Source organism: Aquarana catesbeiana, linkage group LG04 (assembly GCF_042186555.1).
Source record: "Aquarana catesbeiana isolate 2022-GZ linkage group LG04, ASM4218655v1, whole genome shotgun sequence".
NCBI classification, from domain to species: Eukaryota; Metazoa; Chordata; class Amphibia; order Anura; family Ranidae; genus Aquarana; species Aquarana catesbeiana.
The window spans coordinates 527084559-527156647 of record NC_133327.1 but is presented as its reverse complement, the minus strand read 5'-3'; positions in this window follow the sequence as shown (position 1 = coordinate 527156647).

Below are 72089 nucleotides of genomic sequence, written 5' to 3'. Positions count from 1 at the left end.
ACTCTATACCGTATTGTCCGTGTGTTCTGCACATGTGCAGATATATCCGGAGGGGTTACCTGTGTTGGGTCTGTCAGCTCCGACATCACTAAACAGATGAAGAGCCGACCAGTCCCCAATAGTGGTGAGTGTGGGGTCTCACAAGCGGGCGCGACCTGGAATCTGCGTGGAGCCTGGAGATTTTAGGTGCATTCAAAGCATAGCAGGAAAGGATCCAAGTTCTTATCCATCTGTGGGAGAAACCAGACATAGCAGCGAGTGTGGAACTTAAAAATTAGAAGGGGGAAAAAGGATAAAAAGTAAAACCAAAAAGTTAGTGCCGCTGCATCCGTCAGTCCCGACGTTGATCCCGGCGGTCTCTTCTGGGTGGCGGGGTAGCCCAAATTGCTGAGTGTCTCGGTGTGGATGGTAGCCTGGGCAGGGAAGCAGCATCAAGGAGGCCCAATTTCACAAGCATCTCTTTGCCTTCAGCCAGCGTGGTAACAGTGTATGTCGTGCCATTATGAGGTACCTGTAGCTTGAAAGGGAAGCCCCATCGGTAACGAATGCTTGCCGACTGCAGCACTGATGTAACCTCCTTCATCTTCCTGCGTTTGTCCAGGGTGGTTGGGGAGATATCTGGGTAAAAATTTGGACCGGGGTCCCATCCAACCGAATGTTAGGAGTGTTTCTTGCGACCCTGAGGATGTCCTCTTTAATCAGGAAGTCCTTGAGGCATAGCACAATGTCCCTAGGAGGCTTCTCTGGGGGTGGAGGAGGGCGTAAGGCCCTGTGGATCCTGTCACAGGAAAAGGCCGTCAATGGGGAATCAGGCAGGAGAGTTTGAAATAGCCTTTGAATGGCTGGCAGCAATTCAGTCACTGATTCGGGGACCCCTCGCACCCTAAGATTGTTACGCCTATTTCTGTTGTCGAGGTCCTCAATGTGTGCTTGCAATTGCAGGACTGTTTCTGATAAAGATTCATGCTCCTTCCTGAGATCAGAGTACCCCAGGGACAGCTCATCGTGTTTAGTTTCTAGCAAGTCCGTTCTGTTGCCCAGCGCTGCAATCTCTAGAGACAGGGTATTAGTGGACTTATGCAGCTCAGATTGGAACTTTTGGGCTATTTTATCATACATCAGGGTTAGACTGGCATCTAAGTCCGCCTTGGTTAACTGTAGTGTGTACTCACATTCTCCCTGGGAGTGTGCCGGTGAAGTAGCTGCAGCAGGAGGGCTTGCCTGTGGCTGTGTCCTCCGGGCGCCATCTTGGGCCTGCATGCTCCGCTCTCTCACTCGCAGTAGATATGTAGTTAGGGATCTTTGAGCCGGTTTGGAGCGGCGATTTTTGGGTCCCGGCATGCGCTGGAAGTTCCGCCGGGGGTGTTGGGAAGAATTGGGTCAGAAACCTGCGTGTAAGGCCCCGGGGAAGTGCCGATCTCCTTCGTGGCTCACGGAGCTCTCAGCTCTTGCTTCCTGCTCGGTTCGCGCCGCGCATGCGCCCCCCCACCTTGTTATTTTTGGGGGGGGGGGCAATTTACTAAAAAGTGAAGTTTAGGCCAACAAAGTGAAAATAGATAAGTGTAATGAAAAAGTTTTCTTTTTGTTTTGTTTGTTTTTTTGTATTATTATTTTTTATTGTGGCAACCCGTCCATTCATCATTTATTCTAAGAAGATCCAAATAAATAAAGTTGCAGGAATGCTTTTAGAAAACGGCAGGCCATAACTAAAGTGAGTTTATATACACTCTTTTTGCTCATATAGAGGAGTGGCAGAGCACTGGAGCTGGGAAACACTGAGGTTGATTTACTAAAAGCGGAGAGTGCAAAATCTGGTGCAGCTCTGCATAGAAACCAATCAGCGTCCTCCTTTTTTTTTTTTTTTTTTTTTCACTGCATAAAGTGTAATTAAAGGCTTTTTTTTTTTTTTTTTTTTTTTTTTACTAAAGACCTGTCATACTTACCTGTTCTGTGCAGTGGATTTGCACAGAGCAGCTCCAATCCTCCACTTCTCAGGTTGCTCACTGGCGCCCCTGGCTCCTCTCTTCTGCCCAGTGCCCCCATACCAAGCAGATTGCTATGGGGGCACCTTCACTCCCAAGCCGCTGCTCTGTTTGTCCATTCACACATGAAACACGGCTCGGCCCCACCCGCCCTCTCCTCATTGGCTCACTGGCTGTGTTTGACAGTAGTGGGAGGCAATGGCGCCCAGTGCTGTCACAGCCAGGGCTTTTTTTTCAGCGGGAACGCAGTTCCAGGAACTCCAGCACTGAATGTATGTAATAGCATGGAGTGTGGGGTATGCTGGAGGTATTGATGTTGGCTGCTGGTGATCTATTGTCACTGGTGGGGATCTGATTTTGTGTGAGGGTCTATTGTTGCTGATGGGGAATCTATTGTTGCTGGGGGGTCTTATGTTGCTGGAATCGATCTACTGTTGAGGGAGAGGTCTATTTTTACTGGCTGCTGGAGGATCTATTGATGCTGGCTGCTGGGAGATCTGTTGTTGCCGCTGGGGGGGGGTTATTGTTGCTTGGGTGGATATTTTGCTACTGGGTATGATATTTTGTTGTGGGTGGTTCACTGTTGCTGCAGGAAATCTATTGTTGTTGGGGTGGAGTGCATTGTTGCTGGGGGAGTCTATTGTTGTGTGGGGATCTATTGCTGGGATTCTATTCCTGGCTGCAGGGGATCTATTTTACTGCTTTTCTTTTTATCATTAACGTGTTACATACAAATGATTTAGCACCACAAAATGATACTTGGTTCTGTATTCTCTAAAAGGGGCAGTACTGGTAGGTGGGTAGGGGGTGGAATCAAGGGACGGTGGTCACAGGTGGGTAGGGGCAGAGACAAGGGGTGACTCAGAGGGGGGGGGGTAGGGGGGAGTTCCTGCACCTATTCTCCGAGAAAAAAAGCCCTGAAGCCAGTGAGGAGGAAGAGACCCAGGAGAGCTGCTGCTCTTGCGCACATCGCTGGATCGATGGATGGATCGAGATGCTCAGGTAAATATAAGAGGGGGCTGGTGGTGGAAGGGGGGCTCCTGCACACAAGAAGGTTTTTTACTTTCATGCATAGAATGCATGACGACAAAAAATCTTGAGCCTTTAGGCTCGATTCACACCTATGCATGTTGCTTTTGAGCGTTTTTGGAGGTTTTTTTTTCATGCTTGGCACGTTTTTGAGCCGCGTTTTTGCCGCGTTTTTGCCGCGATTTGCGTTTTGCGTTTTTTTTTTTTTTTTTTTTTTTTTTCATTTTTTTTTACAGTCTTACAAAAAAATTACAAAAATAAAAAAAACAAAAAAAAAAACTGGCAAAAACGCACCAAAAACGCATCAAAAACGCTGCAAAAACGCTGCACTTGCGTTTTTGATGCTTGTCCATTGAAAACCATTACATGCAAAACGCTGCTTTTTGCATGAAAAAAAGTCCCCGACCCTTTCCAAAAACGCAGAGATACAAAAAAGCATTGATGTGAACATGTTCCATAGGAACCCATGTTAAAAAATTCCCGTGCATTTCTGCAAAATGCAAAATGCATCAAAAAACGCGCTAGTGTGAATGGGGCCTTAGAACTACTTCAGTTGAACAAGCTGAAGTTAGAAGCTGATTGGCTACCATGCACAGCTGCACCAGATTTTGCACTCTCCAGTTTAAGTAAACCATCCCCACTGTGCTATCCCACACAATGGTACAGGATCTGAGTATACAAACCTCACTGTATGAATGTGAAAAACAATCACACAGCCCCACCCACAATCGCCATATTTTGTGTAATATCAATACTATTTCCTATGATCAAAAGCACCATCTTGTAGATATAATGCAGTATTTTAAAAATACCTTAATCAGGAACAATACCATTTTATGGTCAGTGTTGGCAGAAAAACACAGTAAAGAACAATTTCATTAAAAATAGATTACAGGGCCATTAAGTAATGGATGTGTATTGTTTTTTTTTTGTTTTGTTTTGTTTTTTTGAGAACAAGTATATAGAAAATATAGCAAACTACGGTGGAGATTTGTTTTACTTGTGCGAATGATTGACACATTTGTACACCACATTTTTTTTTTTACATACACTCCTTTGTGTTCATTAAAATATTACTAAATACCACCCCACAGAAATGAAACCCTTACAGAAATTTTATTTTGTTCTCGCTATAATCAAAACAAGAAAAAAATGTCTGGTGATGACTTTAAGCCAGAGGTAGGTACATTTAATGGCACTCACACTGAATCAAAGGTATTTCTGAACTATGTAAGAAAGGTTGCAAAAGGTTGCACTGAGCTATCATTATGACATTTCCAGCAATTGACTTTGTGAAACACAACAAGCAGCTCAATTCCTTTCATCTGATATATACCATGCTCTTGTAATCAAAGTAAAACATGTAAAACATATGTGATAAATCAGTGGTCTCCAAACTGTGGGGGACATTTGACACCAACAATGGGGCACAATTAAACCCGCTGACACCAACAAAGGGGGCACAATTCCTCCCAATGACACAAATGATGGGGCCCACTGACATCAATAATGGGGCACAATTCCTCTCAATGACACAAATGATGGGGCACAATTCCTTGCAATTATTCCCACTAAAACAAACAATGGGGCATTATTTTTTCCCACTGACTTCGGCACCTTTTCTACTCTCACTGGCCTCAGTCGGGCACTCCTGAAGTTTGAAGGACAATAAACTGGCCCTTTGTTTAGAACGTTTGGAGACCCCAGTGATAAATATTAAATTAATTTATGTGATAAGTATCTAATAAAAAAATTTAAAAAATCATAAAGTGAAATCAAAGTCCATCCAAGGTGTCCTTTAAGCTGCTTTCAGACTGCAGTAGACATGCATATGAGTTTTTGCCACGTTTTTGTTGCGTTTCCGGTACATTTTGCACATGTGAAAAAGGTACAAAAAATGCACCAAAAACACAACCAATGCCTTTTTGCCATATTGTTGGTTAATTTCCTATTCATTTTAATGGGGAGGTGCGTTTTTTAACTGCACCAAAATTTCAGCATGCAGGCCTTTTGACCTGCAACTGACTGGTGTGAAGAGTTACGTAGGATTTAATGGTCATGCCTTTTTCTTCTGCTTTTGGTAAGGGAAAAACGGAAGAAAAATTGATCAGTGTGAAAGGGTCCTTATACTTAAAGAGGTTGTAAACCTCCAAACCCCCCCCCCAAAAAAAAAAAAACCTGCAAGACAAAGGCATGGCATACTAGCTCATTATGAAATACTTACCTTAGAACGAAGCCCCCACAGCGATGCCGGTACACCGCTGACACAGCCAACATCTTTCCTGGAGTTACACCTGGGTTCGCCAGCTCCAGCGCTGTGATTGGCTGGAGCCGCGATGACATCATGCGCGCGGGTGCTGCCGTTCACGGCACGGGCCCTGAGGAAAGGGAACGAGCGGGCTGTTCCTTCAGTGTGCATGCGCCGATGACGTCGGCAGCTGCATATATAGTAAATACCTCCTAAACGGTGCAAGTTTAGGAGATATTTACAGTACCTATAGGTAAGCCTTATTATAGGCTTACCTGTAGGTACAATCAAAGAGGAAGACTTTACTTCTTCTTTAAATAAATGGTGTTTTACATCTACATAGTATCAGGACAGGATAACAGCTGTCTATGTGCTCGGAAGACGCTGCTGATCTTCCTGCTACTAGTTCCTGAAAAGCCCTTGTGACATTTCTAGTCTGCATGCTGACACAGGAAACAGATCTATGAAGTAAGAATTTTATCTTATCTCTCCTTTAACATATTGTCTTTATGTTCACTTTATACCTGTACAAAAAGAATGCATAGGATAATACATGTGCAGCAACAAAAAAATATGATAATAAACATGGCCCAGGTAAATAAAACATAGAAACCAAGATAAAGTGGTATATAACCCCTATCAATAAACTTTGCTTATTTAGACCCTTTAGGTCTTTTGGCTAAATATAACATTGAAGTGGTTTTGTTATATCTGTTCCAAAATCTCAAAAAATACCTGCTAACCCTTCCACAAATATTGAGACCCCCCTAGGTATATCTTAGGAGGCAGCGGCGGCTTGTGGTTTTTCATTTGGGGGAGGCGGCAAACAACCACCAATCCCCCCCCCCCCCGCGCGGCCCCTCTAAGCCCCCCATCCCCCATCCCCCACCCCCCCTACAAGTTTGCTGTCTGCTGGTTGGACCACTTACCCCATCTAGGTGGTGGGGATGGGGCAGCAGGGCAGCGGGTAGCGGCTCCTGTGTCTTCTCCTCCTCCCTTACGCCGTACGTCTCCTCCCCTCCTCCTAGGCATCCAATAGTATTGCCTGTCCTTTCAGCCAATCGGGTGACAGGTATCAGACTCGCTTCCTGATTGGCCAGGAGGAGGATCAGTGTTGCAACAGCAAATATTCACTCACTGTTGTAACACCTTGGTGGGCTCCTGGTGCAATGCTCTGCGCCACGAGCCCACCCTTTTTTTGAAGCCTACTAGAGCCTATGGCTTAAAAAAAAACACCCCCACCACTGTAATTCAGGCACCTGGCATCCCGAAAAGGGCCAGACGCATGAGTAGGGGGTGGCGGCGGTGATGGATAGAACATCGCATTGCCGCATCGTTAGAAGATGGAGGGGGTGGCGGCTCGGATACCCTAATGGACAGGCCACCACTGGGAGCGCAAAAAACACATTTCCCTACGTTATGGGGAAGAGGAGTGGGGGAGGTTATTGTAGTCCTTTCCTAGGGTGTCAACCATGGTGTGAGTGTTGTCACGCTAGGATAAGAAGTGTGTTATTGATAGGGAGGGCTGTGCAGCTCCAATCCCCCCATGCGGCAAAGATAGCTGCCATGGGCAGTAGCGTAGCCATATGTGTGTGCACATCGAGTGCCCATTCACAGCAGAATGTGGGCAAACCACGCTCCATGCACGTTTCCCACACCGCATTCAAAACGCACTGCAGGTGTCAATGTTAAGTTAATGACACCCCAAATGCAGGTCGCAAATGTATTGCATTTGCTTGCACTGGATCGCATGCTACAGAAGTACTGTGTGATCTGGTTATCTGGTTGCAGTGCGTTTTTCAAAGTAGTTCATGTACTACTTTTGGTGCTCTCCATTGCGATTTCAGCCTGTTCAAAATGAATGGGCTGAAATCGCACTGCACTGTACCACATGTGAATCTTACAGGTCCTGTGCGATTTCTGGTGTGAACCAGCCAGGAAAGTGCAGGCTCACCATCACTGAACAGAGATTACTGTCTGGCTGAAGCGCCTGTTACACAGGCAGGAGAAGAGGCTGGAAGTGCTGTGTTCATTAACCCTGAGGTTCTGCCCTGTTTACAGGCTCAGTGTCACTGAAGAGGCTTGTCCCCTGCACCTACCTGTGTAACAGGTGTAGTAGCTGCACAGGAAGCTCTGTACCACTGAGCCAATGTTTTTTCTGGGCTCAGATTGTTTATAAAAATTTTATTGTTATGGATACATAAAGTCGCATAACAAGTCACAGCCCATTGTTTTTAATGGCACCGCTCGGATCTATGCGACTTAAATTAACAGCGTCTTTAAAAAGGTTCCTGCACTACTCTGATGTGACTTTGATGCAGGGAACAAGTACATAGGGTACACACTGCTCCAAGGCTAACCTGCATAAGATCCAAAGTCACTAAATGTACCTGGGTGCCAGCTTGGTCTGCAGCCAAGATCAGTGAAGATAGAAGACAAGAATAGCGGCACTCCAACGTACAAAAAACAAGCTTCTTTATTTATTTAATCCATACAGGTAAAAAGAGAAAAACACAGCTCCAGGGCATCGCGACTTTTATGGGACTTGAGACCGCTATTGTAAGCGGCGCTTTACCGTCGGTATGCGCTGTCGGTATGCGGCCGAGAAAGGGCTAAAAACCACTGCAAAGCGCCTCTGCAGAGGCTCTTTGCCGGCGGTATAGCCGCGCTGTCCCATTGATTTCAATGGGCAGGAGCAGTGAAGGAGCGGTATACACTCCGCTCCGTCACTGCTCCAAAGATGCTGCTAGCAGGACTTTTTTTTCCCGTCCTGCCAGCGCACCGCTCCAGTGTGAAAACCCTCGGGGCTTTCACACTGGAGACAAAGCAGCGGCACTTTCGGGTCGGTTTGCAGGCGCTATTATTAGTGCAATAGGGCCTGCAAACCGCCCCAGTGTGAAAGGGCCCTTAAAGTGATACTAAAGGATCGTTTTTTATTTTCTTAAAATAACAAACATGTCATACCCACTGTGCAGCTTTTTTTCCACAGAGTGGCCCCAAACATCCATTTCTGGGGTCCCTCTTGCGGTTCCTCCCTGCATTAGATAACCCCCTTGGAGAAGCACTCTCCGAGGGGGTTACCTTGCGGGCATGCTCCCGAGTCCAGTATTTGGCGTCCATAGAGGCCGAATGCAGGACTCGGCCCTGCCCCCCCCAGTGCCCATGTCATTGGATTTGATTGACAGCAACAGGAGCCAATGGCTGCGCTGCTATCAATCTATCCAATCAAGAGTCGAGAACCCGTGGAGAGAGGGAAATTCGAGGCTCAGGTAAGTAAAACGGGGGGGGGGGGGCTAGGGGGCCAGTCACTGCCAGGTGTTTTTTCACCTTAATGCATTTGATGCATTAAGGTGAAAAACATGAGGGTTTACAACCCCTTTAAGAACACCGCTGTCCTCAGGGTGACAGGCTACGTGTGGAAGTCTCCCCCCTTGTTAGTCCCCAACAGTGTTGATCTACTCACTCTGTTGTCTCCTGCTCCCATGCTTCCTCACGTGTGTTATGGTAGAATCTTTCCAGCACCTGACCCAAGGCAGGACACCCCCTCCCCCAGACCTGAGGGTACCCCTGAGGGCCACGACAGTCTCCTGAACACTGTGTCTCCATCCTCCACCCGATTGCCCTGCTGGCATGGCCCATGTCTATTTATGGTCTTAGCTACCTGCCAGCCTACCCCTGAGGATTGGCAGAGGCTCCATAAATATTCAAGGCAGCTCCTCCTAAACTTCACCCACTAATCCTGAAAGATGCTCCAACCTCCTAGACCAGGAGGAGGCACCAAAGAGTTGCCAGTCACCCAGCCCTGAGCCTAAGAAAACCTTGACCCAGGATTCCATAGCTTAGGCTTAGCCCTGAGCTACACTATGTTTTACCTACTTAACCTCTAATGCCCTGTACACACGATCGGACATTCCGACAACAAAATCCATGGATTTTTTCTGACTGATGTTGGCTCAAACTTGTCTTGCATACACACGGTCACGCGAATCTTGTCGGAAATTCCTAACGTCAAGAACGTGGTGATGTACAACACATACGATATGACTAGCCGAGGAAAATGAAGTTCAATAGCCAGTGCGGCTCTTCTGCTCTTCTTCGGAATTGTCTACACACGATCGGAATTTACAACAATAGATTTTGTTGTTGGAAAATTTGAGATCCAGGTCTCAAATTTTGTGTGACGGAAATTCCGATGGAAAATGTCCGATGGAGCCTACACACGGTCGGAATTTCCGACAACAAGCTCCTATCGAACATTTTCCGTCTGAAAATCCGACCGTGTGTACGGGGCATAATATAAATATATATATATCTATATATATATATATATAGATATATATATCTATATATATATATATCTATCTATCTAGCTGTTTAATTGGTGGTTATTTTATTTTGCTTTTTTTCAAAGGGGGGGGTATAAAGATATATCTCTTAGTGGTGTGCTTTCCAAGCCCGAGAATTCAGTTCTAAGCTAGTGCCATCAACGTTATAAAGCCAAATGATTGTGTCACATTATGAGAGTATATATTTATATATTATGATCTATAGAAGATATAAGAAATAGCAAGTGTCCCTTTTAGGGTCCCACTTTTAGGTGGCATTGGGCTTTATAGTTTCATTAGTAAAAACAAAAAAAAAACACATAATGCAACCCTGGCTAACAGAACAGACACACTACATTGATTTTGTTTGACTGGTGCAGTTTGGTGCCATTTATATAATAATAATAATAAATCATCCTTTACAATAAAGATCCTTAATAAGATATTTCTAGAATCCATGGTACATTAAGAATAGGAGAGTAGCCAAGTAAGTGTTGGCATATTGGAAATCACTCAACATTTGCTGTTCTTTCTATTTAGCTCCAGTTTTCTTTTTACAGTGACTGGCATATGTGTATGAGGACTTTTTACATCCTGTAAATACATTGCCCTAGTTTTGTGTTTGCTAATTCAAGGTAGATGATGGCCATGGAAACCTAATTCCTAGGCAATGCATGTAAAATGGATGTAGGCTGAATGTTTTTATAGCCTGTACTCTTAAGCCCCATACACACGATCAGACTTTCCGACGGGAAATGTTCAATGTCAGGCTGTTGGCGGAAAATCCGACCATATGTATGCTCCATCGGACAATTGTTGTCGGACTTTCTGCCAACAAATGTTGGCTAGCATGTTTTCAAATTTTCCGCCAACAAATGTGTGTTGTCGGATTTTCCGATCGTGTGTACACAAGTCTGTCGGACAAAAGTCCAAATTACAAACACGCAAGCTCGGAAGCAGAAGCGGTCAGTCTTGTAAACTAGCGTTTGTAATGGAGAATTAACATTCTTGACGTGACAAATTATGAAATCTCTAAATGCAGCGCACATTCTCTTCTTCTTTAATGGGATAATAATGAATCTGATTTGCTGGTGATACTGATGGAGTTATTGCAAACAAATTTTCAAAGGCTTTTTTTTCTAATAATATCAATAATAATATTATTTATGTTTTTTTTTTTTTATTTATTTGTTAAAGTTACCACAACACCAAGTATTATTCTACATAATGTTTTTATTGTGCATAAAAAAAAAAAAAAATTAGACATGCTATCTGCCAATAGAACTTAACCAAAAAGTGCGTTCTATGCATCCAAAAATAAAGAAAATATACCAAATCAAATCATTATTCAGCCAAAAAAATAATGTCAAAGCAATAACTCCAAGGCCAATAATAAATAACACGTTATCTCCTCCGATTCCACAACATGTCTGGTTAACATGAAAAGCACAAAATGAAAAGCGCAAACTGAAAAGGGCTAAATGAAAAATGTGAAAAGAAAAGAGCAAATCAACGCTCTCCAAACCTCTACCAAACTTCTACTAACACAAAATTAGCAGAAGGGGCCCAAAGGGTGGCGCTAAAGAGCTGAAAAACCACGTAGTACGTTTAGTACGTCACTACGTTTGTAATTGTTGGCCAACATTTGTGTGACCATGTGTATGCAAGACAAGTTTGAGCCAACACCCTTCAGACAAAATTCCACGGTTTTGTTGACGGAAAGTCCGATCATGTGTACGAGGCATAAGGCTGCAATCAAGTGTTGATAAACAAGCCGTATATTGAAGAGTAAGGTGAAAAGTATAAAGATGGGTTCACACTATTTGCAGTGTGGCTTGCAGCAGGGGGTCCAGTGCATCCCCGTTCACCGTTTTACAGTGGCGGCTGGATTTTTTTTTTTGGGGGGGGGTGGGGTGGAAAACAACCACCTCCCCAGTTGGGTCACCCGCAGCCCAGCAATGGAGATTCCCCCTGCTATGCTGTATAATGTGATTGGGGGAATCAGGGTCTGAACAACAAAAAATCTAGCCATGTATGGCTAACTTTATGGCTAACTATCTTTCATAAACTAAAGCCAGGCATACATGAATCAAAATTCGGGCAATTCAGCAGTTCAGGCCATCAGCTTGGTCATTGATCCGATCGACTTCAGTACAACCACTTCAGTACAACCAGCCTGTTGGGTTTTTCCTGATTGATCAGTGCTGCTGGCTATAGCTTGCAGCACTGATCTTTGTTTTCTGATGGCAGGGAAGGCTCCACGTCAGAACACAATAGCACAGCGGGAGGATTGAATGTGTAATTTGGGTAATCAGATCATCTTCTTGCGTTCAACCTTGTGGTTGAACGCAAAAAAATGATGAATGTATAGGCTGCCTAAATCTAAAAATTAAACATTTGAGGGACAGTTCATCCAAAAAAGGGAATTTCGGAAGCTATGTCTATAGATGGCAAGGAATTAAATTACTAACGTGCAAATCATAAGCAGACGAATGTTAAAAAATGGAGTTGCTTCTTCACATAAATGGACATTTTATTAATTACAGGTTGACTTCAACTTTAACTTTACAGTGACTTTAGCCCCAGTTGTCTGCAAACTGGAGTCTGCTGCTATTGTGATCCTTTATACCAGGCATCACTAATTGGCAGACCGCGGTCTGGATGCGGACCGCGTCGATGTTCCTTCTGGATCCGCAGTCACGCCATTTAGGAACTGCCAGTCTCTGTCACTGCCCATTCACATCTTTCCCCACACACACAGCCAGAGTAGTGTCCTCTGCCCCCCTTCATTCTCCTACCAGAGTGGAGAGCGGGAGGCAGAGCATTTATGGACAGAGTGTTGGATGCACAGCATTGAACAGAGTGCAAAAGTGGGAGCTGCTGGGGTTAACTTTTTATATCAATTAGCAGGTGATTGGCTGCTAGGACTGCCCTGCAGCCAATCACCTGCTGGTTAACTCAAAAAGTTAACCCCGGCAGCTCCCGCACTCTGTTCAATGCTGTACGTCCAACACTCTGTCCATAAATGTTCTGTCTCCCGCTCTCCATTCTGTCTAAGGTAGTAGAGTGAAGTACTGTGTGGGAGGGATGTGAAGGGGCAGAGGACAGTACTGTGTGGGAGGGATGTGAATGGGCAGAGGACAGTACTGTGTGGGAGGGATGTGAAGGGGCAGAGGACAGTACTGTGTGGGAGGGATGTGAATGGGCAGAGGACAGTACTGTGTGGGAGGGATGTGAAGGGGCAGAGGACAGTACTGTGTGGGAGGGATGTGAAGGGGCAGAGGACAGTACTGTGTGGGAGGGATGTGAAGGGGCAGAGGACAGTACTGTGTGGGAGGGATGTGAATGGGCAGAGGACAGTACTGTGTGGGAGGGATGTGAAGGGGCAGAGGACAGTACTGTGTGGAAGGGATGTGAATGGGCAGAGGACAGTACTGTGTGGGAGGGATGTGAAGGGGCAGAGGGCAGTACTGTGTGGGAGGGATGTGAAGGGGCAGAGGGCAGTACTGTGTGGGAGGGATGTGAAGGGGCAGAGGACAGTACTGTGTGGGAGGAATGTGAAGGGGCAGAGGGCAGTACTGTGCAGTGGTAATGATTAGAAGGGGGTTGTGGACTGCTGTGAATAACAGTGGTATGTGATGTGAAGGGGGTTCAGTACACTATTGTAAAGGGTGGGGGGGGGGTGAGGTGCAGGGGGCTTAAGAACACTATTGTGAAGGGGAAACTGATGTGAAGTGGGGGATTGTGATGTGTGTGGGGGGAACTGAGGACATTGAATTAAAGGATTGTTATATAGAAAGACAGGGCTGAAAAGACTTTGGTTTGGACCCCTGGTGGAAGAAAATTTTCCTGTTCGGACCTCTATGAATTTTAATTTAATACCCCTGCTTTATACAAATGATATGCATGTTAGACAATACAGTGTCAACACATCTTAAGAAACAATAACCTCACTGGACAGTACAAAGGTTTCCGATCTTACCACAGCAAGTTCAGTAACAATGCTCTGATCCATCACTCCTGGTGACAGTTGTTAGTGTAAAGTGGCCAAGCTAACACAATTACACCCGTTATTTGCAGTTTATCATTGTGTCAAAGTCACCCGTGTGAAAGAGCCCTTGGCAAAACGTAACAAACTCACACAGATACAATTAGAAGGCAACTGCTGTGTATTGAGAAGAAAACTGTAATCAGTAAGGACAGCCCCTGCCTTCAAGAACTGCCATTTGTTTACTCTGTAGCGATAGTAGGCTTATAGTATAATGGAGGTGCTGGTATACATTTGTAGCAATATTTATGAATCACAAACTAATTCTTAACCAAGGCATGTCATTAACGTGTTTTATAACCCATCACTGGAAATAATGTTCACATCCAAGGCGGATGGTCTAAGCTTGTAGACTTTTGGATGTGATTCTGAAGACGATTTCCTCCCAGTCTGTGGTAAGCACAGGCTGCAGTGTCCACACAAGGCCCGATAAACCATACATGGCACAGTGCCCTTCACATGGGTGCAAAGGCCCTTACAACATGAAGAACCATTCGTTTACGTGTCTGGACAGCATGGAACTGCATGCACACAGCCTGTGTTAGGCTATGTTTACATCTATACATTTTTTAATACATTTGCAGATCCATAGAAACGCACTACAATCCATTTAGCCTTATTTTCCAGGGGTCCCATTCACATCTCTGTGGTTTTCTGCAATGCATTTTTTGGAAAGGTTGAGGGACTTTTTACAAGCAGCATAGTGCGTTTTTGGCTCCACAGACTTCAACCAAATTGCAATAAAAAATGCATGAAAAACGCATGTCCATGCGTTCTTGGTATGTTTTCCTGCATGACAATAGCCTCCTCCTCCTGGCAACATCAACTTACCAAAAATGGCCAAAAGGCATTAAAAATGCATAAAAAACACACATGAAAGATGCAAAATGACCACCACTGCTGTCATTGATTTCTATGGGTGGCTGTATGCAGCAGCTGTGGCACCTGTTTTTTACATTGTACGGAACCAGGCGCCTGTGTGCACGAGGCCTTAGAAGGAAATTATATTACTTTTTGAGAGATTTCCTCCTACTTTCTATTGTATCTCCAGGACATGAAGTGAAGGAAAATCTCCACAACGGGCTACAGACAGCAAAAAAAATAAACTGACATGGATTTGAACCCTTCCCTACTGCGTCCTATGTTCAATAAATTAACTTGGGTAAGGTACACTTTAAATAGAAGAATCTGCCTCCAAAAACAGAAGCATAAACTAAATGCAGAAAAAAGAAAAATGCTCGTCCAGTCAGGTTCCATTGATATTAGCGATAGTGCTTTAGAGAAGCTTCAAAATTGTGTTCCTAAGCAATTTATTAATGTCTGTGAACTACAAGCCCCATATTATGTTATAGTGGCAGCAAAGTGAGTTGCTGAAATCGTTCTATTTTTCAGGTATAATTGAAAACTTATTTGAATTCCCTTTCCAGAAAATTGAGTCCATTATAAGGAATGAAGCTCAGCAGACACTTTGTTCTGGAAGCATTTGTAATATGACAATGTATCAGATCTCTCAGGACATTATTGTTGTGTCCTGCTCCCATCATGTACAGATCAGTAGAGAAGGTAGTTGCAAATGTCTTTGTTGAGTCTATATCACTTTTCTTTTTCTCACCTATTTTCTGTAAGGTCCTATTCACATATCGCATAGATTACGATTTACAAAAGTGCGATTCACACACGTTTCTACATGACACACATATAGCAGCCTATTCATGTTTGTCGCACCAAACAAGCTCAGGGACCCAATTTTGGCCCGCGCCAATATTGCCCATGATTACTAATCGCCCAAGTGTGAACAGGGCCTGAAGGTCAATACAGAAACGTATAGCCATTGCTGACCTTGGATTGGTTCTAAAGTCTTAACATTTTTGTACTATCATGCACTCTATGCATTAAGGTAAAAAATGCCCCATTACCTGTCCCATTCCCCCCTTCCCTAAACACTTATCTGACTCCTCTACCTATCCAGCGCTGTCCCTGTTGCAACACCACTTTACCCTTTTCCTTGTCTTACAGGAGACACTGAGGGCAGTGGGGGGCCATATGCTCAGAATGTGGGTGGGGCCAACTCACCCTGCGAATGGGGACCTCTCTGTAAACATGTTCATTAGTGTCCGGGACTAGGCGTGGTCGTGGTCATGTGACGATCAGCATTAAAGCGGCACCCCATAACTAAAAGTGCAACAGGAACACAATAAACTTGAGGATCAAGATACTCTTCGTAGTGAAACTGTACCCCTTGTCTTCCTAATGCAGTATTTTGAGGGGGACACCACAGAGCCAAAGTCACACTCCACCAGCTCAGCTCTCCTGCTACCTCACTCCTAGTGGCAGATTAGAGATCCCGGAGTGCACTGAGCACAGATCTCCATGCGTGCACAAATTAATTCCTTCACTCTTCTGTACCCTCAGCTAGATCCATGGCCTCTCCATGCTACAGATTTGGTCCCAAATGCAATAGGGGCACCAACTGCTAGGGAGGGAGCCAGAGCACTGACCTTCTCGCTAACTACAGGACCTGTCACCAATGCCAAGTACTACTCTCCCCTTGGCTGCCTGCTAAAGAATTCCCTCCAGTCCTAGTTACCCTGCCAACTTCTCTGTATGGTTAACCCTTCCTAGGTGGCTCTCTAGCTTCTCCTCTTCATCCCCATAGGTGTTACAGGCCCTGTTCTTGAGTAACACCATGTGCATTCATGCCACTTAACAAAATTGGGTTTTTCCACCCCAAGGTCAGTATGTGCATTCATGCACCTTTTTAGATAAACTTCAGACCAGGAATGGCAGTTACTGAAAATTTAGTAGAACAGTCCAACAGTACAGCTTATGTGAGCACAGTCCAACACTGACTACCTAAAGCAGGCTGCCCAGGTTCATACCTTCTTCAAGGTAACAAGTCCAATGCTGGTGGTTTCCTGGCTCCAGGTGAGGTCCCATGTGGTGACCTAGTAGGGGAGCTACAAACTCCAGTAGGACTTCATAGTGCAGCAAACCCTCCCTTGTAATCCCATGTGCAGGACTCTGCCCTGAGCCCTTCTCCAGTATTTAGAGATCCACACCAGGGTACTGTACTGAAGAAAAATCCAGGAAAGGAGAGAAGCGCATTAACCCTTTCCTAAGTCAGGTAGCCAAACTATCTGCATAGTGCAATTTATTACAGTGGCAGCAATACATTCAAGAATGCCCTGTAAGCACCTGCTTACAAGCTGTGGCTGGCCTGTTGTTAAGAGGTGATCAGGAGGTGATATCCTGCCTCCTGTATGCCTGTTTTAAGAGGCATTCACCTGTCAAATGTGACATGATATACATTTTTGCTGTGCCTCAAAGCAAATGGCTGCTACAATATGGATAGGGCTGTGTGGTGGCTATTGCCAGGTTTTGACAGGTGGCTGAGGAGCTTTAACTCCAGGGAAGAATGCCCAAAATGAGAAGACTGAGTTCTGGGCATTCGTCCCTGGGCGTATACTGTCCTAAATGTTAGTACTAATTTGTGCACCATTCAGCCCCAATCAGTTGCCACAGCTTTCAGGCTCTTATAGAGTTCTACAGGCTGCCAGCAGCGGGGCTGGATGGTGCATCTGTGCCTTCAGCCCACACAAAAGCACCAGAATCTCATGCACCAGGGCTAAATGCCCAGTGTGCACGAGGCCCAATAATGTTGCAAATTTGTTTCATAAATGTCCCCCAATTGAAACTGTTGAGAGGTCAACAGTGGTATGTATTTCTATGTCATTCATTGAATGGGCTGCAAATCGCACTGGACCACACACAAAAATCCAGCGCTAATAGGAATTCTAAACCTGTTTGTGTATATGGTGAATAAGCCATATTCTGCACTAGCCAGTAAGGCTGCACAATGGATCAGTGGTAAATGGCTTTCTCTTGGCAGATAATTCCATTCTAGTCGCCGTTGACCTTTAAACTGTCTAGTAATCTGGCACGTCAGGCATAAAAAAATTAGAGCTAAATTTTTGGTTGTAAAGAAGCAACTCAATCCAACTAAGTTGTCACGTTGAAAAATAGCAAGAAATAATGTAAAAGAAAGCAGAACTTTGTCTTTCTCCTACAATATATCGGTCAGGGTTTGCTCATAGGTCAACCGCAACATTTTTAATGTTCATTCTATTATAAGCAGGGCATGCTTCTTTTGTGCAGTGTTGCCAGAGATCAGGTACAGAAATATACCGTAATTTCAGTTTATTCATCTTGAAGGAATTGACACACCGCTCTTGTCATATATATTTTATTAAATAAGCCTTTCTAAACATTGACTTTAAAAGGCTCCCTTATTGTTTAGAAATTCACTGAAAATAAGCCTTGAGTGTTTTTCATCAGTACTGGGAGGAAGTGCAATAAGAAGCAAGTTCCCTGCTTGATGTTGGCATTCCATCAATTTATTATGTTATTGCATCCGTAGTCTCTGCTAGTTCACGTTTTAATTTCACTTCTGCCCAGAAGAGAAATATTCACCCCTAACAGAATTGAGCATAGGAACAATTTAAAAGGAAATTATTTAATTTTAAGCAACCAAGGGAAAGTGAAAATGTTCTCTTCCAGCACAAAAGATAATGTTAAAAACAACCCATCAGGATAGACATAGGCAGGGCTTTTTTTCAGCGGGAACGCGGGGGAACGCAGTTCCGGCACCTCCAGCGCTATATGTACTGTGTGTATTCAGGGCTGTGTTTTGGCCTAGGCCGACAAGGCCTAGGCCTAGGGCGGCACTTTGCAGGGGGCGGCAAAAAAAGCCACCCCCTGCATGACAGAAAGTCCTCCCACCCGATTCCCGGTTCCCGCGGCCGCCCCCCGCACACATGCAGCCCACGACGGCTGCCTTGGCTGTAGCGGCGCTGCTGTGTATGGGCGTGCTTGGCAGAGGGTGGAGGGGCTTGTGTATGGGCATGCTTAGCAGAGCTCACGCCCCTCCACCCTCTGCCAAGTACGCCCATACACAGCAGCGCCTCCCGCTACAGCAAGGCGGCCGCCGTGGGCTGCATGTGTGCGGGGGGGCGGCCACGGGAGCCGGGAATCGGGAAGACAGGTGGGGGGACTTTCTGTCATGCGGGGGGCAGCGTGTGACTCACACCCCCATAAGCGGCCGGTGATTGGCGGAGGTGGAGCCTTATGCTCCGCCTACCCTCCTCCGCACTGCTTGACTCTTCTCCTCAGCACTGGGGCGGGGTCTGGCAGTGACGTCAGGAGGAGAGACAGAGGCACAAGGGAACCCCCCAGGACAGCAGGTAAAGTTATTTAATAAATGATATCAGTGTTATGGGAACAGTGTTGGCATTTGATGGCACAGTGGCTACAATTGATGGGCACGGTGACAGCGTTTGAGGGCACAGTGGCTGCAATTGATGGGCACAGTGGCTGCGTATGGTGGGCACAGTGGCTGCGTTTGATGGGGCACAATGGCTGCGTTTAATGGCACAGTAGCAGCGTTTAATGGCAAGGTGGCTGCAATTGATGGGCACAGCGGCTGCGTTTGGTGGGCACAGTGGCTGCGTTTGGTGGGCACAGTGGCTGCGTTTGATGGGGCACAGTGGCTGCGTTTGATGGGGCACAGTGGCTGCGTTTGGTGGGCACAGTGGCTGCGTTTGATGGGGCACAGTGGCTGCGTTTGATGGGGCACAGTGGCTGTGTTTGATGGGGCACAGTGGCTGCGTTTGATGGGCACAGTGGCTGCATTTGGTGGGCACAGTGGCTGCGTTTGGTGGGCACAGTGGCTGCGTTTGATGGCCCAGTGGCTACAATTGATGGGCACAGTGGCTGTATTTGATAGAACAGTGGCTGCGTTTGATGGGGCACAGTGAGGCTGCAATTGATGTCTTTTTTTCTGAATTTTTTAGTTTGTTTGCACCCCCAAAAAAATTTTGAGCACCAGCTGCCACTGGCATGTGCAAAGTGCTCCATGCATGCTAAAATCAATGCAAACCCTTTAAACAGTCCACATTTAGTGAAAGTGCATTAATATGGAGATCATGATATTGCAATAAAGTGCTGTAGCTGCTGACTTTTAATATTAGGACACTTACCTGTCCAGGGATCCCGCGATGTCAACACCTCAGCCGATTTTCGGATTGGCTCTCGGGTTTTGCCACCATCATTCATGGTAAGGGAAACCGGACGGTTCACTACTGCATGTGTGCAAAGCGCATTGCACTTTCTGAATGCCCCAGTGGAGGAAGGAGCAGGGGGGCCGAACTTCAGAGGGGGCAGCACAGTCTCCAGGGAGTGGGGAAAGGTACCTGTCAAAAACAGGTACCCGTTCCCTGTTCCCCCCTGAAAGGTGCCAAATGAGCCTAAAGAGGAAGGGGTGTGGTTTACAGATGATAGGGTGGGTCTTAAACAGGAAGGGGTGTGGCCTCAGCAGCAAGGGGTGGGTCGTATTTAAATTAGGGGGGTGCATGAGTTTAGTCAGGCCTAGGGCAGCACAAAACCTGTGTATTGCTGGGGTGGGCTGGAGGGTCTATTAATGCTGGCTGCTGGGCGATCTATTGTTTCTGGAGCGGATCTATTTTTGAGTGGTGGTCTATTGTTGCTGGGAGGTCTATTGTTGCTGGTGGGGGATCTATTGTTGCTGGGGGTCAATTATTGCTGGAAGAGATCTATTATTGACAAAGGGGGGTCTATTGTTGCTGGCTGCTGGAGAGTCTATTGATGCTGGCGACATCTGTTGTTGCTGCTGGGGTGGTATTTTGTTGTGGGGGTCCATTGTTGCTGGGTGGGTCTATTGTTTTTGATCAAATCTATTGCTGCTGGCTGTGGGGGATCTATATTACTACTTTTCTTGCTATCACTAACAAATTCCATACAAATTACTTAGCACCATAAAATGATGCTTGGCTCTGTATTCTCTAAAAGGGGCAGTACTGGGAGGTGGGTGGGGGATGAAACCAATGAATGTTGCTCAGGGGTGGGTAGGGGGTGGAGACGAGAAGTGATTTAGAGGGGGGGGGGAGTTTCTGCACCTATTCTCTGAGGAAAAAAAAGCCCTGGACATAGGTATGTTACCTTTGCTGATTTCTCATGGCAAATGCAAACTCCTTGGTTGTCATTCTTACCCTTTATTCACTACATAGTGAAGAACTGACCTGGAACAGCAACAAACCTTTGTATGGGGACAGAGTGTTGGATTGATACAGACCACTGGAGGTATCATCGCTAAAAATAAAGATAAAGATGAAAGTACACTGGGTGTGGGAATTTAAACATACCTCCGATGGCACAAAAGTGATAAGACTATAGGGTAAAGAATTTTTTACTTTATTTCAACATATGAAAAACACATTGAAAGAAGAGAAATTGTCTTGGGCCACGCATAAAATACATTAACAATAAGGATAGCAGATGAGCAGAAAAAGTTGGGCAGATCACAAGTTAACGATCACTGATATACCTATCTGAGTAATTAAACTTAATTTATTTTTATAATATTTTTTATTATAAAAGTAAAAGGTAACATAAAACTAGTGTGATATTTGACACAGTTTTTGGTAAACTAACGCATCAATATCTGGTTCAATGGATGTAGTACATTTTTTTAATGAATTTCCAAGGTCTTCATCAGATATTTTGTTTCTAATTTTGCCCTATCTGGTGCTTCGTCCGTAAAAAAAAGTTGCTCACAATTATCGCTGCTACTGAAAACTGCTGACATGAATAGAGCGTGATTGTAAAGAGTAGGATATTTTTCTTTGGGAAGATAAAACTTATAAAAGTCCAGTAAAGAGACGCTGTCACATTTTTCCTTAGCCACATGTGTTTGCTAAGTGTAAACCCATTTAAAAAAAAAAAACAGGAAAAATCAACATTTTAATCAAGTTTTTGATTTTTGTGTTTAGCCACATTTATAGCCATGTGGGGCCACAGGTTGGACACCCCTGATCTAGAGGAAATTGTACAGTTATATTGTGAAGTTTTTTTTGGAGACCTTTTCTTTCACTTTATACTCAATTATGCCACTGCCTAGCATCCCTCGTTTACTCCAGTCTGGACACATCCTGAAATCATGGTCACATCACAACAGTGTCCTGTTAGTTTTTCCTTTCACACATTTTAGGCCATATTTAGGTGGTTCCAGAACAAACTTTTTTTTTGGCAATTTTATCATTAATTCACAAATGTACAATAAGATCCAAACCTTGGCAGTCAGGATTTCTTACCTTGTCCTCAGAAGGGAAGCTTGCTTTATTTGCACAGCTTATTAATATAAAAGTGAGATGTTGTCCAAAAATGTACCCACTTTTTTGGGTTTTTTGGTGGAGGGCAGTTTTATCTGTACTCAGATTTCAAACAACCTCCAATTGACTTTATAGGTACTGACTTTATTATTAACAGCTGGCACCAGTTTTGCACTACCCTTAGCAGTCGGTGGCCCCAAGCTAACCTAAATGATCCTGCACTCTGTCCTTTATATGGTCCCAGAGAAAATACACATATTTCTCAGCCTCTCTATCTAGTTTACAGGTTGTTCAGTTAGTTGCTTCTTTAATCCATACACTGGCATTACAGTTGCCTATTCTTTTCTAATCAAACAATGAGTTATCCAAAATCTTTAATATAACTCTCCATAAAATCCCATTTGTTTTTCTTTTATGGTAGGATATACAGTATCTCACAAAAGTGAGTACACCCCTCACATTTTTGTAAATAGTTTATTATATCTTTTCATGTGACAACACTGAAGAAATGACACTTTGCTACAATGTAAAGTAGTGAGTGTACAGCTTGTATAACAGTGTAAATTTGCTGTCCCCTCAAAATAACTCAACACACGGCCATTAATGTCTAAACCGCTGGCAACAAAAGTGAGTACACCCCTAAGTGAAAATGTCCAAATTAGGCCCAATTAGCCATTTTCCCTCCCCATTGTCATGTGACTTGTCAGTGTTACAAGGTCTCAGGTGTGAAAGGGGAGCAGGTGTGTTAAATTTGGTGTCATCGCTCTCACTCTCTTATACTGGTCGCTGGAAGTTCAACATGGCACCTCATGGCAAAGAACTCTCTGAGGATCTGAATAAAAGAATTGTTGCTCTACATAAAGATGGCCTAGGCTATAAGAAGATTGCCAAGGCCCTGAAACTGAGCTGCAGCACGGTGGCCAAGACCATACAGTGGTTTAACAGGATGGGTTCCACTCAGAACAGGCCTCGCCATGGTCAACCAAAGAGGTTGAGCGTGTGTGCTCAGCATCATATCCAGAGGCTGTCTTTGGGAAATAGACATATGAGTGCTGCCAGCATTGGTGCCAAGGTTGAAGGGGTGGGGGGGTCAGCCTGTCAGTGCTCAGACCATACGCCGCACACTGCATTAAATTGGTCTTCATGGCTGTTGTCCCAGAAGGAAGCCTCTTCTAAAGATGATGCACAAGAAAGCCTGCAAGCAGTTTTCTGAAGATAAGCAGACTAAGGACATGGATTATAAAAAAGAAGAAAAAACTGCGCTAGAACAAATTAAATTAAGCAGCAGCTTAATGTGGGATAACACAAAACAAATAGGAAACACAGAAGCTGCGTTAATACATTATAGACCTAAAAGAGTGATTATTCAATAGGAATAAAATAGTGTAAAAAAAATGTGAGAGTTAGAGGGTGAGTAGACCACCCAAAAAACACAAAAATTATTTGATATGCTATTTAAAGTCTGAAGCAAAAAAATAATATAATTATTCAAATAGTTAAAATATTGGCACTCAGTGACGTGACATACGAAGTGTATCCCCAACTGATGAATGGCATGCTTACCAGAATGTAAGCCAAATATACAGGTGGCTTTAACCCTGCCAAGGTCTTGATACGAACCAGTCACAGCAGGATAGATCGATATGCGACTTGATCGCGGGTAGGCGTTGATATCATCACAGAAAAAAATTAAATAAAATTAAATAATTAATAATAGCTGCCTTCAAAACGGGACTGTTTTCATCTATACCATGGGAGATATGGAACCTCCGGTTCAATGCTGCGGGTTTTATCCATCCATCCATTAGCCCCAACATATCCAGCTGGCGTTCGATCTGTTCGTTAGGATATCTGCTTTATGATCTTGCTATTTGGTAAGGAGGCCCTCTGTGTGGTGTTGGTGCACTTTATCCGTATCTTCACTGGTTGATGTTCTTTATATCCGTTGGGATTTTTTGCACTTATAATCTGCCATCTGGTAAGGAGGCTCTCTGTGTGGTGTTGGTGACTGGAGTTTTCATTACTGGTCTTTATGCACTTTTCTCTGCTTCACAATGTGAGTGTCACTCCATTCTATATGCAATAATCTCTTGTGTGTCAGTACTACGCTATGTTATTTAATTTTTTTCTGGGATGATATCAACGCCTACCCACGATTAAGTCGCATATCGATCTGTGCTGCTGTGACTGGTTCGTATCAAGACCTTGGCAGGGTTAAAGCCACCTGTATATTTGGCTTACGTTCTGGTAAGCATGTCATTCATCAGTTGGGGATACACTTAGTATGTCAAGTCACTGAGTGCCAATATTTGAACTATTTGAAAAATTATATTATTTTTTTTCTTCGGGCTTTAATTAGCATATCACATAATTTTTGTGTTTTTTGGATGGTCTACTCACCCTCTATCTCTCACATATTTTCCCACTATTTTATCCCTATTGAATAATCACTCTTTTAGGTCTATAATGTATTAGCGCAGCTTCTCTGTTTCTTAAGGACATGGATTACTGGAACCATGCCCTGTGGTCTGATGAGACCAAGATAAACTTATTTGGTTCGGATGGTGTCAAGCATGTGTGGCATCAACCAGGTGAGGAGTACAAAGACAAATGTGTCTTGCCTACAGTCAAGCATGGTGGAGGGAGTGTCATGGTCTGGGGCTGCATGAGTGCTGCCAGCACTGGGGAGCTACAGTTCATTGAGGGAACCATGAATGCCAACATGTACGGTGACATACTGAAGCAGAGCATGATCCCCCCCTTCGGAGACTGGGCCGCAGGGCAGTATTCCGGCATGATAACTACCCCAACCACACCTCCTAGATGACCACTGCCTTGCTAAAGAAGCTGAGGGTAAAGGTCATGGACTGGCTAAGCATGTCTCCAGGCCTAAAACCTATTGAGCATCTGTGGGGCATCCTCAAACAGAAGGTGGAGGAGCACAAGGTCTAACATCCACCAGCTCCGTGATGTCGTCATGGAGGAGTGGAAGAGGACTCCAGTGGGAACCTGTGAAGCTATGGTGAACTCCATGCCCAAGAGGGTTAAGGCAGTGCTGGAAAATAATGGTGGCCACACAAAATATTGACACTTTGGGCCCAATTTGGACATTTTCACTTTTGTTGTCAGCGGTTTAGACATTAATGGCAGTGTGTTGAGTTATTTTGAGGGGACAACAAATTTAAATTGTTATACAAGCTGTACACTCACTACTTTACATTGTAGCAAAGTGTAATTTCTTCAGTGTTGTCACATGAAAAGATATAATAGAATATTTACAAAAATGTGAAGGTGTACTCACTTTTGTGAGACACTGTAAATACATGGGTATAAAAGAAATCCTTGCCATATACTGTATGCATCCAGTATTTAAACAGGGATGCCATAATACTCATTGGTACAAAAAGCCAGAACTGATTATGATTGAACTGATAAACATATTATGATGTTTAAAAGATCATTACGTTGCATATATTGAAGAACATTTGGAAGCAATGGATTAACTACTGTTGTTCTCCTAGTTTGTATCATTCTATGTTTAATTTTCGTATTATGATACAATCTTTGTCAAAATATATATTTTGGTCCATGTAATGCCTTTGGCCTTGTGATGCGCAGGACTCATTTTTGTCCTTGTGGTGATTTAATTTGTCATATTCATATAAAAAAAATCGTGATTTCTTTTTTATTATTATTATTTCATGCTCTCTTTTGTCCCTTAGTAAAGGACATTTTACCACACTCATGTTTGTACATTTATTTGTTCTCCTTTAATGAAAATTATTGAGACAACAAAAAAATAAAAAATGAACTTCATTGGTTGTTAGAATCTTGAGTAATATTCTTATGAATAAAATGTTACAATGTGTGAATTTCCAGTTCCCTGTAACGTTTGTTACTTTGAAGGTCAGTTTCACCCAGTGGAGATATTTCCGCTGTGCTTGGTTGCTGGCAGGTTGACTTATATGCTGGTTTCTAAAGTCTCCTGAGATCTCCAGACATCTTCTCTAAAATAAATAAATGTGTCTAGGTTTGCGGACAGGTTACAAGTTAAATCATAGGTTTAATGTTAAAGTATAAATGCACTTTTAATAATAATAATAATACACCTAGAACCCCTTCCCCCTAAGTCTTATAATTAACTGTCCTTGTTTCTTTAAGATAATTGCTGGAGAAGCCAGCCACTGTTAGTATGCATGATCCCTGGGAATTACAGACCAGTTAGCCTAACATCAATAATATGCAAGCTCTTGGAGGGGATGATAAGGGACTAGATACAAGATTTTAGTAATGAAAACAGTATCATTAGCAGTAATCAGCATGGATTCATGAAGAATCGTTCTTGCCAAACCAATCTATTAACCTTCTATGAGGAGGTGAGTTGCCATCTAGATAAAGGAAGGCCTGTAGATGTGGTGTATCTGGATTTTGCAAAAGTATTTGACACAGTTCCCCATAAACGTTTACTGTACAAAATAAAGTCCGTTGGCATGGACCATAGGGTGAGTACATGGATTGAAAACTGGCTACAAGGGCGAGTTCAGAGGGTGGTGATAAATGGAGAGAACTCGGAATGGTCAGGGGTGGGTAGTGGGGTCCCCCAGGGTTCTGTGCTGGGACCAATCCTATTTATTTTGTTCATAAACGACCTGGGGGATAGGGTAAACAGTTCAATCTCTGTATTTGCGGATGATTCTAAGCTAAGCAGAGCAACAACTTCTCTGCAGAATGTGGAAACCTTGCAAAAAGATCTGAACAAATTAATGGGGTGGGCAACTACATGGCAAATGAGGTTTAATGTAGAAAAATGTAAAATAATGCATTTGGGTGGCAAAAATATGAATGCAATCTATACACTGGGAGGGAGAACCTCTGGGGGAATCTAGGATGGAAAAGGATCTGGGGGTCCTAGTAGATGATAGGCTCAGCAATGGCATGCAATGCCAAGCTGCTCTTAAAAAAGCAAACAGAATATTGGCATGCATTAAAAAAGGGATTAACGCCACGGATAAAGCGATAATTCTCCCGCTCTACAAGACTCTGGTCTGGCCGCACCTAGAGTATGCTGTCCAGTTCTGGGCACCAATCCTCAGAAAGGATGTACTGGACATGGAGCGAGTACAAAGAAGGGCAACAAAGCTAATAAAGGGTCTGGAGGATATTAGTTATGAAGAAAGGTTGCGAGCACTGAACTTATTCTCTCTGGAGAGGGGATATGATATCAATTTATAAATACAGTACTGGTGACCCCACAATAGGGATAAAACTTTTTTGCGGAAGGGAGTTTAACAAGACTCGTGGCCATTCATTAAAATTTTGAAGAAAAGAGGTTTAACCTTAAACTACATAAAGGATTCTTTACTGTTAGAGCGGCAAGGATGTGGAATTCCCTTCCACAGGCGGTGGTCTCAGCAGGGAGCATCGATAGTTAAAAAAAACCTTTTAGATAAGCACCTGAATGACCTCAACATACAGGGATATACAATGTAATACTGACATATAATCATACACATAGGTTGGACTTGATGGACTTGTGTCTTTTTTCAACCTCACCTACTATGTAACTATGATAGGCAGCCTATTAATAGCAATAAATGGATATTCTTTACATGTGTGCAGGTGTGGAAGAAAAAGAGCTAAGCTTGGAGACTTCAGCAGATGCGGCTCCCAGAGAGTCACATTGCAATCATCTCAGAGGAGCAAGCACAGTTGGGTCGGGGGGGGGGGGGGGGGGGGGTTGATGGTGGGAGAGAATGGTTGCCATTTAGATTTTGGAGGGTGGGGCGGTGTATGTGTGAATGCATTAATTTAGGGTTTAGGGATTCAAGCAGGGGAATATCGAATGTACTTAGAACTTTAACAATATTTGGACAGTTGGTCAGGATTTACAATTGTCCTTGATGGTAAGAGCTCCACACTGAGGGATTGAAGGTTTATAAAATTAATGCATGGTTTGAGGTTGTTAGTGGTGTTCCCCAAGGTTCAATTTGGGGACCATTACTCTTGAACATGTTTATAAACAATACAGCATTTGGGATTAAAGCCCGACTTAAGTCAAAATGTTTTATTTCACTTTGGATAGAGCAGGAAAGGGTTGGAGACTCCGTTAGGTTCCTTGCCATCTGGGTACATATTGGGAAGATTTCCTATCTCTTCCCATCAGGATAGGAAAAACCCATTTGTGCCTCCGGCCACCCTGCTATGACATTTACATTTTACAGAAATGTCATCAGTGTGAGAGGTAAAGGGACACCACCAGAACTGGTATCATATGTACCCAGGGGGCCGAACGGAAAAAAAAACTGAGAGACTGCACCCCCGCCAGAATACACTGATCAGCGCTCACAGCCATTGGCTGCCAGCGCTGATCTGCTACTAATCGGATGCTGGTTTTTCATCGTGTCTCTTCGACAAAGGCTGGTCGTTGGACTGGCTTCTGTTGGACAGGCAGCTGTACACACTGTCTGAATGTCGGCCAGTCCCTGCTGAATAGGCCAATATTCAGATCTTGTGTACCCAGCATTAGAGGGCTGTCAGTGTTAGTGTAACCTAACTAATAAAGTTTAAAAAAGAGCTGTAACTGGAGCTGTTGGGCTTTAACAACCATTTCTGTTGTGTGCATTCAGAAAGCCATGGTCCTGTGTTGGCAGGAAAGAAAGTAGCTTGATTCCCTCATCAACACAGTCAGTGTTAATGGAGGAATCCCTCCTGCAGAGCCATTGTGTTCTCCCGGCAGGGGGGAAAAACTGTCCCCATCGGGAGAACACAGTGATTATTGCTAGCGACTATAACAGCTGCTAACAATAATCACATGTAAAATCTGGCAGCCTTGTTGTCGTACATAGTTCATATCTCAGCCGGTTTCTGCTGAATCGACTGTTATTCAAGCTGTCTATGGCCACATTAAGACTACATTCATTGGGGTGTGCAGGGTCCTACAGTGTGTATGTACAGTGTGTATGTTTCCTGCACCCGGGAGTCGCAGGTGTTGCATACTGTACTCTGGTAAACACAGATCTGAGCATGTACATGTGCACAGATACAGATAAGCACCCCTGATTTTGCACTCAAATGCATGCTGTATGGCCATCTCTTTTATATATATCATAAGAAATACTGTACCTGGACCATGCTTTTTTTAGGGTTTTTGTCTTAGTCTGGATCAACTGCTGCTTAGTTTTGAATGGATCAGCAAGGTGCTATGGAGACCTTTGTCTTTTTTTTTCTCTATGTTGCTATGGAGTTTAAAAAGGCTGAGGTTACTGAAATAATATTTGAATATATTAGAATATGTCATGTAGTCTTTGAAATTTTAAGCAAGCCAATTTCAGTTATTTCAGATGAATCAGTAATTTGTAATTATATGCTTTTTCACTCTGATACCAGGAGCGAGCCTCTGTGGCTGCAGTGTCCTGAAATGTGGCCAGGAGATGTCAGCACTAACTGGTGTCTTTTTGCCAGGTTTCTGGGGCGGCAGGAATGGCCTACAGTTATGCACTTGTACATTAAAATGGTATTCAACCCAAAAACAAAAAATGTATTATATTGCAGCTTCCCGATCCTCAGATGCGATGGCTGCATTAATTTTCTTTTATTAGACCTTTTTTCCCCTTTATTTTCACCTGGTGATCTAAGTGGCCTGGTGATTAGTCCTGGTGACTAATAAGTCTGTTATTTTTTAATTTCCTTTAACAGACCTAGCTGTCCAGCAAAGATGACAATTACAGGGCTGAGACAAACCATTTACAACTGCCAGTGTTACTTACAATGGTCATCTTTTATTCATGTATAGCAAAGAGCTGTTGCCGGCAAGGCTGAGTCGCTCTGTGTGTGCTTATGAATGTACACAGCCTGGCTCAGGACCGAGCACTCACATCTGCCTCCATTGCAAGCGGCTTGCTATGGGGGCACACACAGAAGAGGAGTAGCTGAGAGATCCAGCGGGGGAATCCAGAAAAGGAGGTTTGGGGCCACTCTGTACAATTCCTTTGCACAGAGCAAGTATGACATACTTATTATTTTAGAAAAATAACGTTTTATCCCTTACAACCTCTGAGGTGAGGATAGAAGCTGATTGGCTGCCATGCACAGCTGCTCCAGTTTTGTTAAAGCGATTGTAAAGAAAAAAAGAAAAAATAACAAAGATATCTATACAGACCTGCTCTGTGCAATGGAATTGCACAGAGCGATGGCGAACCTCCTCTTCTTGGGTCCGCTGCCAGTGGTACTGGCTCCTCCTCTCTGTCCAATGCCCCCCACGGGAAGCTGCTTCCCATGGGGGCACACATGCGTGCCCGCTCCTGAGCCCCGCTGCTGCGTTCACTGACACAGACAGCGGGACTTGGCCCCTCCCCCTGCTCCTTCGTCACTGGCTTTGATTGACAGCATTCAGAGCCAATGGCCCCAGCAAACCCAGCGAGACCCGGAAGTGAGGGAGGAGAAGAGCTGCAGACGTGCACAAAGCTGGATCGAATGAGAGCTCAGGTAAGTAAAAGGGGGAAGGGGGGAGGGGAGGGGGCATGCTGATGCGTAAACATTTTTTACCTTAAGGCAAGGAATGCATTAAGGTAAAAAATGTTTAGGCTTCAGAATCAAGCTTCTGGTCCAAGGTTATTTTCTTAAAAAGGTGACGTTAGCCTTCAACATAACACATTTTTTCATCTATAAAAAAAAAAAAAAAAATGGCCCTTCATACTTTTCAAAAGTTTATAATGAGTGTAACTGATAATTGCATTTTTTTTTTTTTATGCAAACATAGCCACATGTGGTTTTAGGCAGGATAAAGAATGCATCTTTGTTTATCCTACAGAGGATTAGGATCTTTGATATGAAATATATTGATTGATAGAAGGCATGGTTCTCTTCATTTATTTACAGATATTTCACTCAACAGACCGCAGCTACGGCAAATGCACTTTCAATCGGCAAATGCACTTTCAACAATAATTGTTTCCTTGGCACGATTTGCACCATGTATCCTGCCCTGCCAATCTTTTGTCAGAATTGCTAATAAGATTACAGGTTTTACTGTTGCAGGAAACCATGCAAGTCCCTTCTAAATCCTGCCTCTCTGTCTTTTCAGGCAGCTTAAGCCGTTGGTAAGAAGGACAGGACCCATAAGAACAAATTAAAGTCGGCATCGGAGTCGTGACAGGTCTGCTTTTGTTTGGGTGCCAGACATCAATGACGCAGGCGTCAGCTGCTGTGCTGGGATAGAAGGTAGATGATGCTCCGGAGGAACAGCTCGAGAGATTTTCTAACATCCTAACAGCAAAACTTGGTTTGAACATACCTTTTAGTGAAGGATCCCAGCAGAGACATCATGGCTACCTCCCGGCTGGTGAACAGGAACACAAGGGACATTGCAAATGTGATGCAAAGGTTACAAGGTAAGTGTCACCTAGCTGGCACAGTCTATGTTCAGGCACAGTTAAGCATTGTATAATGTGATTATAAACCCTGCTGGAAGTATTATGGGCTTTTGTGTGTTGGCTTACTGTTACTGCCTATTCTTCTGCTGTATCATTTCTCCATAATACATTATTCTATGTTCCAAAATTAAGCCTTGCTAAAAATACCACGAACGCAGCAACTCTGTAAATCAAAAGCTGTAAGTGAGAGAAATGAATAACTTTCAAGATGAAAGCCCTGGCTGTTGATTATATACAAGTATCTGGTGCTACATAGAGAATGCATAATTTAAAAATACATGAAGTGATCAAAATCATAAGCAGTATTCAACATACTTTCAGTCATATAAACCTGCATTCATAAACCAAGTATATAATAGAATGTAATCCATAATGCAAGTGTATTAAAGCATTAAATAGACTTAACTAAGCAGTGATCATGTTGGGTCATGAAACAATGTCATCAGTGGTGGCTACATTTTTTTTTGGGGGGGGGGGGGGGCAACAAACCCTCCCCTCCCATCCCAGGTCCGCACTTACCCCATCCAGGCCGCAGCTTCCCCGGCTTCTCCTCCTGTCTAATCCAGTCTTAATATCAGCCTGATTGGCCCGGGGGGATAAGCTGGAAGACAATAGCGAATGTTGACTTGTCTATATTCCTATTTCACGCTTTCTGGAAAACAAGGCTCATCAATAGTGGGTGCTGTAACGATTATCAGCTGGATCCTGGAAACATCACGTGTACATATTCGCCAGCACACCAAGGATCCACAGACACCGTCCAAAGGTTTTTATTGCAGAGAGATCACATCACATTTGCACTTGTCTCTGTGATGTGATCTCTCTGCAATAAAAACCTTTGGACAGTGATTATAGATCCTTGGAGTGCTGCCGAATATGTACAATAGCGAATATTGATTTGTTAATGTCACAAGTGGGAGGGTTCTGTGCCCCGAGTCCAACCTTTTTGAAGCCAATTAGAGCCTCAGGCTCTAATCATGTGCTTCAGAAAAAAAAAATCATAGAAACCTATGAGTCCGGCGCCCCGCATTGAGATTAGGGAATGTTGGAAAATGTTTCTTGATCAGCAGCTGCAGAAGATCAACTGCAGCCACTGCTCAGGATATTCTGACAGCGGAGAGTCCATGGTGTCAGAATACAATATCTCAGAAGGGAGGATTCCTTTATCCACCTTGCTTGTGTGGATGGAGGAATCTGGGTTTTTTTTCGCTCAGCCCGCTGGCTGAGCAAAAAAAATAAAAGATCCATCTTTGGCCAGCTTAAAGTGGATGTAAACCCTCCACATATACCCAGTGAAGTGAACAGCCTCAGAGGATACACAGAGATGAAAGATATCCTGCTACATAGTATTTACTTGTTTATCTGCAGTCCTCTCTTCCCTATACCCCTTCAAAAGGGAACAAAAGTGTTAAAATCTTTCTTCATCTGTTAGCAACACAGAGGAGGGGGCAGAGAGGCTGCAGTTACACTGTGTGAGAGCTGATTGGAGGAAAGGCACACACCCCCCTCCACACAGCAGAAGAACTGTGTTCTGATTAGACAAGCTCTGTGCTGAGCTCCCACCCCCGACACAAATTTATCCCATGTATCAGGAAAACTTCCCAGAAGTGACTCATGCTGATAACAGAAGGAAACAACGCTAATGCCTCATACACACAGGCTGAATGTTGGGAGACATCGGCCGGTTCAATAAAAACCATCCAAGAGTTTGCCGTGTGTATGTCAGCTGGACCAACAGAAGCTGTTTGCCCGACTTCTGTCGGACGAGCATGCTGAAAAATCAGCAGCCGACCAGCTCTCGATCAGCACTCTCAGCCAATAGCTAAGAGCGCTGATTGGACTGTTCTGGCGGGGGGAGCAGTCCCCCTGTCAGAACACAATAGCTCAGCATGGGAGATACCTGTACTAACGTTGGACTGTTAGTACAGCGGCTCTGCCCGGAGCTGTCAGGTTTTTTTTTGTTCAACCCGGAGGTGTTGGTGTGTATCAGGCTTTAGATCTTTGGAGAGAGATAAGTAAACATTGTTTTGATAGTGGACATGTCAGAGGAGGGGTTCGCTGAGAAGATAAGAACATCATCAGCAAAGAGGGAGGTGCGTAGTACATAGTCGCCTATGTTGATCCCTTGTAGTGGGGCCTTTTGGGTTAAGTATCTAGAAAGGGGTTTCTTACCCCTTTTAACCGCTACTCAAGGGGTTTAGTTGCACACATTTGCAAATACATGCGTAAGCTGCAGGCCCTGCCAAGGCAACTAAACCCCTGTTCTTAACGCATATTGTTAGGTTAATTCGGTTTGTTGCTGGCTTGTTGGTTAGTTTGAGCTTGGAGATCCCTTTATATTTGTTTGACATACGTTGCCATTCCAGTGCTCCTTGCTACAAAAAAGTCATTGGTGGGGGCAGTGGCCACTTTTTTGTTTGGATATTTATGTATAGTTACATTGGTCCAGCTTGGACCAAAGTAGGTATGTCCCATGCCAGGCCAATCCCAGTGGAAGCTGGAAATGACTGTAGTAGGCACCAATACTATAGGAGCTCTTCACTTTGTCCAATCAGAGAAGAATGCTTTGCATTCATTGAGTAAATGCAACATGCTCTCTGAATGCCACCCATGCAGAGTGTGCAACCCCACTTTGCATTCGTTAAGAAAATGCAAAATGTTCTCTGAATGGTGTCCATGAAGCCAGAGGTAATCACTGTAGTAGAGGTGTCCACTACAGTGATTTCCAGGTTCCACAGTATTTGCAAAGCTGTTTATCAAATGCAAATTTTTTGTGAAAAAATAATTACAAGTGCACCTGTTACCGTTTTCTCTTAGTCCTTCTGTAAAGCCCAACAAATACCTGTTGATGCTGCTATTGAAGTCCACCTAATGCAGCTTCCAATGATGGATCACAGTGATGTTGCACTGTTTCTGAATTCAAAGCAAAGTTGCCACTCTTGTGTAGGCTTGTGCCTGCTTGCACTACAAGGGGATGAAAAAATATTGTGAGAGGGTTGGCTGTTAGTATTGTCACTATTGATTCACAAGCCTATAGCTGGTCGATCAGCACCTGGCCACATCTAGTCCTGTCCACTGCTTCCTGAATTGACACCTCTTGCTGAAACCCACCAACCGTGAGCTGCAGTGTCTGGGAGGAGAGCACATGAGACACAAATGAATGGATATTTGGCTCAGTCAGGTAAGGTAAGGGAAGTTTTTTGTTGACTTTTTAAGGCTTGTCCATCACATAGTAACTGTATTTGATACTTTTTTAGATTCTCATATTTTAGTTGTACTTTAAATTTATAAAAAGAGTAGCAACAAATGTAAGACTGTGTTTTATTGTTTCTATTCTCTGACTTTGGCAGTGTTATCTGATGCTGGAAGCAATCAGTAGACTCAGTCTGCCTGTAATGCTGTAGTCATTTAAATAAAAATCTCATACCTTTGCCAAGATTTATAGTGGGAGGTGTGTGGTGCTGCATTATGAATGAGCTGATAAACCGCAATGGAGAAGCCGTTCTGTTTCAGGAGAAATAGAGTACATTAGAATGTCCTTTTCATCAAATAAAACAACCTGTTGCTAAAAAGACATTATACATGTTTTGCATTGAACAAATTTGGCTGTCGCATTATCATATTCAAATATAAACTATACACAGAAACAAGAATTTTGTACATTTAAAAATATATTCATAAGAGTTTTCAAATCATGCTGATCTGTTTTACCTGTTTAATCTTAAAACATATAAAACTATATAAATATAAACCCCCTGAGAAATGCAGAAAATGCATTAAAGTGGTTGTAAACCCCAGACATGAAATATGAATAAAGTATATCCCTCTACCGTGTGTATTTGTCTCAATTAAGAGTACTAAATGTCATTTTTTTCTGCTGCTGCATTCCTCTACTATCAGCATGACACCAAGAGAAATATAGTGATAGGGGCAGGACCTTCAGCTGATTGACAGCCTCAGCTCTGTTCCTGTGTGCTGTGTGGGGGGGGTGTGTCCCTTCCCTCCAATCAGCTCTCAGAGCTCCCCTCAATGAGCTTGGCAGAGTGCAACTTCAGCTCTGCACACCCTTTTTTCTGAACTCTCAGACAATCTAGAATTCAGCTCTTTGCACAGATGTAGAGAAGAGAAATCTACAGATAAACAGGTACAACTTATGTAGGAGGATTTGTTTCCTCTCTGTGTATCACCTGAGGCTAGTTACTTTACTGGCTATATGTAAGGGTTTACAATCACTTTAAGGTTAAAAACGTATTTTCCTTTATAACCATTTTCATTATCCTAAGTCTACGTAAAAGGGGCTGCTCTTTTCCATAACTAACTGAAAAATAATCCTGTTATAAACACAAAGGAGTATTAGCTTATATGTTCCTTAAAGTGGTTGTAAAGTCACTGTGTATCATTTCTAGAATCCCCTCTGTTATATCCAGCTATATGGCATATTGTATGTGTTTTTTTTGAATTATGCAGCTGAAAACCTTCTTTCACAGTGCCGCTGTGTGGTCATGTGATTTCCTGCCACTCTTCTTCCCCGATCTGAGGACTACAGTGGGAGGGGCTGAGATTCCCCTCTCACGTTAGCAGGGAGGAGGGGAGGAGAGTGGCGGGGGGTCACATGACCACACAGCGCCACTGTGAAATAAGGTATTGAGCTGCATAATGTAAAAAAAAAAACAAATACACTGTGCAATATAGCTGGATATAACGAGGGATTCTAGTAATTATGCACAGTAACTTTACACAGAATAGCACTCAATAGCTAACAGGCAGCCAGAGAGGGGAAGAGGGAGAGACTGCGGGGCACATAGATGGAGGCACATAAACTGACCATGGTATCATGGATCAGCAGCCATGATTACCGTGGTCAGCACACTTAGAGGAACACAGGAACAGGCAGGGACAACCAGGTATTTTACAGCATAGAATGGAACAAATGACACTGCACAAGTACTATGCTGTATATTTTTATTTATTTTTTTTTTTTAGGGTTACAAGTGCTTTAAAGGCTGTGCATGTAAAAAGTGAATTTATAGTTATTTAATTTGTCTTTTTTAAAGCTGATCTCCAGGTTTCCTGTCACTTTAAATAGTTTGGTCCAAGTGCTGCAGGGTTCTGGCTGTTAGACAGAGACTTCCCCTCTCACATCCGGAGCATTACAGAATTGGTTTGAGTGGCGCTCAGCCATTCATAGGTAGCTTTATATTATGTGAATAAATACAAAGCTTCCTCTGATTGGCAGAGCCAGAGGGGTGGGCTGAGGACATCACACTCTCTGACTCAGCCAATTAGAGGAAGCTTTGTATTCATTCACAGAATTCAAAGCTGCCTATGAATGGCTGTGCACCGGTCAGACCGACTTTGCATTGTTCCATGTGTGAGATGAGAAGTCTCTGTCTTACAGCTGAAACCCAGCATTGTGTACTATACAGGCATACTCCACTTTTAAGTACGCAATGGGGTTTATTTACTAAAGCTGGAAAGTGCAAAATCAGGCTCCCTTCTGCATAGAAAACAATGAGCTTCTAACCCCAGCTTGTTCAATTAAGCTTTGGTAATAAAACCTGGAAGCTCATTGGTTTCTATGCAGAAGTGAGTCTGATTTTGCACTTTCCAGCTTTAGTAAATAAACCCCATTGTCTACTTAAAAGTGGGGTATACCTGTATAGAGCTGAAGATACATACAGTACATACTGTACTTAGAGACAGTGCAGCACCTAATGAAGGAAATAGTTTGTTTGGACCAGCTTGGTCCAAACAAACTTTTAAAATGACAGAAAACATGGAGATCAGCATTAAGATAACACTTGAGTCTGGTTTTATTTTTATTTATTATTACTGGTACTTGTATAGTGCCGTCAATTTACGCAGTGCTTTACACATATACTGTATATTATACATTCACATCAGCCCCTGCCCACAAGGAGCTCACAATCTAAGGTCTTTAACTCACATTCATACATACACATTCTAGGGCCCATTTAGACAGGAGCCAATTAACCTACCAGCATGTCTTCAGAGTGTGGAAGGAAACCGGAGCACTCGGAGGAAACCCACACAGGCACAGGGAGAACATGCAGACTCCAGGTAGGTAGTGCCATGGTTGGGATTCGAACTGACGATCCTATGTTGCTAGGCGGAAGTGCTTTAGTAATAGGTCAGACACTGTAGGAAGCTCCTGTAGGGATGGAGATCATGCTGGACTGACTCAGTCGGTTGTAAGTCGATGACTAGTTGATTGTAGTGGTAGGATGCTTTCTGCCCCACTACACCTGGAAGGAGATGGTGAGCGCTTTTTGTGGGCCTGGACTGCTGCCTTTGGGTATGGCCTTGAGATCGTTTCTGCATCTACTATAGGGGATAGGGAAGGAGGAAGCACCCAATATCCAAAGAAATGCAAAAAAGAGGGTATATTTTGTGGATATTTATTGGAAAAAGCAAAAGATGGTAAAGCCAATGCGTTTCGGGGGGGAAACGACTCCCCCTTCCTCAGGGCTGCTACCGATTGTAGGCTGGTAAACGGGGAAAATCCCACATGAGTGTGTCTGTAATACCAGAATCAGAATTGATCTAGAATCGCTGTGTTGGCAGTGGCACCATCTGGGAAGTCCAAATCATTTGGTGGAGGGGGGATTATGGTGGGCAATTTCATGCTCCCAACTTTGTGAGAACAGTTTGGGGATGGGCCCTTCCTGTTCCAACATGACTACGCACCAGAAGAGTTGAAGCTGTTATAGCTGCAAAGGGTGGGCCAATTCAATATTGAACCCTATGGACTAAGACTGGGATGCCATTAAAGTTCATGTGCGTGTAAAGGAAGGTGTCCCAATACTTTTGGCAATATAGTGTACTTTGGCCCAAAAGAACTATGTCACTCACTAACATGTGAGGCCACTGGATGTGCAGTATGACCTGAGGTTCTATACAGCATTTAGCACTGTGTTCCGGGTTTGAGCCGAGACTTTCTGTCTCATACCTGGAACACAGTACAGTCTATCACCCGGGGCGTACCAAGCGACTGGCGAGACCGGCGCCTGCCAGGGGCACAGGCCGAGGGGGGGGTGCAAATTGGCAGGCTGTGGCACCGGGCACAACATTGGGGGGGGCAAAATCCTGCACCAGTTTGTGTCACTGTGTGTCCCCTGCGATCCGGCCGCCATGTTGCGGCAGCTGGCGCCCTGTGATTGGGCGAATGTGGTCATGTGCTGCGGCCAGGCTGGCCAGTCCTTGGAAGCGGGTGGCACATGCGCGAAGGCTGCTCCTGGTTTCCCGCCCGTGCTTCTGTAAGCCGCCGCCATCTTCTCCTCCACCCTTCCTCTTGACCGCGCCGGATCTGGAAGTGCAGTAGGACTTCATCTGGAATCATTCCCTGTTGGCAGTGTGGCAGCATACAGTGAGTGATCGATGGAGAACAAAAAAAGAGGTGAGTGTGTGTGAGCCTGTGAGGGAGCAATCTCAGATGGGAGCAGCCGCAGGTCAGCAGCAGTTAGGGAGAGCATGTAAGGGGTTAAATGATGAATCCTGCTAGGTATTTGGCATGTCGAATGCCCTGAGGGATGGAGTGGGTCTGTGGGTGCTGCATTCATGGCAATATGGTGGGTGCTGCATTCATGGCAATACGGTGGGTGCTGCATTAATGGAAATATGATGGGCGCTGCATTCATGGCAGTGGAGTGGGTGCTGCATTCATGGCAATACGGTGGATGCTGCATTCATGGCATTATGCTGGGTGCTGCATTCATGGCAATACGGTGGGTGCTGCATTCATGGCAATATGGTGGGTGCTGCATTCATGGCAATGGAGTGGGTGCTGCATTCATGGCAATGGAGTGGGTGCTGCATTCATGGCAATACGGTGGGTGCTGCATTCATGGCAATACGGTGGGTGTTGCATTCATGGCAATACGGTGGGTGCTGCATTCATGGCAATGGAGTGGGTGCTGCATTCATGGCAATACAGTGGGTGCTGCATTTATGGCAATGGAGTAGGTGCTGCATTCATGGCAATACAGTGGGTGCTGCATTCATGGCAATACGGTGGGTGCTGCATTCAAAATTAAATTAAAATGAAAGGAAATTGATGTAAAAAAACAAACAACTGAAATTCTAACTCTTTAATGAGGGGGGGTGTGGTGGGGGGGAGGGGGGGCGCCGATACAGATTCTCGCCAAGGGCGCTGGAGACCCTAGGTTCGCCTCTGTATATCACAGTGGCTCTCAGTCAATTAGAGAAAGCGGTGTATTCTAGCAATGAATGCAAAGCTACCTCTGACTGGCTGAATCAGAGAGGCGGGCTGGTGATGTCACTACCTTTGACTCAGCCAGTCAAAGGAAGCTTTGTATTCATTGATAGATCGCTTTCTCTGAATGGCTGAGAGCCGCTGTGATAGACTGCACTGTGTTCCAGATATGAGACTGGACGTCTCTGCTCGAACCTGGAACACAGTGCGGTTCGCTCTATGTAGCCTCAGCTACATACAGTTTAGACAGCACATCCAGTGGCCTCACATGTTAGTGAGGGACATAGTTCGTTTGGGCCAAACAAGTATTTAAAGTATATCAAAAGATCGAGTTTAGCTTTGAGCAAGCAAAAAGCACTTAAAAAGGTGACCATCCATTTTTAAATATTTTAGTTATGCTATGTAAATAGGATCATGTAACAGATACTGTATAAAGTAGATATTATCCCAATTTATCTACAAAAGGGGAAAAACACTTTAAAGTGTATGTAGACCCCAACAATGAACAAGCATTTGCTCCCATTCAGTCTGTTATGTAAATCACTTTATTATACCCGTTTAGTTAAAAAAAAACACCCGTCAGAACCCTTTCACACTGGGGCTGCGTTAACTCTAAAGAGGCACTTTAGCACTGTTTAAGCAGTGCTTTTTCAGCCCCTTTTTGAAGGGGTTAAAAGTGCGCGTGTTGCAGCGCTTTTGAAGCGCTTTTCAGGCGCTTTGGAAGCACTAGCCATTCATTTCAATGGGCGGGGCATTTTTGGAGTGCTAAATACAGCGCTCCCAACCCGCCCCAAAGATGCTGCTTGCAGAACTTTTCCTAACGTCCCGCAAGTGCACCGCTCCAGTGTGAAAAGTCACATTGAAATGAATGGGAGGCAGTTTTCAGGTGCTTTACAGGCGCTATTTCTATCACTAAAACTCCTGAAAACTGCCTCAGCGTGAAAGGTGTCTCAATCCTGCCCGACATCCAATGCCATCTTGTGTCCTTTGCACTATGCAGTCCAATCACAAAAAAAAAAATGATTCTGTCTGATATCAGGCTATGCAGAAGAGGAGAGTGGGAAGTGTTCTGTAGTCCTAACATGCTTCCTGTCCTAGAGTGACAACACTGATCCCCCATAGATACATCAAAATGCACATTGTCCCATTGTCACCCTAGCACATAAAACATGTTACTGGCAGGATCACCAAGTAAAAATTATAGAAAGAATAAAACTAATATAGCCACCACATCTGAGGACTGGCAATATTCAATATATTATAATTTTGCTTTTGGATTTAGATAGACGTTACGTTGCATTTTTATGATCCAATGGAGTGGGAAAATGACGATGATACGGTCACTTAAAAGTGCTGCAAGCAGGAAGCATTCTAATTCACAGCTTGCAAACATTCCATTGTAAACTGAAAGTAGAGTCAGGGCATTCCTGGACCTGACACCAACGCCGTTTTTTTTATTTGTGTAGCTAAGCAAGCCATAGCAAGGCTTGGCTGTGAAAGGAGAATTGTTCATATTATTGTGTACTAGCAGTTCCCTAGGAGCTAAGGGCTTTACATACCTCCAGCAATTCATTAAAGATAGCATATAAAGTGTAATCAAAATCAGTTGCAAGTGATCAGTTATCAAGTGATAATTGATTCCCATTGGTCCTGCCTGAGTGCCTAAAAGACAGGTCATTTTTACATGTCTGAAAATTTCTTAAAGCAGTGTTAAACCAAAGAGAAAACATTATATTGCAGCTTACCGATTCTTAGATGTGACAACTGCATTTGTTTTCTTTGTTTGGCTTACTTTCTTTTATTTTCATCTGAAGATATGGCCAGTAAGTGTTGTTTTTCCTGCAGAACAAGCTGTACTTCAGATGTAGCAGTTGGAGGGTAAGGACAAACCATTTACCACTGGCAGGGGTGCTTACAACAATCAACTTTTATGTATTCATGTAAATCCTTTATCCCAAATGGAACAACGCTGCTGTAACTGCTTAAAAAGTGTGAGCTGGAGTTTGGCTTCCGTTTGTTACTGTATTTAAATGTGCTAGTGCATCTAAAACCCCACCACCACCACCACCAGGCTGACAATGCTGCTGTTCGGGTGTCTCTGTTGCTCCTTCATCCAGAGTGGGGGCACTCTAATACAGGAGGTGTGTTACTGGCTAGATAACCAGGTTAAAACAGAGGGAAAAGCCTACAAAAAAAGAAAACTAATGTAGCCTCCATATCTAATGATTGGTAAGCTGCAATATATTTTTTGTTTTGGGTTTAATACAGATTTAAACATTGGAGTCCAGGATATGGGTCCCTTAGATATATATAAAAAAAAAAAGAATCACCCCCTTTAAAATAATCACATTTTGTTGCTTTGTAGCCTGAAATGAAGACAGACACAGTTTTTGTTTTATCCAGCTGTATTTACTCATTGCAACTTATAAAATCCAAGTGAAAGATATAACACCAACATGTCAGAAAAAAAAAAAATCAAAAACGAAATCACTGAGTTGGAAAAGGGATCGTATGTCACTCGGATATGACATTGGCTAATGTTTTTTATCTACACATGTTATTGTTACACACGGTCTGATTGATGTGCTTTATTATAGAAAGTGAGACCTGTTCCTTCCAACAACCTCTGAATGTGTCCTGACGAAGCAAAACAGCAAAACGCGTTGACACATAGGGGCTCACTGTTGTCTGTATGGTGTTAACATTTTTGTTACGCCATACATTCATGTTAATTGTGTGTTAATTGTTTGTGTTTTTTAATTCTTTCGATACTTGCTCTATGTATGATTGTTATCAATAAAATATATATTTTTCTAATATACTCTCGTCCATTTTGCCTCTAAAGTCTGATCTAGGGCCATCTTTGGTCCTCTTTTTCTCTAAAATTTAGGAGTGGTTTTCTGATGCTTACAAGAAAAGGATTGTCCTTTCCAAGACTTAAATCCCATTGAAAATTTGTGAACTTGAAGACTGCAGTCCAGAAACGGTCAACCAGCAAATTTAACTAAACTTGAATAGTTCTGCAAAGAAGAGTGGGCAAATATTGCAAAGTCTAGATGTGCAAAGTTAGTAGCGACATCCCAACAGACTAAAGGCTGGAATTAAAGCAAAAAGTGGTTCAACAAAATACTGACACAGGGGAGTGATCCTTTTTCCAACTCAGTGATTCTGATTTTAATTTTTTTTTACATCTTGGTGTTATATCTTTCACTTGGATGTTATAAGTTGCACTGAGTAAATACAGCTGGATAAAACAAAAATTGTGCCTGTCTTCATTTCAGGCTACAAAGGGCTGAAAGGGTCCTGTGCATCTTTGGCTTCGAATCTGGTGTGAATTCAGGCAGGAATTTTGTCCTGATTTGCACCTGAATTGGTGAACAGGGGCGCACCCGCAGCATATGTGAACCCAGACTTAAAGTGAATATTCACACTATTTGGAGAAGATTCCATGAAATTAAAAAAATGCAGTCAGTCGATATAGATTTGCTTGTTTCTGCACTGGTTTGCCATGTAATACTTGTAGGCTGCTTAAAGTGGTTGTAAACCCTTTCATATACTTAGCGAAGTGACTAGCCTTATGTGATACACAGAGATGAAACATATCTTCTTACATAAGTTGTACCTGTATATCTGCAGCCCTCTCTTCTCTACAGCCTCTTAAAGCACTTTGTTTACACAGCATTTCTGAGCTTCAGAAGGCAGAGGGGTGTGACGTCACACACTGCGCAGCACAGAGAGGAGAGCTGAGTGGAGGGAATGCACAACGCTTCCTTTACACGGTCACACAGGAAACCATGAACAGCTGCGGCTGTCAATCACCTGCTGTGTGTTGTTGTGGGGGGGAGGTGAAGCAATCTCCCAGAATTCTGTGGTCCCAGCATAGACTGTCATCGACTCATGCAGATAGCAAAGGGAGTGCAGAGCATCCAGAAATCACACAAAGTGCTTTGGACTGCGACAAGTACACACTATAGAAAGATAAGCTTTGTTCATTTTTTATTTCAGAGGTTTACACACACAAATCCCGGTTCTCCTTGTGCCCCAAGCGATCATGAGAGCCCGGGGCTGATCGCGACCGCCAGGCACTCGCATCGGCTGCGTGGGCGAGCAGGGGGCGCACGTGCGCGCCTCCAGCGGCACGCACGCACCCCCTAGTGGCCGAATATGTTACCAACATAACATGATGGCGATTCACGCAGCCAAGCCATGTTGCCGCAGTACAACTGCAGCGGCTGGTTGGCAAGCAGTTAAGGAGACAAGATTTAGCTAGTGATTTTATGCGGCCCGAAGAAGAGGTCAGAGTCTAGGATTACACCTAGAACCCTGGCATGTGTGGAGGGACCAATAATTATGCGGTTGACCTCAATGGTAAAGTCATGGGGGGAGGGGGGGTTGGGGAGATGGAAATATTACAAGCTCGGTTTTAGAAAACATGAGCTTGAGCAAGTGGTGTGACATTCATATGGTCTGATCCAAATTTGATCCAATATAAATCCATCCAAATGAGTTGTATTCAATAAAAGGAGTGTCCCTTGAAAAGATTGACACTTGGGAAGTCTGCTTTTCAATTTACCCCACTTTCCCTTTCCTATCACTCTACTTCTCTTTACTTTTTTTATGCTGCTTAAAATAGTTTTCCCGTCACATACAGTAATACCTTGGATAATTCATTCCAGAAGCAAGCTTGTAAATCAAAGCACTTAATGGATAAATAATGGAAACTCAGATAATCCGTTCCACAGGCACTGCTGGTCTATGCAGTACCGCATGTGGCCAGAGGTGCGGGGCACCAGAAACACTAAGAGACCACTCAGAGCCGCTCGGGGACACTCGGGAACTGAGTTTTTCCGCGTGTTTCCGAGCATCTCTGAGTGTTTCCGAGTGTCTCCAAGCGTCTCCGAGTGTCACCAGCGCCCCCGCACCTCTGGCCAAATGCGGTACTGCACACCCCAACGGCTTGAATCCTGCTCATCTTGCGAGATAACGCTCGCAAAGCGAGTCGGGATTTAAATGAAAAAATAGCTTGTATTGCGAAACGCTCGTAAACCACGTTACTCATAATCTGAAGTTCCACTCTACTTAATATTTATAAAAGTATTTTTTTCCTTTGGACTATAAAATTATTTATTATGGTGTTTATAACAGATCATTGCATTTTAACCTTATTACATGTTTGTTAGAGTTATAGATTTTTTTTTTTATATATTTTTTCTACATTTGTATCTCCTTTCTCATATATAATTAAAACATCTTTTTCAATATAAAATGTGCTATATAAAAAAATATTTTCTTCTGAAGGAAATGTAAAGTTGGGTTTTTCTAGTCCTTTGTTCATATTCTATTGGCCATGGGTTGTTTGTTGATTGTGAAAATTACTATTTGCCTTTGATTAATTACTTGACAGATATGCCAAATAAGTAAATATAAACTTGTTAACAACTCACTTGTTCACACCTATTGCAAATATATCTAGAGAAATGCTGCTAAGCTGTGTAAACGCCTGTAAAAATACTTCAAGGCTTCTCTAGTGAGAGGCTGATGAATGATATTCTCACGTAGGCACACTTTTCAACAATATTTGGCCCAGAGCAAGGTCTGCCTACAGCAGACAGCAGAACATTTACATTTTTGGAGATGGCATAATGGAGTGTGGCATAATATAACAGCAAATCAATGCTGTGCTAATTTAATTTTAGCAAGAATTTAGCTGAATTCCTGATACCCAAGATGCTTAGTAAGAAAACCATTTTAGTATCTAATTTTAGCTTTTTAACATCATACCTTTCTGGTGGGCGACATGTTGAAAATTCTCTCTGTTGCACAGCTGTAGGCACCATTGCTTTCTCTTCTGGATGCATCGGATAACGTGTCAGATGTAGTACCTCCTGATCCATACCATACTTAAGAACACAGTAGTGATGCAGGGTCGGAGGGAGGAATTGTAGCAACTAAGGGAGCCCTATTCGACACATACAAAAGTGTCAGACAGTAGTAGCACTTTTACAAGAGAGCAAAGTGCCCACCAGAAAGGATCATACTTTTTTTGCAGGGGCTTTCAATTTTATTTTGTTGAGGAAGCAACATGCTCATTTTAAAGAAAGTTGAAGTAGAAGCAGTGGTGGCTGGTGAAGTTTTAGGATGGGGGGGCGCCAGACCCCGCCCTTCCTTTTTGACCCCTCCCACTTGGTGAAAATGGGAGTGGTTTCAGCAAAATAGTGGGCGTGGCTCTAAGGTGGTGTGGTTAGCATCTGAGATGAATGAGGGATGGAGGGAGAGAGGGATGGAGGGACAGCAGGCCCAGATCCTACACAACAATAGAAATATGTGTATTCTAGAAAGTTTAATAATCAGCAGATAAAGATATTCCAAACACCTGGTGTTAGCACTTCAATCATACCGGCACCATGGTTGTAATTCTATTATTACATTGTAATATAAAATGAAATCATTCAACTCTCCTTAATGCAGAATCAGTGGGAGCCCTGAACGTGTCACTAGCCACGTCGCCTGCCACCAGATGCCATCAGGTGTCCCCAGCGGAGTCCGTCCTTACATGCAGCCTGTGTCCCCCAAATGCAGTCTGTGTCTCACCAAATGCAGACTGTGTCTCACCAAATGCAGCCTGTGTCTCACCAAATGCAGCCTGTGTCCCACCAAATGCAGCCTGTGTCCCCCAAATGCAGTCTGTGTCTTACCAAATGCAGCCTGTGTCTCACCAAATGCAGACTGTGTCTCACTAAATGCAGACTGTGTCTCACCAAATGCAGCCTGTGTCCACCAAATGCAGCCTGTGTCCACCAAATGCAGCCTTGCCTGTGTCCACCAAATGCAGCCTTGCCTGTGTCCCCCAAATGCAGCCTTGCCTGTGTCCCACCCAATGCAGCCTTGCCTGTGTCCCCCAATGCAGCCTTGCCTGTGTCCCCCAATGCAGCCTTGCCTGTGTCCCCCAATGCAGCCTTGCCTGTGTCCCCCAATGCAGTCTTGCCTGTGTCCCCCAATGCAGCCTTGCCTGTGTCTCCCAATGCAGCCTTGCCTGTGTCCCCCAATGCAGCATTGCTGTGTCCCCCAATGCAGCATTGCCTGTGTCCCCCAATGCAGCCTTGCATGTGTCCCCCAATGCAGCCTTGCCTGTGTCCCCCAATGCAGCCTTGCCTGTGTCCCCCAATGCAGCCTTGCCTGTGTCCCCCAATGCAGCCTTGCCTGTGTCCCCCAATGCAGCCTTGCCTGTGTCCCCCAATGCAGCCTTGCCTGTGTCCCCCAATGCAGCATTGCCTGTGTCCCCCAATGCAGCATTGCCTGTGTCCCCCAATGCAGCCTTGCATGTGTCCCCCAATGCATCCTTGCCTGTGTCCCCCAATTCAGCCTTGCCTGTGTCCCCCAATGCAGCCTTGCCTGTGTCCCCCAATGCAGCATTGCCTGTGTCCCCCAATGCAGCCTTGCCTGTGTCCCCCAATGCAGCATTGCCTGTGTCCCCCAATGCAGCCTGTGCAGCCCCCCCCGTTCTCCACGGGAGCACAGCGGTAGTGTACTACTTACCTTGCGTTGTCCTCTCCAGAGGTGTCTTCTTCATACTTCCTGTTTCCTTTCTCCCGGGCGCAATGGGAGAATGAGAACAGGAAGTGACATCAAACTGAGATGTCAATCAAACCGCCCGGCCGTAGTAACATATACTACGATTGCCGGGCGGAAGCTAATCGGCGCTTCGGAAAGCGCCGCAAGGCGGGCTCAATGCCTGCAAATGCAGCGCCACGTCTGCAATCTCGTGATTGCATAGACGTGGCGCTTCCCCTTAGTGCAATGTGTCCGGCGTCGCACTGTGTCCGGCGTCCGCACACAGTGCACTTAAGGACCTTTTATTGTTTTTTTTTTTTTTTTTTTAAGGGCCAATATTAAAATTTTTTTTTTTTTTTTTTTACATTTTTTTTTTTTTGGGACTGCCTGGAGGGGGGGGGCAGTGCCCATGCGCCCCCTATGGACGGGCCGCCACTGAGTTGAAGAATAGTTTAGGTTATTGACCATAAAGGCTAAGTTCACCATTTTTTTTTTAAAATTCCAGCTCCCCTTTGTACCAAGCATTAATGTACTTCTTTTGCAAAACAGCTTTCCATTTGTTCTGCACACGCTTACCTCACTCTCTTCATGGCTGTTCAAAAACACTTCTCCATTACTTCTGCCTTACTTCCTGAACAGACTTCGGGTCATGACACAGGAAGGAGTGGACCAGCTGATCTCGTTAGCACACACCCTGCATCATCTACCCTTAGCTGTTCAACTCCTTCCTGTGTCATAACCTAAAGTCTGTCCGGGAAGTAGGGCAGAGGTAATAGATAAGTGTTTTTAAACAGCCATGAAGAGAGTGAGGTAAGCATGTGTATAATAAATGGAAAGCTGTTTTATTTTTGATGCAATCGAATCGAATCGTTGACCAGATAATCGTAATCGAATCCTGAGACCAGTGAAGATGCGCATCTCTACTCCATAGGCATTTTACATGTGCTGCCTGAACTTAAAGACAAATGGGGGAGGTTGCTCTAGCTTTCCTTTTATAGATTTAAATAGGTGCTGTGGGTGGATATTGGGGCGGAGCTTTATCACATGTATGCTGCCATGTTGGCATCAGAAAATACCTTTGCAAGGGTGAGAGTAAAAAATGCCCCCACATTGTCGGAGGTAAAAATGCTTAGCATTAATGTTCAATGTAGTAAAAAATCCCCCCTACATAAGTGGTTGGTGAGAGCGAAAAATGCTCCTGTGTCCATGGAAGTAAAAATGCTTGTATGTCATTGGTGAGTGAAGTAAAAAATTGCCATGACGCCAGGGGGTCATTGGATTAAAAAAATTCCCAGTCAGTCTGTGGAAGTTAACCACCTCAATACAGAGCACTTTCACCCCCTTCCTGCCCAAGGCATTTTTCAGTTTTCAGCGCTGTCACAATTTGAATGACAATTGCGCGGTCATGTTACACTGCACCCTAATGAAATTTTTATCATTTTTTCCCCACAAATAGAGCTTTCTTTTGGTGGTATTTGATCACATCTGCGGTTTTTATTTATTGTGCTATAAACAAAAGAAGAGGGACAATTTTGAAAAAACACAATATTTTTTACTTTTTGCTATAATAAATATCGAATTTTTTTTTTTTTTAAACAAATTTTTTCCTCAGTTTAGGCCGATATGTATTCTTCTACATATTTTTGGTAAAAAAAAAATTGCGATAAGCGTATATTGATTGGTTTGTGCAAAAGTTATAGCGCCTACAAAATAGGGGATAGATTTATAGCATTTTTATTTATTTATTTTTTACTAGTAATGGTGGCGATCTGCGATTTTTTTTGTGACTGCGATATTGCAGCGGACATATCGGACACTTTTGATACATTTTTGGGACCATTCACATTTATACAGCGATCCATGCTATAAAAATGCATTGATTACTGTGTAAATGTGACTGGCAGGGAAGGGGTTAACACTAGGGGGCGATCGAGGGATTAATGTGTGTCCTAGGGAGGAGATTCTAACTGTGGGGGGAGGGGACTGACTGGGGGAGGTGACCGATCATTTTCCCTATGTACAAGGGACACACATCGGTCTCCTCTCCTCTCTGACAGGACGTGAATCTGTGTGTTTACACACACAGATCCACGGTCCTGCTCTGTTACCCGGCAATCTCGGGTGCACGCGCAATGGGTCCCGAGCGACGCAGCGGGCACGCGCGCGCGCCCCCTAGTGGCTCGAGAGGGCGATCACGTCATATGACGTCCGCCCAGAACAACAGCTGCCTTGTCACGCCGTCATATGACGGTGGGCGGTAGCTTAGTGGTTAATAATGCCCCTACATCAGTAAATTTTTAAAATTTCCCATACGTACGTACAAGCAAAACATTCCCCTGCACCATACCCTGCTTCAATTACATTGATAAATGTCCCTATGCTAGTGGTCAAAGGAAGGAATAGTATCAGTGGTCAGTTAGAGAATGGTGGCACTGGTTCCCCAGTATCAGCAGGAAATGCCCCCCACCAACCAGCATTGGTGGCCATTGGCACATACCTAAGTGCAGATTTCATGTCTTGTGCCCCTCCTCTCAATTACTTCGCAGCTGAGACTATACAGGAACCATTGGGAAGGAGATCACCTCACCCGATGGTGCTTGTGTTACCTTGACAGGTCCTGGAACACTTAATAACTAACAAATTAAATCAGACTATGTTTACTTAAATCATAGGCAAGCCACAATCAGGGTTTTTTTTCTTTATTCATAAAACCATACAATTTCTCTAACTATAATAACATGTGGTGCATTTACCCAGCAGTAATAGTTTACAATAAAAGATAAAAGGGTACTGTATGTGTGCACTCAAGAATTCCATATGCAAAAAACAGGTATACATCTTTATTAAAACGTGTAAAGCGAAACTCAGGAAGGAACTAAGGAAGGAAGGCAAAATCCTGTTTTTTAAATAATCCTGCACTTGACTGGGTATTCAAAGAGAACTCAGGTTCACTAAGCCATTCTGCACTTGATTGTGTATTCAAAGTGAATGCTCTCTACTTGAGTAGGAAATATAACCTCAATTTTCAGTCTTCCTGGAAGACTATGGGCCCATTCACACTAGCGGACGTGCGTTATGGTCCATATAATGTACATACGCTGATGTATCCTACATAGGGGAGGCGCGGTGAGCTCCAATAATGCATCACAGAGTTTTCTTTTTGCTTTTCTTTCTTTTAACTTCACTAAAAATTAACAAAAAAAAACACTTCAATGAACCTTATGCAAAAGCATGTTTATTGTTATAACTTGCTATGATGCGTTGTAAGACCTTTTTGTGCAATGTGCTGCGTAAAAATGCAGAACAACTCATCTGAATGGTGTGAACAGGGGACATAGAAGACAACTGTTATCTATGTGTCCTTGCGTTAATCAACGTTGATCAACATAGCTTAATGAACATGCTGTGAATGAGTCCTATATGTTATAAGTTTGTAATAGTTGATACAGACTTTCTTGGAGGCATATACACTATATTGTCAAAATTATTGGGGGGCCTGCCTTTACACACATGTGAACTTTAATGGCCTCCACTCTAATTAATCCCAAAGGTGTTCTATCGGGTTGAGGTCAGGACTCTGTGCAGGCTAGTCAAGTTCCTCCACTCCAAACTCGCTCATCCATGTCTTTATTGACCTTGCTTTGAGCACTGGTGCATAGTCATGTTGGAACAGGAAGGGGCCATCCCCAAACTGTTCCCACAAAGTTTGGGCATGGCCCAAATGAAATTGTCCAAAATGCCTTGGTATGCTGACACCTTAAGAGTTCCCTTCACTGGAATTAAGGGGCCAAGCCCAACCCCTGAAAAACAACCCACATCATAATCCCCCCTCCACCAAATGATTTGGACCAGTGCACAAAGTAAAGTCCATAAAGACATGAATACGCAAGTTTTAGGTGGAGGAACTTGACTGGCCTCCACAGAGTCCATGTGGTTCTGGAAGAATGGTCAAACACTTCCATAGACACATTCCTAAACCTTGTGGACAGCCTTCCCAGAAGAGTTGAAGCTGTTATAGCTGCAAAGGGTGAACCAACGCAATATTGAACCCTACAGACTAAGACTGGGATGCCATTAAAGTTCATGTGTGTGTAAAGGCAGGTGTCCCAATACTTTTGACAATATAGTGTATATAAACTGGTATTCCCACATTGTATGAGTGAAAAATGCCATATGTTACATATCACCAAAATGTAGGTCACTATAAGTCTGACATATAAAAAGCGTGGCGCTAGATGCTGTCAGGAAATACCCAAATAAAACCCATGTCATTGTCCATAGCAGCCAACCCTCCTCAAAAAAACATGCCTCCAGATCTAGTTTGAAAATCAAACAAGAAGCCTTAATGGTTGATGCATGCATCAAGAAATTATCCTGTTGAGCACGTTTCATACAACAAAACCCCAGGGACAGCCTCTTCCTCCTACAACACACTAATAAACAGGAGATAAGCTGGCCATACACCAGTAGAATTTTGTTCAAAATTCTGAAAAAAATTGCTCATCAAAGTATTCACTCTTGCCATCATTGAGTCAACTAATTTTGTTCAAAAGCCCTTAAAATTTCATCCTGACCTGCTACTTGAATGGACTCCCAGGCATATCAAACAGGTTTCCTTTGTGCCCAGCACATGTGAATTACAGTATGTACCATTTTTTTCTGAATGGAAATTTGATGGGTAGAATTTAGTTCATTCAGATAAGAATCAAGAAGAAATTACCATCCTGCTTCTTTGAATGTTTTCATCACTACGGTTGAAAGCAATTTCTGATTTTATTGCACTGACCATTGGGGAATCAACGAACGCTGCATCAATGAAAAGTTTTGAATGATATTCTACTGGTGTATGGCCAGCTTAGGAGCTGCACCAAAAGGGATCTTCACCAAAAGGGAGCTTCAGCAAAAGGGAGCCTGATTTATAAACAAGTATGACACTATGACTTGGAGAGTACACCGATATGCACAGTAGTCTAGCTCCACTTGGCTGCCATAGAAGAGCAGTGCAATCATCTCATTCATTTCTGGGGTTGCCTGGATCCCCCTGTAGTGAAAACTAGAATTGGAACTTTTGGGCCTAAAATCATCAGCAACAGGATTTTGTAGCACCTTTCCTAGGAATCAACAGTGCACAGAGGATTTGATTTTTTTTTTTTAATTAATCCTGCCTTGTTATTATTGTCTGAGAGTTACATGCTTTCTATTTTGTTGTGTGCACCAGTCTATCAGTAGATTTACTGATTCAGCCTTGAATGCATTTATCAGTGTAGCAGCGCCATATTCTCACCTTCAACGACAGCAGCAGGGAAGCTTTTCTGGTAATTACTGGCTTCAATTTAGTTATATATTTCCTTTGCTCATAAATTTGTCACATTCATTTTTTTTTTATTGGAATTCATTTCATGAATAGTTATTATAATGTTTTAGGTATTTTTCAATAGGGTAAAGCAAATTGATTTAGTCAAAAGGTGAAACCTTTTCATTTCACCTAAAAACATAAATTCAGACTTGTCCAGTCTGCTAACAATTATATGATTTATTAGTTACGATTGATTGAATCTTAAATTGCTCGATTTACTGCAAACTAGACAAACCAGAAATTTGTCAGTCTCCTGATAGAATTGATTTGTCCATCACTAAGGCTCGGTTCATACCTAATACCGATGCGGCTCCCAGCAAGGGTCCTGTGCGTCCTGGTTCACCATTTCAGGTCCGATTTCAGCCCAAATTTTGGGCTGAATTTGGACCTGAAACGGATCAAAAGACACACAGGGCTTCTGTGCAAATTTGCACCGGAGCCGCATCGGAAATATGTGAGCTGGCTCCATAGAGAGCCATTCACAATCTCCTGCTATTGCGAATTGGATGCGGGGGTCCTAGGGACTGTGATCCAGTTTTCCCTAGGGACAGGAACCCAATCTCTAGACCATGCTGGCTTGGCTGGCAAGGCTTGGGTGCCAGGATGGGAGAGGGGGCAGTAAAAACTGAATCCCCAGCCACATGATCCCTCAGGGTGAACTGGCTTTGTATTAGAGCCCTTGCACACTGGGGCGGTTTGCAGGCGCTATTGCGCTAATAATAGCGCCTGCAAACCGCCCCGAAAGTGCCGCTACTTTCATTCCAGTGTGCAAGCCCCGAGGGCTTGCACACTGGAGCGATGCGCTGGCAGGACGGTAAAAAAAGTCCTGCTAGCAGCATCTTCGGAGCGGTGAAGGAGCGGTGTGTATACCGCTCCTTTACCGCTCCTGCCCATTGAAATCAATGGGACGGCGCGGCTATACCGCCGGCAAAGCGCCTCTGCAGAGGCGCTTTGCGGTGATATTTAACCCTTTCTCGGCCGCTAGCGGGGCGTTTTACCGCCGACGCCGCCCCCCACCCCAGTGTGCAAGGGCTCTTAGTGAAGCACCTTAAAGTGAGGTAAACCTGTACTGTTATTACTATGTTGGGATTATTATTATCGTCATTTATTTATTCGTAGGTGAATGCAGCCCTCCATGCATTCACATACATTGAATCCGGCCCTTAAGTGGAAAAAGGTTGCTGACCCCTGACCTATGGAATCGTGGTAGACAAAGAAATTGCTAGAAATAGCGCCTGTAAAGCGACTGAAAACCGCCTCCCATTCATTTGAGTGTGACTTTTCACACTGGGGTAGCTCGCTTCTGAGACGTTAGGAAAAGTCGTGCAAGCAGCATCTTTGGGGTGGTCTGGGAGCGCTGTATACTGTGCCCCCAAACGCCCTCAAACGCGATGAATGGGCAGCACTTCCAAAGCACCTGAAAAGTGCTTCGGAAGCACCGCAACTCGGGTGCTTTTAACCCCTTCTTTGGCCGCTAGCGGGGGTTAAAAGCACCCCGCTAGCATCCAAAAAGGGCTGCTTAAACAGTGGTAAAGCACCGCTAAGATGAGTGGCACTTACCGCTAACGCTCGACGGCCCCAGTGTGAAAGGGGTCTGAATAAAAATAAATAAATAAATACCAGTGATTGGCAGATGATTTGACAGTTGCCCCAAACGGTCCTCTGGCACAAGCTACCGCCTAAAAAAAGAGAGAGGATGCGTCATTAGAGGGACAGGTCACATTTGGCACCTTTCAGGGCGAGGGGGGAACAGGTACCTGTTTTTGACAGGTCCCTGTCCCCACTTCCGAGTCCCTCGGAAGTTCAGCCCCCTTCCTCTGCCGCCAGGCCAATAAAAAAGTGCAGCGCGCTTCGCTCATGCGCAGTAGGGAACCGTCTGTGAAGCCGAAAGGCTTCACTGCTGGTTTCCCTTAGTGGAGATGGCAGGGGTTCGGCTGGGGTTCCAACATCACGGGCTCCCTGGACAGGTAAGTGTCCATATATTAAAAGTCAGCAGCTACGGTATTTGTAGCTGCTGACTTTTATTTTTTTTCCCCCAGGCTGGAACACTTCTTTAAAGTGTTTGTTAACCCCCCCCCCCCCAAAAAAATAGACCCTGCTCCTTTAACCACTTCAGCCCCGGAAGATTTAGCTGCTGAATGACCAGGCCATTTTTTGCTATTCAGCACTGCGTCACTTTAATTGACAAGTGTGCAGTCGTGCGGTGCTGCACCCAAACAAAATTGATGTCCTTTTTTCCCACAAATAGGGCACTCGCAGCGGCTCTGGGGGCTCTGGCAATCAGCGCACCTCCGGCGGCATGCGCATGCCCCTAGTGGCCACAGGGCGAAGCGACGTTACATAACGTCGTTTCGCCCAGCCGTGCCATTCTGCCACAGTAAAACTGCGGTGGCTGGTCGGCAAGTGGTTAAAGTATGTTATAAGATACAATGTTTGTCCTGTGTCATTTGGCCCCTTGTAACACCTAAAAAAACCTGGCTGATCCTGCCAGTTTCTCCCTACCCCTCTGTAAACTGACCACGGTGTATCATGTCTGCTGAGACCAGACACCGTGGTCAGTTTATGTGCCTCTGTCATCAGCAGCCTGCTATCTGCTCTCCTCTCTGCTCCTGTGTCTCTGTCTGTGTGAGAGCCGACCCTCCCTCCTCCTGCTGCACTCATAACACTAACCAGTATACAGTAAGGACGGAAAGTATTCAGACCCCCTTACATTTTTCACTCTTTGTTATATTGCAGCCATGTGCTAAAATCATTTAAGTTCATTTTTTTTCCTCATTAATGTACACACAGCACCCCATATTGACAGAAAAACACAGAGTTGTTGACATTTTTGCAGATTTATTAAAAAGAAAAACTGAAATATCACATGGTCCTAAGTATTCAGACCCTTTGCTCAGTATTTAGTAGAAGCACCCTTTTGATATAATACAGCCATGAGTCTTTTTGGGAAAGATGCAACAAGTTTTACTGCCTATTCAAACCACAGGTTTTGAGTAAAGAGTGTTTATTTAGTAAAGTTAATAAGTTCTGACTACGATCCCATACATTTTGGTCTGAATTTACAAAGAAATGTGATTTTATATGTAGCACCCTGATGTTTAGGCAGGGTTGCTATCAAATTTAGTTGCCAGGCGATTGTTGCCTTGGTCAATTGTTAGGAGATCAATTGACTCCTCTCTAAATCTGGACTTGTTTGCACCCTTTCTCTTCTGTCGCTAGGTGGCACTATGCTAGTGACATTAGATATGACAGGGGCATTGCAAGCTCAGACATGAATGGATGGGGTGTCTCAGCCAATGGGCAGGGATCGTCTTTGGTTTCTTGGCCTGCTGGGAGAGCCTATTTATTTGGGTGGAGTCAGGTGATCGGGGTTCTTTGCCACCTGGACGGCTGTCTAGGTGGATGTGTGAAGTAGCGGTTCAGCCGGATGGGGAACCAGCTGTGGTCAGAGGTAGAGGGGGAAGCTGTCGCCACTAAGGGACCATCCACCTTGTTACTGGAGACCACTGTGATTAAGCTGAAGCCAGTACCAGAACAGTCTTCTCACCAGCCAGGGACAGTGAAGAAGTGGGAAAACTTCAGCGAGTGCCAAGCCAGAGATCCAGCGGGACAGCAGAGGTGACGCTTATGGAGCATCAGTGGGTGCCAAGCCAAGGACCTAGTGGGTCAGCAGGGGTGGCGCTTGAAGAGTATCTGTGAGTGCCAAGCCAGGGACCCAGCATGGAAGCGGGGGTGACGCTTGAGGAAGATGCTGACTGCAAAAAGTGGAAGAGCTCAGGGGACCCAGTGGCTATTGGATCCGAAGTCTAGTGAAAGACTGGGAGTTCATTGAGTGAAGATCCACAGTGAGTGATTGTGGAGTAAGCGGAGAACTGTTTGTGTTGCCAATAGTTGAATACAACTACCTATACAGAAGGAGGCCTTCACCTATATAGCTGTGTTTCTATAGAAGTCTTGGAGTCTGCCAATTATCATTGCATCTACTTAAGGGTGTCCTGGCCCTAAACCTCTCTCCCCCAGTTCTGGTTAAGAGACAATAAATCTCTTTGCATTCAAAAAGTGTCTGGCGCCCACCATTTCATCTTGCATTACACCCAGCATGCCTTGTAACCCACTCCACACAGAAGGATGTCAGCTGTCCCTAGCTCTGGAACTTATCATTAGGCCTCAGGGGCCCCGGGACTTTGCTACATATTGAATAAGTTTTTTTAACAGAAAGTAGTAAATATTGGGATTTTTCATTTATGTAATAAAAATAAAAAACCCAGTGGTGATCAAATACCACCAAAAGAAAGCTATTTGTGTGAAAAAAAATGATAAAAAAATTGATTTGCGTACAGTGTTTGCATTACCATGCAATTGTCAATTAAAATAGCAAAAAATGCCCTTGTTATGAAGGGGGTAAAACCTTCTGGAGGTCAAGAGGTAAAAAAAACAAAACAAAGTAAACAGTGCGATGTGCCGCTGTCAGTGCTTTTGCACTGCTATAATGCTATAGCGGCTGTATTATAGTGCACCTGCTGGTTGAATATGCCCTAGAAAATACTGTTGATCACATAAATGCGATTGTATATTTTGTTTCTTTAAAAGGGTTGTAAAGATTTGTGTTTTTTCACCTGCATCCCCCCGTTTTACTTACCTGACCCCTCGAACTTGACCCACGGGGACGCGCTGCCTCTCTGCCCGGGGTTCTCGGCCATCGATTGGATAGATTGATAGCAGCGCAGCCATTGGCTCCTGTTGCTGTCAATCAAATCCAATGACGTGAGCGCCGAGGGGCGGGACCGAGTCTTGCATTCAACCTCTATGGATGCCGAATGCTGGACTCGGGAGTGCGCCCGCAAGGTAACCTCCCGGGAGAGCGCTTCTCCCGGGGGGTTATCTGCTGTGGGGAGGAGCGGCGAGAGCCGCCGAGGGACCCCAGAAGTCGAGAATCGGGGCCACTCTGTGCAAAACAAGCTGCACAATAAGGTAAGGATGACATGTTTGTTATTTAAAAAAAAAAAAAAAAAAAACAGCCTTTATTGTCACTTTAACCACACAACACTGAATCCATACCGGGAATCTTCGGAAGATGAGCAGGACATTCTGCAAATCTATTTTTAGTGATCTTGTCTGGTTTTTGGATTGTTATACAGTCTGTGCTCTCTAAGTGTCATTGTAAAATGCTGAAAAAGTATTTCTGTCATGCTGGTTTGGTGGCAGGTAAAATATAGTGCAGAACATCAAGTATTCAGCATTTATTAAACACTTAGCTAGACACCATCTGAATATATTTAGACAGACACAATGATCCCAAACAATGAGCGGGTTATTACAGGGGGCTTGTCACTCCCCATTTCTTCCAATGGACCATTAGTAGTCTGCATGAACAAGTTCCTGTCACAATACACTGTCATTTTTAAAAAAAGGCTGATATCCTCAAGGATTCACGAACATAGGATATACACAAGCATTTCAAATGCCTTCATAATTTCCCAGCAGTTTCCCAGCCCTGGAGTGTCACATGTGCCGTGTACATCCTACCATACAAGTGAATGGCTGTACGACGCAGTTGAGCTCTTGTAAATACCAATGTTTCTTTGCATCCGCTTTATCCGTGCAAGAGCATCAGACATCTGCCTTTGCAGCTTAAAGTATAACTAAAGGCATAGCTCCCGACTGTCCCTGATTTCGAGGGACTGTCCCTGATTTGAAGCAATGTCCCTCTTTCCCTCATTCCTTCTCATTTGTCCCTCATTTTGGTCTGATCGATATAGATGTTTTTAAAATGCACTTTTTATCTATCAAAAAGGGTTTTCCAGCGCTAAACCTTTCATCTGATTTCTAAATTGTTGCATTTGTAAATTCCAAAAGCCAATATAAAGGAATAGTAGTGGTTAAAAAGCACTTGTGGGTTTAACCAATCTTGGTTTTTTGTACAATTTACTTTAAGGGGGCGTGACAGGGGGTGTGTCCTATGCCTGCATGCTTTTGCTGATAGGTGTCCCTCATTACCATCTCAGAAAGTTGGGAGGTATGTTAAAGGCAAACATTTTTTTTTAGTGTTGGATAGAGTGGAGAGGGATTAAAACTACTGTCTGTTTTTATTGCTGTCTGTGTCCCCGTTAAGGAGATTCTCTCTCTCTCTCTCTCTATTTGTCCTCTTTACCATAATCATTGAACTTGAAAGTAATTAAAAATCTTCAATTTTGGGTTGTCCTCAGAAATGTAATAGAGGGGATATCTTCCAACGGGGATACTAGTTCTGGTGACCTGGGTGTCCCCAAGAAATACCCTTTATTTGCAGGGATTTCCTCTTACTTCCTGTTTGGCTATGGGACAGGAAGTGAAGGGAAATCTCAGCAATGGGACACAGATGGTGAAAAAAAATCTGACAGGGGTTATAACTATCCAAAATGAAAAACAAAACAAAAAAAAACCCATTTTGCCTATAGTTCTAATTTAAAGTTAAGGGGACGTCAAAATTGCAGCCCAACTGCAAGTGTAAATGAACCCACAGTCACCTCTCCCCCCAGTGATCAGACTACAATATTGTAACTTTGTAGCAGGTTACTGTAAGAGACTGTGAGAGGTCTGATTTGTGATAGACATTTGTGAACACATCCAGGACCTGTGCAGTTGCCAGGATATATATGATCGTGTCATCTCTGAGCCAACATCACAGTCCAGGAAGTAGGTGCTGATCTTGGATGATGCCTGAAAAATGATGGCTCTGTCCTGGAATGAAAAGCTGAGTAACAGATCATATACACCTATATGTATTGCACTTACATACCATATGTGCATTTAACAAAAAAAATAAATAAAGCTGATGCTGGCCCCAGTGTAGCCTCCCTGACGGTATTCCCGAGTGTGGCTCGGGGTTAAAATTCAGTCCCATTAGCGGTAACCCCGAGCCACACTCGGGATTACATTACAGGATGCTGGTGCCGCCTTACTTACCTTGTCCCCAGGATCCTGCGATGTCCCCCGCAGTGTCCGTGGGCTCTGCCTCCTCCGAAGCCTCTCCGTGCCAGGCTCCATTCCCTGCGAGTGTCACGACGCACGGGGGCGGAGCCTGGCGGCAAATTCAAAAAATTGTGAAAATCATAACACATACAGTACTGTAATCTTACAGATTACAGTACTGTATGAAATCATTTCACTTCCCTTTTGTCCCCAGTGCTTTGGCCCATGCCCTGCATGCAGTTTTATATCATATATACTGTTCTTTCTGCCTGGAAACTGGAGATTGTCCATAGCAACCAAAAAGTGTCCCTTTACGTCAAAAGTGGCTTTAGACCAGCTAGAAAACAGCGATAGTAAATTAGAACACTTGCAGAATTGAGCGATAGTGATTTATGGAGAAATTAATTTTATTAATATTATATTATTATTTTTTTTAATTATTTATATTTATTTATTATATTATAATTTATGTTTTTGTGTTTCAAACTTCATCATACCCGGGATATCTACTAGACTCTTGTTTGGACAGATTTAAGTGTGTTATTGTTAAGAATTACAGGCCTACAATATAAAACGCCAAATTTCCATGCAAAATAATTGTACTGCTTTCAGCACCTAAAATCCGAAATAATCATACCGCCAGGGAGGTTAAAGGAAAATTTTAGCGAGAGAAATGTATGTGCTGTCATTGCTGATTTCTGAAAATGCTAGCTGACTGGTCGTCTCTGGCTTCAATATTTTTGGAATCTCTGGCCTGTCAGACTTTCTGATCTGCATACTTGTTCTGGGATCTTGGAAAATAATGATGGTCATCATAAGAGCTAGGCAGACATCATTTTCCAAAGAAGTAAGCAACATCCATCTTCATATTTCTACCAGTGCAGGTTTCCTTTAAAACTGGACTCCAGGCAAGCAGCTAAATACATTGATAAATGGGAGCTGTAATCCTGGGATGCCCTCCCCGCTTTAAACTCTGCCTTGGTGCACAGTTTAAACTTTGCGCCAACCAAGGAGCCTTTACTTACTCTCAAAGAATGCACACAAAAGACTTCACTTTCTTCACAAAACTTTATTCAGATGAATATGTATGCTTCAAGTCCCCACCTAGAAACAGCTCTTGCTGACGCGTTTCATCCATACATGCTCATTTGTAGCTGTGCTCCCCCTGACCTAGCAGCAATGAGATCAGCCAATCTTGCAACAGGGGAAGGAAGGGCACACTGCACATGCTTCATTTTGTTAAAAAAAAGGATGCTCGTTCCTGTGATGATGGGGGGTGCGTTCAGTGATCAACATGTCCCAGCTTCTATGCCAGAACAGGGCAGATTTGGGGCAGGATTCTGAGCAGCCGTGCTTGGCCTACAGGCATGGCATGTAAACTAAGCTCCATTTTTCTAAGCTGTACAATGTTTTTAAAACTACTGGGGCCCCTTAAGTGCACACTACATTTTTTTTTAGAAAGGAGAAGGAACACTTTAAAGATGAACTTTGTCACAAAATCGACACAAAGATGCGAAACAATCAACAATTTACTCCATGGAAACGGCTTTGTTTACCTCCTCTTTCCTTATCACTAATATGCCAGTATTTGTTTATAAATTTGTTGCAACAAAAGCCCCATACAGTACGACGTCCTTTACATTTGTGTCAGGAGTGCAGCCAAGATGTGTTTTTATTGCCCTCCAATTGCTTTCCCTTTTACTGCAAAGGCAGTAGAGGGGGGGGGGGGGGGGACATGTGGTGTGGCCAAAATGATCCCTACTGTTGCGTTCAGTGGGCAGTACCGCCCACTATGTGCGACCTATTGATACTGAATAGGGGCGCCCTGCAATCGAGCAAGTCCGGGGTTTATGGAGTTAAAACAGAAGGTGAGGAGGCGATATCGCCACCTCAAAGGCTGTCAAATGCCCTCTGAAGAGTGATTTTCAGAAAAAGGACTACTTGATGTTGTCACACGTGTCAGTACTAACAATGGAGATGTTGCAGGGTTTTCATAAATTTGGTGCAAAACTTCCAACTACATACACACTGCCAGAAATGCGTTGCAAATACTTTATTGAATCACCCCTTGAGAGTACAGGGTCATTGTAGTTCAAAACATATTTGCTACTGTTCAGACTAATATCAAATGTTTATTTTTTTTTCCAAAAAAATAAGGCAATGAAGGACCAGTCCAATAAAATCTAAAATATAAGTATAAAATACTCATTATGAGTCTAAAGTATAAGCATAATAAAAGTCTAAAGTTGAATCGGCTTGTGTGTGTCCAACTTTAGGTCTCATGCCCACGGGCGCATGGGGCCATACAGTGTAAATTGCGTTCATATTTCCGGGAGGCACAGCTGTTTCATAAAGCCAGTGTCTCCACGATTAAGCCCTTCTGCAGGTAAAACGCATTGGAGCATGCTGTGAACCTCTGTCCCTGGACTTATTTCAAATATTTTCATCACATTTTTGATATCATCAGTGTGCGCCTCACTCATTTCATTTGACAGTTGTATCATACAGCCACCCATATTGATAATGCATACTCTAGTTGTACGGGGGTATGTGCCTTGCTTGTGTATACACGGGGCACGGGCATACGTCTCTGGATGCACTCATTCCACGTTTAGGGATTTACGCCAATGGACCACATTTTTAATATGTTTTTACGTGCATGGTGGTTTGTTTTTTTTACACCTTTTGCATTTAATACAGCAATTATCTTGGTTTTCATCATCATTTTATTTCTTCTTTGGTGTCTATAAAATACCATATTTTTTGCGACAATTTTATTGATACGCCAATGTATATTTACGCAAGCATTGTGTATAACCGGGTACAACTAGTGTACAGCCATTCATTACTATGCATAGTCTATGCCACAGCTGTGTCCCTTGGGCACTGAAATATGACCACCCTTTAGGCCTTATGCGTTTCATACTGTTGATGCCTTGCCAGACTATTAGATTATTGTCATCAGCACTGCCAAAATCTGATTTTCTGAAAACAAATACAAAAAATGAATTACTTCTGCATTTTCCTGGGACCGTGGTATAAAAGTGTGAAGATCGAAAATCGGCGTTGAGTTTCCAAGGTATTCCCAGTACATCAATATGCGGGAATGCATGTGAAAGCTCTCCTGCTCATGCAGCATCACAGAGGGAATGGAGAACATGGTAGCACACACTCGACTCATTTCTAATCTGTCACTTTTGATAGTGGAATTCCTTGATGATGCTAGAGGGTTTACAAAACTGACCTATCGTGCATGATGCTCCGAGTCCATCCATAGTTACAGTTGCTATGACCAATAAAATTCTCACATCTCTATTACCAGCAAAGCAGCTACAACATAAGTGGATTTTTTTAACCCCTTTTTGCCTTTCATTCTAAAATGTATTAATTCTATATGTTAAGTTGTTTAACCGCTTTTAATAATATTAAGAAATCCAAATTTAATAGTACACTCCAGTCTTCTGTTAAAATGGACCTTTACTCTAATTGTTTAAAATTTAAATAAAGACGCCATTGGAAATGTTTTTAAATGGCAATGGGAAAAAAATTATTTAGGCTACGTTCAGGGGACCACACAGTGGCAGCCAGGGACAGCTGCTGGTGAATATCGGTATGTTCTCACCGGTGGTGCAAAACACGGCCTACACACACTGTGTGTGATCAGAAGCAGCCATGAGCGGTGGCTGTAAGATCTGTATTTATGTAAACAAAAATGGCTGGCACTACCGCAGTTTGTATGTAACCAGTAGCAGTTACAGGCGAATTGCACTTCTAATTACCCTAGATGTGGACAAACTGGTCACAGTTAATTGGCTGGTTTGTATGCGGCCGTAGCTGTGTCCAGATGTAGACTTTATCTGCCTCTGAATGCAGCAAACTATGCACTCCTAGACGTCTGTGTAAATAAGGCTTTGTTCACATCAAGGTCTACTATACTATATGCAAGTGCAGGGCCGCATTTACCTGCTGTGCGGGTGTGTGCAGGTGCACTTAACTCTCAACCATCCTGGAATGTGCGGGACCATCCAGAGATTTCAGTGAAATGTCAGCATTCCGCAGATCCAGGTTAAATCCTGGAGCCAAGTGCCAGAACGAGTTCCGACACTGAGCTCCACTAATCCCCCTGGCAGAACGAGTTCCGACACTGAGTTCCATTAATCCCCCTGCCAGAACGAGTTCCGACACTGAGCTCCGCTAATCCCCCTGGCAGAACGAGTTCCGACACTGAGTTCCATTAATCCCCCTGCCAGAACGGTTTCCGACACTGAGCTCCACTAATCCCCCTGCCAGAACGAGTTCCGACACTGAGCTCCGCTAATCCCCCTGCCAGAACGAGTTCCGACACTGAGCTCCGCGAATCCCCCTGCCAGAACGAGTTCCGACACTGAGCTCCGCTAATCCCCCTGCCAGAACGAGTTCCGATGCTGAGCTCCACTAATCCCCCTGCGGTGTCACGTCACATTCGGCTACCCATCACATTTTGCTACCCTCTGGAGTGTGCATGCTCGACGCCGCCATATGCATTCCAACACTGTTGTAAGACCACTTTGCCACAGGGCCCCTCGTCGGCTCGCTTCGCTTGATGTGGCTCGCAGCAGGGGTCCAGTGCGTCCCTGTTCTACATATCAGGCACGAATCTGGCCCAAATTTTTGCCTGAATTTGGACATGAAACGGAGCCAAAGGCGCACAGGACCCCTGTGCAATCCGCTCTGCAGCCGCCACTGAGCTGTATGAACTGGCTCCATTGAGAGCCCGTCACACTGTCCTGTCATGCCACGCATCTAATTCGCACTAGTGTGAACCTAGCCTTAAATAAACTCTGTTAGAAAAGGCATCTAGATGTTCTGACGCACCTGTAGTAGCTTCCAAAAGCCTTCAGCTACTGCTGCATACTTGACCTCTTAGGCCCCTTTCACACAGGTGGTCCGATTAGGTTCACTTGTCAGTTTTTCAGGCAGACCTGATCAGAAGCTCCATATTAGACCCCATACACACTATTAGATTTTCTGCAGATTTTTGTCTTCAGATTTACCAAAACCATATAATATGAGGTCAAACCTTAAGAGTTTCAATTTGTATGCAATCAGGCAGGCCCTTGCACTACATGGTTTTGGTAAATCTGAAGACAAAAATCTGCAGAAAATCTAATCGTGTGTATGGGGCCTTAGTCTGTGGCCAGCCGGATGTAAACGAACTGTAACTTGCGTCCAGAAAAAAACAAAAAACATAAAAGATCTGTGTCCCTTTCCACATTTTCGGACCTAAACAAGATGCAAGGTAGTCAGTCTGGTGTAAACAGTTGCAAGGCCATTTACATCCAGCCACCTTTGGGTGGATCTGGAAAGCTCAGTTTTTTTAACTGCAGGAGAAAAGGAAGAGACAGGATTGTCACAAAAGTGACATCTCTTCTGTTCTGCTCTGATTTGTCTGGGGAACTGTTTACGGATCCCCTGCTAATAGGACCCTACTGTGCTCGGTGTGAAATGGGTCTCTGACAGGCAAAACTCCAGACAGAATGACAACCAGACAGTTAGAAAATGTAGAATGAGAAATCAGCAGTCTCCGTATTTTACTCCAGTGTCTGCCACAGACAGATTGCATCCAGGTCCGGTCATGTGTCTCTAGCTGCAGTTTATTGCTGAATATGCTGATACATGAGAACACACGCACACAGCCGCAGCTCCTGCCATTGCTTTGTACAGGCATGCTGCCGCAGCAGTTTGCACGCACATGTGATTCCAGCCGCAGAAATCCACCTTTCTCCTCTATTCCCAAAGGTGAATGAGGCATAATAGAGAAATGTAAATGAGGGTATTGTCTGTCTATTCAGAAAATAAAACAAGAATGTAGAGTAGGCCTTTGAGAAAGAATTGATGGAATGTGCTTGCTTGCTAAATCTGGTGAGGGTCCCATGTCAGACAGATTACACTATACAGACCCTTCCCTGGGGAGTTGGGGGTGTCGGCGGTAAAGCGCTGCTAGCGACCGAAAAAGGGTTGCGCTTTGCCGGCGCTGCCCATTGATTTCAATGGGCAGGGGCACTTTAGGAGCAGTGTATACACCGCTGATGGTATTTGAACGGCTATTTCACAATAGTGCTGATTTTAGCCCTTTTGCTGCCAGGGTTTTTTTTTTTTTTCTGCATTTTTTGCACACGTTTCATTTTAGATGTGAATATTGCATTAAACCCCCAAACATTATATATTTTCTGAAAGCAGACACCCTACAGAATAAAATAGTGTTAGTTCCTTATTTTTTTTTTTTTGCTACAGAATAAAATAGTGTTAGTTCCTTCTTTTTTTTTTTTTGCAAAGAATATTGGTGCAGTATTTTAGGAAATGCAAAATTTCAGTAAAAAATACATTAAAGGTACTTTTAGGGCACATAAACACAATAAATTACCCAATATAAAAAATATATTTTGCGCTTAGTAAATTGACATGTCAAATTTTTAAAATTTTGTGCCCTCGTGAAATGAAAAACTTTAATACCTTATATTTTCCATAGGCAACGCTTTAAAAGTCCCTACAGGTCATTCATTTTTAGTTGCCCAGGTGCTCTGGTGCTAAAATTATTGCCCTCACTTTGGCATGCAAGCGATATGTATGTATGTATACGTGTAGGGCAATCAACACTTGTAGGCTCCCCGTTGCGTGTATTTAAATTGATACGTGTGTGTGTATGTGGGTGGGGTATGAAAGTGATCAGGCGTCTGCATAGCCATAGCCACCAGATTGCTTCCACCTGACATCCAACTGTTGGCTTGTCAGATATACATACACTCCCAGTGGCTGCAACTCCGTATGCTGTACCTCTGTACGCAGCCACATACTGTACCTCCGTACGGCGTTGGCAGTGAAATGGTTAAAGGAAACTTTCTAAAAGACAGAGCTGGTGTTTTTCTAAGGCTAAATACAGATGAACACTGACAATCATAGCCCTTAAATGCCTGTCTTTTTATGCTTTTCCAGGATCTAGGTGCTGCATGCAGGCAGGCCTATTCATGTATATTGGGATGCAGCAGCTGCACACACACACAGCAACTCATCCCAATTTGACAGCCATGCGGGTAGGCATCCCCAAATACAGACAGTGTGCATTCACGGCTGTTCACCTGCACGACTGTCAAATTGAGACGAACAGACCCAAGGACAGAGAGAGTTTTCTAAAGCCTCGTACACTACCCAGCGGGTTGAAGGAGAAAAACTGACAGCTTAGGTCAGAGCCCGGCTGTGCTATTGTGTTCTGACAGGGGGACGCCCCCCCACTAGAACACTTTGGTCAGCGCTCTCAGCCATTGGTAGATCTTTTTCGGTCATGACCCTTCAACAGAATGGATGGCTTCTGTCGGAACGGCTGCCGTACACACGGGCTGAAAGTCGACCGGTTTCTATTGAACCGCCCAATGTCGCCCGATATTCGGCCCGTGTGTATTAGACTTAAGGGTCATTGAAATTGCCACTAAGCACAATAGCTCTGGTTCGGCAGTACTCCACAAAACGGGGACCACCCCCAGGAGCAGGGAAAGGGCCTGGAGAGGAGAATCAACATACATATAATCCAAAAAGTGTGGCAAGCAAACATCCAAGAGTCCAAAGTATTTAATGATGAAATTGACTTATAGCAGAATATACACAACATATTTCAGGTGCTAAGCCCCTTTTATCAGGGCTTGAGAATTCTGACTGTATTTAAATGCACTCAGGTATACAGATACCAAATAAATCTGCATTGTGATTTACTGCATGGATCAGTTCCCAGAGGGCAGGATATGCCAGTGTTAGTGAACGCAGCAAAGGCTCTGTGTCCTGGTTTAGCAGAATTCCTTAGCAGGGCTTGTTCCAGCCAGCCTAGGCCATATGCCGACTTCAAAGTGCCAGTTCCTTATAACTGTATAAAATACATGCTTCCAGCTTGTCTCATCAGTGTTGTGTGGATGGTTTTAGGATATTTGCTTTTTTCCCTTGCTATTCTTGCATAGGACATTTTCTGGTAATATTCTTTGGATCTTCTGGGACCATGACAGGATTTCCATAGATATTTTATCTAGTAATTACTGTGAAGAAGGATTCATTTGTGCTGTGAGAGTCCCTCAAGAAATCAGCGAGGAACTGGTGGGAGGCCTAAGGCTGAGAAAATCAATAAACTTACTCAGTGACATAACGGTTACTTGAAGTGTTCTGTCATTTATTTAGTGGCTTTCATTTTTTTTTCACAAAAGGCTTCCCCTTGTGGCCAAGAAAATCCTTCATGTACACTAATGCAGAAAACACTAAGCACTTTTATTTGTATATATTCATGTAATTGGTTTGCTATATTGCTATATAGGAGGCCAGAATCGGCTTAGATTGGGTCTCCAATGTAATAACCGATGTAATGACATCACAACGTCATTTCCTGTTTACTCAGCTGCCAATGGCAGGGATTTAAAAAAAATCCCTAATATTCCAAAATGCAGATTTTGGCGTTTTGAATACTTTTAAGTGCAAAGGAGGGATTTGGGATCCCTCCATAAAGAATATCTAAGACTGTCACCACCTATTACTGTCACAAGGGATGTTGACAGCAATAAAAGTGATCAGATTTATTAAATGTAAAAAATAAAATAAATAAATAAATAAATAAAATATATATTTATTTTAAAGCGCCCTCGTCCCTGTGTGCTAATGCACCAAAGAAACCGCATATGTAAGTCGCGCCTGCAAATATAAACAGTGTTCAAATCATGCATGTGAGGTATAGCTGCGATCGTCAGAGCGAGAGCAATAAGTAAAAGACCTCCTCTGTAACTGTAAACCGTTGTAACCATTAACATTTTTTAAAGAATCGCCTATTGAGATTTTTAAGTACCGTAGTTTGTCGCAATTCCACGAGTGTGTGCAATTTTAAACCATAACATGTTAGGTATCTATTTACTCTGCGTAACATCATCTTTCACAATATACAAAAAAATGGGGATAACTTTACTGTTTAGTTTTTAGTAAATTCAGTATAGTGTATTTTTTCCCAAAAAATTGCGTTTGAAAGACTGCTGCGCAAATACCATGTGACAGAAAATATTGCAACGACTGCCATTTTATTCTCCAGAGTCTTTGCAAAAAATATTTATATAATGTATGGGGGTTTCTCAGTAATTTTCTAGCAAAAATTACTGATTTTAACTTGTAAACAAGTGTCAGAAATAACCTTGGTCCAGAAGTGGTTAAAGCTGAAGTCACACTTTTATGGGGTCACAAACACACAGCATTGCTTGTACTTCATTTTGAATAGCACTCCAATGCTCTAACACAACACAGTGCAGCACTCATGTGTTGTACCACACAACGACACAATGCATTGCTTTAAAAGTATGGCATACAACATCTTTGCTGATTTGTGGCACATACAACATAAATGGTTTTCCTAAAGCAACACATGTAAAACCCATGTTCAACAATCAGGTGCCCACATGTCCCGGATTGCCTGGGATTGTCCCTTAATTCATATTTGTGTCCCAGAATGAAAAAAAAAAAACATACCGCCACCCTGATAAATATTGCCGAACTGGTTGCTAGGGCCGTCCCGCCTTGCGTCTTTCAACCAGTGACGTCGGCTGAGCGAGGCTTACCCAGAGCTGCCCTGCGCTGAGCAGCGCTCGGAGTCCACCCACCTCCTCTCCTTCTCCGCCTCCGGCCGCAGCAGCAGAGAGAGAGAGAGAGCAGCCAGAGCGACTTCTGTTATCTCCTCCTCCTGAGTCCTGACTCCAGTCCATTCTGCAGTGCTGGTAGTGGCACTGCTGGTAAGCCAGGATCCACAGCAGCCTGTGCCCAGTGCCAGTCCCAGGGTCAACTACTCCCGCTGCCTGCAGTGCATTGCCAGCAGCCCGACTTCTCTCCTCCTGAGCCTCCTCCCGCCCACGAAGGCCGCGACCCGAGCCACCTGACTAAGTGCCTGAGCCCTGGGGGGGGCCCCCCAGCCAAACTTCCAGGTTTGTACTCACTATTCTATGAGAACATGCATGCTTGCAATTGCAGTGCAATCATGTATTGCTTTTAACAATGTTCCTTCTAGATACTGTATGTTCGTAACAATATTTCCTTTTTTTTTTTCTTTTTTTTTTTTTTTTTTTTACATATGTATTTCTGTGTGGCACCTTTAAAGTCTGGCTATCTATTCCAAATTAAGTTCTACTGAGCTGAAAATACAAATAAAGTAGCTACAATTGACACCCCACAGGAGGAGCCTCTTCCTTGGTGTTTTAGGAAATGCTACAATATAGAAAAGGAAGATAAAAGGCAGTACAGCGCATACATAAATTCTAATAAAATCTAATAAAAACAATCAATAAACGTCCATATACACGTGGTAAATGCAGAGCAAATCCAGAAATTCCTCCGGTGATATGAGTGACATGGAAAGCTTGTAGAGTGACTGTAGTGAAAAAGACCTCCACCTTCAGTAGCACAAGTCGCTCACCTCTACAGATGGACCCCTGAGTGAATCAGTCAGGTCAAAACAGCAGTTCCCTCACAGGGATATAAAGCAGGAGGAGATGTATACAGGACTTGATCAAACATCAGCAACTGGTACGCTTGCAGTAATCACATGGAAGAGATGTAAAAGAAATCTAGTGCTCTCTGAATACTGCTAAAGGTTTTATTACAAAATGAATGGAAACACTTACAAACATAGCACTGTGCCCCAGTGCGAAGGATGCGAGCGTGAGTGTGGATGGATGATCCACAGCAGATAGACGAGCGGAGCGCGGGTGACGTCACGATCCAGTCACGTTGATGATGCCGTACGCGTTACGTCCCTAGAAGGGGGTGGGACTTCCTCAGCGGCGACGGCCAGACGTGACAACACCCGCTTAAATGCATGTCTAAAACTCGGAATAGCCAATCAGCACCAATGTGTACCCCTCTCCATGGCAACGCAGGAAGGAATACTTAACGGCGCAATATATAAACAGGAGCTACAGTGTCACTATTTCCACTGCGAGAACCTGTTATAAATTACCTATTGGTAAATAGCCATAGTGAATCTATAAGAGCTAAAATGAACACAATAAATAAAAATTAATAAATATTTGACATCCCGCGCTCAAACTCAATATCCTGGATCATCCATATTCCAAAATACAAATTTACATTAAAAACACATAAAAAAGCACATAAAAAGGCAACATATCTATCCCCTTCTAGGGACGTAACGCGTACGGCATCATCAACGTGACTGGATCGTGACGTCACCCGCGCTCCGCTCGTCTATCTACTGTGGATCATCCATCCACACTCATGCTCGCATCCTTCGCACTGGGGCACAGTGCTATGTTTGTAAGTGTTTCCATTCATTTTGTAATAAAACCTTTAGCAGTATTCAGAGAGCACTAGATTTCTTTTACATCTCTTCCATGTGATTACTGCAAGCGTACCAGTTGCTGATGTTTGATCAAGTCCTGTATACATCTCCTCCTGCTTTATATCCCTGTGAGGGAACTGCTGTTTTGACCTGACTGATTCACTCAGGGGTCCATCTGTAGAGGTGAGCGGCTTGTGCTACTGAAGGTGGAAGTCTTTTTCACTACAGTCACTCTACAAGCTTTCCATGTCACTCATATCACCGGAGGAATTGCTGGATTTTCTCTGCATTTACCACGTGTATATGGACGTTTATTTATTGTTCTTATTAGATTTTATTAGAATTTATGTATGCGCTGTACTGCCTTTTATCTTCATTTATGCTTTTGGGATTTGGTAAATTTACCCTCAGTACTACAGCTGCTTTCAGTTAGGTTTTTATTGTCCGTGCTGGTTGATTTCATTTATAAATGCTACAATATAAACACCACACAACAATGTTTGTAATCCTTGGTATTACATGGAAAGAAAACTCTTTAAGGTACAATTCTTCAGTGTGATGAGATGTCTGATATAAAGCATCTTATCCCACTGAAGGACTGTACCTTGAGGAGTTTGCCTACATACTATTACATAATAGCAAGGATTACAAAAATTGTTGTGTTGTGTGTGTGTATATATATAAGATCCCTTTCACACTGGGGCGGTGCGGGCGCCAGCGATAAAACAGCGCTATTTTTATCGCTGCTTTACCGTCGTTTTAGCTGCGCTATTCGGCCACTAGTGGGGCGGCTTTAACCCCCACTAGCAGCTTAAAAAGGGTTAAAATGACCCGCAAAGCTTTGCCGGCGGTTCTGCAGTGGTGCCCATTCACATCAATGGGCAGGACCGGTGAAGGAACGGTGTATACACTGCTCCTTCACTGCTCCAAAGATGCGGCTTGCAGGAGTGGTTACCACTGTTTGCTTTTTTTTTTTTCAAAAATTGACAAAAAAAAGTATCAAAAACGATCTTTTTGTGGGCAGGCGCAGGTGCGGGGGGTGTCCCTGAATGGCAGTTTGGCAATGTGGTCACCCTAACAATCACACATTAAAGCAACAGGGATTGTGTGTAGTGTCGCAAGGGACAGAGCGTGGAACGTTGTGTACTCATAGGCTCCTGTTATAAAAATCTAGCTCTTTGTAGTTATGAATTGTTGTTACCACAGGAAACCAATTCTCGTGAACCCCCTGTCATAAAGGTCAGTTAGGTCCTCTTTTCAGGGGAAGAATTCCTTTTACAACTGTCATGTGAGACAATGAAAGAGAGGTGTGTGTTTACAAACTGAGAGCCTTTGTTACCTCAGGAATATGCATATCTATGCCCATGAATTACAATAGGTCTTCATTAACCAGGGGCTGATGTCTGCATTG